At 47.6% G+C, this 71,764-nt stretch overlaps 1 pseudogene; it reads right to left on the reverse strand.

The window, feature by feature from the left end:
- Positions 1 to 38,094: 38,094 nt before the first annotated feature.
- Positions 38,095 to 38,355, reverse strand: LOC111548028 (annotated as a pseudogene).
- Positions 38,356 to 71,764: the final 33,409 nt, after the last annotated feature.

The raw sequence follows: 71,764 nt of genomic DNA on the forward strand, positions 1-71,764 counted from the left end.
CCCCTGCCTGCCACTGTCTCTGGAGGGAGGACCGTGGGCACTGACTGGGCCCTGAAGGATGAGACGGAGTGGCCCCCACACAGGTGATCTCACAACCTTCCCCAGGCTTAGGGCCGGTGATTCTCAAATGACATCAGCCACGGAACTTCACCAGCAGGTCAGATGGGCTTTTCCAATCAGCCCTCTCCTGTTAAATAGGCATTTTGATATTTTCACTGGACGTACATTAGTCACGGAGAATTCTGATTTGCAGAGCCTGTGTTTTAGAGTGTGACGTTCTAGGCTGTAAAGATAATCGGCTCTCATAAGAGATGGTTTCCTTGGTGCCAGGGGCGGGGGATTGGGGTGGTGACAACATGGCTGGAACTCTAAATGTCTAAAGTGACTGTCTCGAGTCCCCCGAGCCACAATTCAATCAGCTTCTCCAAACGAGAAATTCAACAGTGAGCGTTAAAAAAACGGTGGAGGATGAAAATCAAAAAAGAAAAACACTCAAGATGGAATGAAGTTTTTAGGGGCATTGGATGGAAGTTTTAAAAATGAACAGTCACAGCCCCCCAAAAGGTGCATCCCCTCCAGCTCGGCGGGAGCAGGGAAAGGTTTGCTTTCTGGGATTCCGGAAGAACTTTCGAAGTTTCTTCTTCCTTTTTTCCCCTCCCTTCCTTCCTCCCTCCTTTATTCTCTTCCTTCCACAGATGTTTCCTGAGCACCTACTGTGTGCCGGGCACCACGCTGGGCACTGCAGACCTAACAACGAACAAGGCAGATATTGTTCCTGCTCTTGCAGAGTTCATAATCCTCCCCTACTGTTAGGCCTGAGGGTCGTTTCCAGTTTTTCATGGTTACAGGTAATGGGGCAATGAACATTTTTGCATGCATACCAGGATGAGGCATGGAATGAAGTTTTCTGTTGCCCCAGAAATGGTGCCTGAGGCCAAGCTACAGACAAAAGCATCAAGTATGCCACATTATTTTTTAATTTTATTTTATTTTGAGACAGAGTCTTGCTCTGTCACTCAGGTTGCAGCGCAGTGGCTCCATCTCAGCTCACTGCAACCTCCGCCTCCCAGATTCAAGTGATTCTCCTGCCTCAGCCTCCCGAGTAGCTGGGATTACAGGTGTGTGCCACCATGCCTGGCTAATTTTTTTTTTTTTTAAGTAGCCATGGGGTTTCACCATGTTGGCCAGGTTGGTCTCGAACTCCTGACCTCAGGTGATCTACCTGCCTCCCAAAGTGCTGGGATTACAGGAGTGAGCCACCGCACTTGGCCAAGTCCCCTGCATTCTAAAGAGCATAGTTAAAACTGAGACCAGACACACCCTTCAGGGCTTATACAGTGCAGCCAGTTCGGTTATCCCCAGCGTCTCCTGGCTCCCCTGGCTCGTCACCTCGCTCTGCTCCATAAGCAGTAAACTGACAAGAGATGGAGAGAGGGGAATTATTGGATCCTAAGTTGTCACCCCTGGGAGGGGGTCAGTTATTGTCCCCTCCCTGTGGGAGAGGAGAGGGGATCTCTAAAGGGACCTCTTGCAGAGAGATGGGGGGTATCCACTAGATGGGCAGACAGTCATCTCGGGCCATGTTAGAAGGTGTGTGTCTGCTTAGACAGTGGCCCAGCCTCTGCCCTGGGACCTCTGTGGGATTGGACTAGGTATGGGTGGGCAGGGAGGGGATGCATGGAGGAGACTGTGGCCAAGTCGACCCCAGAGAACAAGGCTGGCTGGGACTGTTTACCAGGGCAAGGACTCAAGGGGCAGCAAAAGGCTGGGTGTGGTGCCTCACGCCTGTAATTCCAGCACTTTGGGAGGCTGAGGCGGAACAATGGGTCAGGCGTTCGAGGCCAGAATGGCCAACATGGTGAAACCCCGTCTCTACCAAAAATACAAAAACTAGCTTGGCATGGTGGCATGCACCTATAATCGCAGCTACTTGGGAGGCTGAGGCAGCAGAATCGCTTGAACCCAGGAGGTGGAGGTTGCAGTGAGCCGAGATGGCACCACTACACTCCAGCCTAGATGACAAAGCGAGACTCTGTCTCAAAAAAAAAAAAAAAAGAGGAGGGCAGCAGGAGGTCTGGGTGGCTGTGTGGGGTGCGAGTTAGGGGGTAGGAGAGGCAGGGCCATGGTGGTGGTTCCATGTCAGGGCCCCTGCAGACACAGAGGCCTCAGAGCACAGCTGGGGGGCATCCTGCATACCCTCTTCCTTCACTTGGCCCTGGCTCCTGGATGCTTTCTGTCTACCCTCTCTTACCCTCTACACCTGCCAGGCCAGGCCAGGGGCTGCCTCTGGGTTCTTGAGGCCCCAGGGTTCCTGCTGCCTCAGCATAGCCCTGGCCTGTCACTGCCAGGTCCACGTCCATCTCTGGCTGATAGCAGGGCCTTTGTCTCATTGGCTGCTGTATCCCCCGTGCCTGGCACAGGGCTGGTAAGCAGCAGGCGCTTGCTATGTGTTTGTGACAGGACCTTTGTTGGAGGAGCACTGAGCTGAGGGGAAGGTTGGCTCAGGGTCCCCCGGCTGCAATACACTGTCCTCTGCAGAGGGGAGGGCCGGCTCAGGGTCCCAGGCTGCAGGGCGCTGTCCTCTGCAGAGGAGAGGGCAGGCTCAGCATCCTGGGGCTGCAGGGTCCTCTGTGGAGGGGAGGGCTCAGGGTCCCTGGGCTGCAGGGTGCCGTCCTCTGCCAGCTCTCTATTATCCGTCCTCTTTATGCCCTGCCTTGGTCTGGCTTTCACTTTACAACCAAATAAATACATCTTCATCCTCATAGAGAGTTTTCCTCTGGGCAGTGCTCCGAAGAATTGGAAATGCTCCCAGCCTAGGTTTATGGCAAAGGAGCCACCAGCAGGAGATTTCTTGAGGCTGGTTAGGTGACCCCAGGCCTTTACCAATGCTGTGCTCTCTGCCAGCCGTGTGGGCTGAATACATCCTCCTCTGATGAGGCCTGACCGAAACCCCACCTCCTCTAGGAAGCTTTTTTTTTCTTTAATTTAATTTTTATTTTTATTTATTTATTTTTTTGAGACAGAGTCTCGCTCTGTCGCCCAGGCTGGAGTGCAGTAACGCGATCTCAGCTCACTGCAAGCTCCGCCTCCCAGGTTCATGCTATTCTCCTGCCTCAGCCTCCCAAGTCGTTGGGACTACAGGCGCCTGCCACCACACCTGGCTAATTTTTTGTACTTTTTTAGTAGAGACGGGGTTTCACCGTGTTAGCCAGGATGGTCTCGATCTCCTGACCTCATGATCCAACCGCCTCGGCCTCCCAAAGTGCTGGGATTACAGGTGTGAGCCACCGCGCCCGGCCAGGAAGCTGTTCTTCATCTCCCAGCTGTGTCAGGGAGTTCTATCCAGTCCTGTAAGAACCCTTCATCCCACATCATCAAAACAGGATTTTAGTTGTCTGTGTCTTTTTCATTAGACCGGGCATTCCCTGAGGGCAGGACTCGGCGCTGTGTCCCCAGCACACATAAGGTGCTCATCACGTGTTTTCGAAGGCAGTTGATTGCTTGAACCAGGCTAGAAGGTGATGTACAGAGTGTCTAGAAATGAGTTAGGTGTGAGGTTGAGATGAGGTAGGGCACACGAGCTGGAGAAATAAACAGAGGGAAGGGCAGGCCAGGGAGAGGGCGTGGTGTGAGCAGAGGCACCGCGGCAGGACACAGCTTGGCGTGCGGGGCTCTCAAACAGTGAGACTGCTGGCTGAGCCCGAGCTCCAGGCATGGGGCAGGAAGCCAAGAGATGGTAACTAGGGTTGGCGCGGCAGATCTGGAGAGTAGGTGACAGACTCAACTGAGGTCCTAGAGGTGGAATCCATGGGGACAGTTATTGGAGTAGGAGGGTGGCCGGGATGGAGCCCAGTACCCTGGCTCACAACTGGGCAGCTGGTGGAGACAGAGGAGGAGTTGGGGGTGGGGTTGGGGGTGGGGAGCAGCTGTGCTCAATGTTGGACCCTCCGAGTGGGACATGGGGCATCGGGGGAGATACCCAGGAGGCCCTGTGATCTGGAGAAAGGTCCAGGCTGGAGAAGGAGCAAGGACACGGCTGGCAAGGGGGCGCCCGAGGCCGTGGAGTGGACAGGAGCCAAGGAGGAGGGGGACTTCACCCCGAGCTTACAGCTCCTTGCATAACTTAATTGCCAATATGATTAAACATGTAAATGTTTATTTAAAAATAAATGTATTTAAAAACTTAAAGTTTGGATTCAGGGACATTTTAAAGAAAAAGCACAGACGCCAGGCGTGGTGGCTCACGCCTGTAATCCCAGCACTTTGGGAGGCCGAGGCAGGTGGATCACGAAGTCAGGAGATCGAGACTCTCGGCTAACACGGTAAAACCCCGTCTCTGCTAAAAATACAAAAAATTAGCTGGGTGTGGTGGCAGGCGCCTGTAGTCCCAGCTAACGGGAGGTTGAGGCAGGAGAATGGCATGAACCTGGGAGGCGGAGCTTGCAGTGAGCCAAGATCGGGTCACTGCACTCCAGCCTGGGCAACACAGCAAGACTCTGTCTCAAAAAAAAAAAAAAGCAAGTAAAAGTAAAAGCACAGACGTAACAGTGAATTGCACATTGCCTTTCCCAAATATGCTCACATTATGTTCTGAAAAGTTCCCTCTGCTCCCTGCCCACTCCATCCCACTCCCCAGGGAGTAACTGATTTCTCTTTCCAGCGTGGTCCAAAGGGCCTGTCAGGGGTTTGCTGGCAAGTGAGTGATGTAAACCCTCCCCTCCACTAGCCCCAGGAGGCATCTGTGGTGTTCACTGCTCACTGGCATGTTTCAGGATAAACTCTTTTGTGGAAACAAGAAAAGGAGAAAAGGAGCTTGGGCCTGTGTCACTGGGAGTTCACTTGGGGGCCCCTGGAGCTAGACAAGGTGGGACAAACTGATGTCTACATCACACAGCCCTCCTCAGAGGGGTGTCCTATTGTCCCCCTTTTACAGAGTTGGCGACTGAGGCTCAGAGAGGTGACTCTCCTAAGGTCATGAAACTGATGAGTGGTTGAGCATGGATTTAAACCCAGGTCTGCCCAGCTTCGCCCAGGCTCTTGCTCATATTTTTAGAAGACACAGACAAAGTTTGTTTTACATCAAGATTCAGACATTCAGGATCCGGAGCTCTAGAGACCATTTGACAGATGGAGAGACTGAGGCAGAATTAGGACTAGAACCCAGTTCTACTGCCCGTGAGCCTGAGGTTTTCACCATCAGCAATCATTCAGGGTGAAGGGATCTTGCAGGAAAGATGACAACTGGATGGGGCCAGGGTTCAGAAGTGTGTGCAACTGGGGGGTTCAGAAGCTTCCCTGGAGGCTGCAGCCAATTCCCCCCACCTCTCCCTTCCATCCTCCACATAACCTACTTGGCCCCTGTGAACCCATGGTTCCTGCTCAGAGCAGGCGGCCAAAGCAGTGTCTTTGCTGCAAGCGAGGGGCTGAGCTGTTCAATGAAGAATCATGTCCTTCATCTTGTCCCCTGCATTTTACACCACCATGTAAAATTTTCCATTAATTCCTCGGAATAAAATGTAGTGGCTGTTAATTTTTGACGCCTGGGAAGTAGCCAGTGAATGCCTTTTTATGCCTGAAACTATTTTCTACCATTAGGAGAGTGTAATAAAAAGTTTTCTTTCTTTGATTTTATTTTTTAATTAGATGAGAGGGTTTAGGCCACTCTGCTGTCGGAGCTGTGGCCGGCAGCTGGGAGCCCAGGACGCGGCAGAGGAAGGACACGAACACCTTCACTCTCAAATATCTTCCCCACAGTCAGGCCTCACCTCTGAGCTAAACAGGAGGGCCAAGGTCTGGCCCAAATCATAAAAACCCCCCAATCTTCTTTGCTTTTCCAGAAAGGCTGTTTGCGAGAAGTAGCATGCTTCTGCAAGAAGTTTCTGTCCTGGGCTTTGGCTTCACACAGACGTGAGAAATTCCTCTTCTGGATCTCTGGGTCTAAGTCTTGGATCCTCAACTTAGTAGCTCAGGGACTTTGAGCAAGTCCCTTCCCCTCTCTGGGTTTCTCCTCTGTAAAAGCCCTCAGGGTTGTTGACTAAGGTGATATTGATTAAAGGAGAAATGGGCATCAACCATCTAGGCCATAGTAGATACCCTGGAAATAATGATGATGGGGGAATGCGTTTAAGAGGCGGGAGGCCAGGCATGGTGGCTCAAACCTGTAATCCCAGCACTTTGGGAGGCCGAGACGGGTGGATCACGAGGTCAGGAGATCCAGACCATCCTGGCTAACCCGGTGAAACCCCGTCTCTACTAAAAAAATACAAAAAACTAGCCGGGCGAGGTGGCGGGCACCTGTAGTCCCAGTTACTCAGGAGGCTGAGGCAGGAGAATGGCGTGAACCCGGGAGGCGGAGCTTGCAGTGAGCCGAGATCCGGCCACTGCACTCCAGCCTGGGTGACAGAACGAGACTCCGTCTCAAAAAAAAAAAAAAAAAAAGAGGCAGGAAAGGGCCAGCATGGTGACTTTTGCCTATAATTCTAGTGCTCTGGGAGGCTGAGGCAGGAGGATCACTTGAGGCCAGGAGTTCATAGAGCAGCCTGGGCAACACAGTGAGGTCCTACTCTAATTTTTTTTTTTTTTTTTTTGAGGACAGGGCCTCACTCTGTCATCCAGGCTGGAGTGCAATGATGTGATCTCAGCTCACTGCAATCTCCACCTCCCGTGCTCAAGCGATTCTCCCACCTCAGCCTCTCAAGTAGCAGGGACCACACGTATGCACCACATCTGGCTAATTTTTTCTATTTTTTTGTAGAGATGGGATTTTGTCATGTTGCCCAGGCTGGTCTTGAACTCTTGAGTTCAAGTTGATCCATTCACCTAGCCCTCCCAAACTGCTGGGATTACAGGTGTAAGCCACTGTGCCTGGCCTACAAAAAAAAAAAAAAAAAATTACCTGGGCATGGTAGTGCACCCCTGTAGTCCTAACAACTTGGGAGGCTGAGGTGGGAGGATTGCTTGAGCCCAGGAGTCAAGGCTGCAGTGATTATAATTGTGCCAGTGCACTACAGCCTGGGTGACAGAGACCCTGTCTATGAAAAAAAAAAAAAAAAAGGAAGTGAGAAGGCTTCAGGCTTCTTCATGTTCCTTGATGGGGTTGTGGTGGGGCCGGGAGGAGCTGGGTCTAGGCTGGCAGGTGCAGGCAGAGAGTTAGGGGAAGGCTAGGCGCAGCCTCACCTGCCTGCAGGAGGAGACCTGTGGGGGCAGGTCCTGCTTCGCTACTGGCATTTCCTCCTCTCAGGAGTGTGTGTTACTCCTCTCTTCCGGGGTACTGTCCCTGGTCACCCCCCACTACCCCCTCACCCACTTTAGGATCCAGACAATGCCATCATCTTGTTTCATACCCAGACTCCTGGGTCCATCCTTGCTGGGGATTTTTAAACTGGAGACGGAGAAGAGGAACCCCTTCCTCTCTGGTCATGTAGTCGGAAAGACAGGAGCCCAGAGGTACTGGTCGCCATGCCCCCCACGCTCACCCGCTGGAGAAGCCTTTCTGTGCAAAGAGAGGAGGGCTAGGGACATGAAGAGAAGCAGACTGTGAGGCTCATATCCCATCAGCCTGGCAAGGCTATAACTCAATCAAACGCAAATCTCAGTGTTGCTGTGCAGGTGTTTTGTAGCCGTGCTCGACATCTGCAATCAATTGACTTAAAGTAAAGGAGATCATCCCCGGTAATGTAGGTGGGCCTCATCCAATCACTTGAAGGCCTCAAGAGCAATTCAGCTTCCCCAGAGAAGAAATTTCGCCTCAAGATTGCAGCATAAAATCCTGCCTGAGTTTCCAGCCCGGGGCCTGCCCTTCCGATTTCAGACTTGCAAACCCCCACAACTGTGTGAGCCAATTCCTTAAAAGAAATCTAGCTGTCTCCTCTTTGTGTTTTCTATTGATTCTGTTTCTCTGGAGAACCCTCACTAATACACAGAGGAAAGAAAGAAGAGGGAGAAGAGGGGATCCTGACAGTGGGACGCCCTGTTTCCTCTTGTCCTGGAGGTCACCACCTCATCTGTCTATCACTGGGTGGACACTGCCAGGGCCCTGCCCACTTGCCCTTGGGCCATGCCTTTGAGGTGGGGACTTTCTTCTTTCTTTTTCTTTTCTTTTTTTTTTTTTTTGAGATGGAGTCTCACTCTGTGCCCAGGCTGGAGTGCAGTGGCCTGATCTTGGTTCACTGCAAGCTCCACCTCCTGGGTTCAGGCCATTCTCCTGCCTCAGCCTCCCGAGTAGCTGGGACTACAGGCGCCCACCACCACACCCGGCTAATTTTTTGTATTTTTTAAATTAGAGACGGGGTTTCACCTTTTTAGCCAGGATGGTCTTGATCTCCTGACCTCGTGATCAGCCCGCCTCGGCCTCCCAAAGGTGCTGGGATTACAGGCGTGAGCCACCGTGCCCGGCCGAGGTGGGGACTTTAAATGCCTGCAGGCTTTCTCCGGCATTCTCCCAGGGAGGAGCCTGTCTACTTCTCCTGCACTCTCACCGAGGGACCAGCTGGACTTGCCTCCCAGAAGATGTCTGTCTGAGCGCAGGAGAGGCAGTTGTGGGGGCGCTGGAAGGACCAAACACCCTGTGCTCTGGCTTACAAATGGCGACGAGTCCATCAACCTCCTCTGGGTTAGACTCCTAATTCGCAGCCCCCACCCACTGCTGAGCTCAGGGCTCTGGACACTGCCTGCCTGATTCAGCCAACAGGATACGTGGTGCTGGAGCCTGTGCAGATGAGCCCATTAGCGGAAATGGAGGCTCCCAGGCACGATGAGCTATCCCAGGCCATCTCACCAAGACTGGGCCCGAATGCTCCCGTGAAGCCCAGTGAGGAAGGCAGCGAGACGCTGCACTGACTTCTTCCCTTGCAAAGGTGCAGGGTGAATCTGCTTGGAGCAAGGAGGGCAGAAGACGTCTTCCTAGGATGTCTTCCGTGGGGAGCGGTGGGCCTCTGGGATGCCCAAGGTCTCTGCCATCACCGTCTGGTCTCTACACTTTCAGAGGTATTGTAGAGCACTGAGTTGGATGGGATCTTAATATTTCATCAGCTCTGGGAGTTTTCAAAACTTTTTTTTTTTTTTTTTTTTTGAGATAGGGTCTCACTTGTTGACCAGGCTGGAGCACTGTGGTTTGATCATAGCTCACTGCAGCCTGGAAGTCCTGGTCTCAAATAATCCTCTTGTCTCAGCCTCCCAAGTAGCTGGGACTACAGGTGTGAGCCTTTGATCAAATTCAACCTGAAGATACTCCTGGACTTTTCGGCTTCACATGCCCACAAAGTCCCACTTCAGTGAGGGAGGCGGAATGAGTTTTGGAGCCACCACACCCGGCTTCCAACTTACGTTTAAACTGTTACAGACCAGGCACCATGACTTACGCCTGTAATCCCAGAGCTTTGGGAGGCCAAGGTGGGTAGATTGTTTAAGCCCTGGAATTTGAGACCAGCCTGGGCAACATGGCAAAACGCTGTCTCTTCAAAAAAAAAAAAATAATAATAATAATAACTAACATTAGCTGGGTATGGTGGTGGAAGCCTGTAGTCCCAGCTACTCGGGAGGCTGAGGCGGCATGATCACTTGCGCCTGGGAGGTTGAGGCTGCAGTGAGCCGTGATTGCACCACTGTACTCCAGCCTGGGTGACAGAGTGAGACCGTGTCTCAGAAAAACAAAAACAAAACCAAACTTGTTACAGAGCCCTTCTCCAAGGAAAATCTTACATCAAAGCCAGGTATATAAGAGAAATCATGAGGGGCCTACTCTATTAGAGGCGGGGAACTGGGAGATCCAGCTGTTTGATGGCTTCTTTCTCTGTGGCCGTAAGACCCTTATAGAGATCAAGTTCAGCCACCTCATTTTCCCAGCTGGGTTCCACCTGCCTAAGATCACCCCCAAATCTGACACTAAATGGCACATATCAGTGGGATGCTCGAGGAATAAAAGCCATGTGGGTGATCTGCTGCTGCTCACCAACCACACTGCAGTGCTGGGAGCCGTGTCCTGGCAAGTGTTTAAGGTGGTGGTAGGGAACAGAGAAGGGGTTGTGAGGGTGTTGTGGGCACAAGCAGGGAGAGTGAGCTTAATAAGAGGAGCGCGTGCATGCGTGCGTGCTTGCGTGTGGGGGTAGTGGTGTGGGGATTACAAACAGGAAGGTAATCTCATTAGATGGGCTGGGTCTTGGCCCAAAGACCAGATAAACTAGGATGCCACAAGTGGGGACAGATTCCAAGAGTCAATGTCTTCAGAACTCTCCTGGTCAATAGTTATGAGATTCCATGATTCACAAAGACAGGGACCATGTTTCATTTATTTAACACATATTTATTTACCTCTGCTAAACAACAAGCTGGGGGAACCAATCTTACTGGTTTAGTTAGCATCCACGGGAAAGCTGTGGTGTCAATGAGGGCTCTTTTGGTTGAAAGTGAGAGAACACTCTTAACTCCTTCACCCTCCCTCAACGAAGTGGAACTTTGTGGGCACCTGAAACTGAAAAGTCCAGGAGGAGTATCTTCAGGCTGAACTTGATCAAAGGCTCAAATAACATGACCAAGATGGGATTCACTTCTCCATCTCTTTAATCATTTTCCTTCTTATTGAAGTGCATCCTTTAATCTTTCAGTGAGGGCCTATGGGTAGTAAACTCTAAATCATGTATGTCTGGAAATATTTTGAGACAGAGTCTTGTCCTATTGTCCAGGCTGGAGTGCAGTGGTGCGATCTCAGCTCACTGCAACCTCTACCTCCTGGGTTCAAGCTATTCTCGTGCCTCAGCCTCCTGAGTAGCTGGGACTATAGGTGTGCGCCACCAGACTCAGTTAATTTTTGTATTTTTAGTGTAGATGGGGGCTCAACATATTGGCCAGGCTGGTCTTGAACTCCTGGCCTCAAGTAATCCACCCACCTCAGCCTCCCAAAGTGCTGAGATTATAGGCATGAGCCACCACACCCGGCCTGGAAATATGTTTTGATCTCACTCTTCAATGACAGTTTAGCCAGGTGTAGAATTCTAGGCTGACAAGTATTTTTTCACTGTGTTTGGAGATATTATTCTACTCTTTTCTGGCTCCTATTGTTGCTAATTAGAAGTCTTTTTTTAGTCTAATTGTTTCTTTGAAGGGAATCCATCTTTCCCACCAATCTGGCAGCTTCAAAAGTTTTCTCTTTACCCTTAAAATTGTCCAACTGCAATTAAACATGCCTAAGCGTAGATTTTATTTGTTTATTTTTGAGACAGGATCTGGCTCTGTTACCTAGACTGGATTGCAGTGGCATGATCATAGTTCACTGCAGCCTCAACCTCCTGAACTCGGGTAATCCTCCTGCCTCAGCCTCCAAAGTAGCTGGGACCACAGGCACACGCCACCACACCCGGCTAATTTTAAAATTATTTGTAGAGACAGGGTCTCCCTATATTGTCGGGCTGGTCTTGAGCTCCTGGATTCAAGTGATCCTCCTGCCTTGGCCTCCCAAGGCATTGAGATTACATGTTTGAGCCACTGCACTGCACCCAGCCTAGATTTATTTTTATCCCACTCTGAACTATGGCTTTTCTCTGTGAAGACAGAGCTTTCTTCAATTCTGAAAAATTCTTTTTTTTATTTTGAGACAGAGTCTCGCTCTGTTGCCCAGGCTGGAGTGCAGTGGCACGATCTCGGCTCACTGCAAGCTTCGCCTCCCAGGTTCATGCCATTCTCCTGCTTCAGCCTCCCGACTAGCTGGGACTGCAGGCGCCTACCACACCTGGCTGATTTTTTCTATTTTTTAGTAGAGACGGGGTTTCACCGTGTTAGCCAGGATGGTCTCGATCTCCTGACCTCGTGATCCAACCGCCTTGGCCTCCCAAAGTGCTGGAATTACAGGCATGAGCCACCGTGCCCGGCCTGAAAAATTTTTATATATCATATTAAACTATATTATATTATATTATATTATATTTATTTATTTTTGAGACAGAGTCTCACTCTGTCACCCAGGCTGGAGTGCAGTGGTGCAATCTTAGCTCACTGCAGCCTCCGCCTCCTGTCTCAGCCTCCCAAGTAGCTGGGATTACGGGTGCCTGCCACCATGCCCGGCTAATTTTTGTATTTTTTAGTACAGACTGGGTTTCACCATGTTGACCAGGCTGGTCTCAAACTCCTGACCTCAAGTAATCTGCCTGCCTCAGCCTCCCAAAGTTCTGGGCCGTGCCTGGCCCCTATTATAGTTTCATATATTACTTTTTCCATATCCTCTTTACTGTCTCTTATTGGAATTCCTATTCCTGTTGTATGTCCTATTAGATATATAATGGATTGTTTCATTTCATCCTCCGTCTTAATTTCCCCTTTATGTTTCACCTTTCTTTATCTCTCTGTGTGATGTATTCTGGGTGAACACCCCTGATAGGTGTTCTATAGCCCCCAATACTTCTGAGTGTGATTATGTTGGAGATAGGGCTTTTGAAGAGGTGATTAAGTTAAAATGAGGCTGTCAGGGTGGCCCCTAATGCAATCTGACCCATGTCCCTATAGGAGGAAATGTGGATGCACCAAGGGGCAGGAAGGATGAGCATGTGCAGGGGAGACCATGTGAGGACACAGTGAGGAGGTGGCCATCTGAAAGCCAAAGAGCGAGATCTCCAAAAAAAACAAACACCAGCATCTTGATCTGAGACTTCCAGCCTCCAGAACTGTGAGTTAATAGATTGCTATTACTTAAGCCACTCTACTGTGTTTTATTATGACAGGACCAGTAAATGAATATGACAGACTACTGTCAAACCCACCTATTGAGTTTCTGTCTTTCTTTTTGGTTTGTTTTGTTTTTTCAGTTTATCTTTAGTGACTTTTTTCTTTCTATGGCTCAGGGCAAGACACCCACTTCTAAGCTGCAGCCCAAGGTTATTGGGCAGTTTTTCCAGTCCCAAGAAGAAACAGCTGATTTCCAGCTTTTTCCTGATGCAGGGAGCCTAGTTTCAGCTGGAGGGCTCTCACAGGGCTGGGAGCCTTGTCTTTCATCCTCACAGAGGCATTCAAACCCCAGCGCTATTCAGAAGTCTGGATATGGCAGCCCCAGGTGACTTAGTGGCTCCATGAAGCTGCCAGGGACTTGGGCATCTTTGATTTTCACATTTCAGCACCCTTGGGGTGTGGCTTTGACCCTCTTGTTGCACTTCCAGGCATCTCATCTCCAAATGTCCCATGTCTTCTGTCTTTCGTTTGCTTCTTTGTTTTGAGACGGGGTCTCACTCCATTACCCAGGCTGGAGTGCAGTGGTGTGATTACAGCTCACTGCTGCTTCAACCTCCCAGGCTCAAGTGATCCTCCTACCTTGGCCTCCTGAGTAGCTGGGACTACAGGTGTGCACCACCACACCTGGCTAACTTAACTTTTTTTTTTTTTGAGACAGAGTTTCGCTCTTATTGTCCAGGCTGGAGTACAATGGTGAAATCTCAGCTCGCTGCAACCTCTGCCTCTTGGGTTCAAGCAATTCTTCTGCCTCAGCCTCCCAAGTAGCTGGGATTACAGGCATGCACCAGCACGCCCAGCTGATTTTGTATTTTTAGTAAAGACAGGGTTTCACCATGTTGGTCAGACTGGCCTTGAACTCCTGACCTCAGGTGATCTGCCGACCTCGGCCTCCCAAAGTGCTGGGATTACAGGCGTGAGCCACTGCTCCCGGAGATTTCTTTTTCTTCTTCTTTTGTAGAGACAGGTCACACTATGTTGCCCAGGCTGGTCTCAAACTCCTGGGCTCAAGCGATTCTTCTGCCTCAGCCTACCAAAGTGTTGAAATTACAGACATGAGCCACTGCGCCCAGCCTTATGTCTTATCTCTTGTCACATAGTGGCCCCTGCTCCACGGGAAGCGGGAGGAGAGAGTTTTTTCGGTGGTACCTTTCCTCCCCATCCTGAAAACAAATGTGATTTTCCTCGTAAAGAAGTAGAGCAAGTGTGTGTGGAGTTGTTAACATGCAATGTCTGCCACATAAAACACGATCCCCATTTTGGTGAGGAAATCACAGCCTGGAGAGGTGTGGTGATTTACACAGCCTGGATTCGACTGCACTGAGCCTGCCCCACCCTCACCCTGCTCTGATTCAGGGACCCTGGCCTGGCTGTCATCTTTGGCAGTTGCTGTCGTCACAGTGCACTGGCCTTGCATGATGGATGAGCAGGCAACCTCATTAAACACAAGCCCCTGTTGGTTTCCCAAAGCCCACAGGAGCCGCGAGGCCCGGGATCTGGGAGCAGGGAAGCTGAACAGGGCCCCATCTGTCCTGTTCCCTCCGGCTTTTGCTCAGACAGGCATTTGTCTGCCATGGCAAGAGGGCAGACCCAGACACTTCATCTCTGGGCAATTAGGGGGCTGCAAGCAGAAAGAGTAATGGCTGGCCAGCGGGGATTTATCAGGGGCCAGCGTGGCTGGGCGAGGCTTGAGGTTTGACATCCACCTCTCTTCCAAAGGGAAGGAGCCAGTTGGCATCCCCGCCTGGCAGTGGAGCCTCGTTAGCTCTGCTTTCTACTGTCCCTTTTCCCTCCAACGCTCTGCTCCCTGCCCTACCTCCTTGTCTCTGCCCTGGATCAGAGGCCAGGCACTAGCTGGATGGTCACACCTGCCTCCTCCACGCTGCCCCCTTGAACCACTCTCCACACTGTCTGCTCACAAGTCTGATCACATCACACACATCCTCCCCACCTTTAAATCCTTCCATGGCTCCCTACTGCCCTAATCATAAGCAGCTGTTGTGTTTTGGTGGTCCTAGGTGACCAGCTTCCCCAGGGGCAATTTCTCCCCTTTGGTTTGATTCATGTCAAAGATGAGTTTTAGACACTGCCTGATGCTTAAGTGGTTTATCCATTTTTTTTTTTTTTTAAAGAGATGGGATCATGCTATGTTGCCCAGGCTGATCTTGAACTCCTGGCCTCAACCCATCTTCCTCCCTTGGCCTCCCAAAGTTCTGAGTTACAGGCATGAACCACTGTGCCTGGCCTCAAGTGATTTATTTTGGTTGTGCTATTACGAGACAGACATCAATGACATGGGCCAGATACACTTAAGAGGTCAGAGGACCAGCTGACCAGGAGGGTCTCTGTGTGGAGACCATCCTCAGAGTTTGGGGGATCCTTCTCCCTTTCCTAGACCTAAGTTCAGTCTAGGTTCGTTGCCAGGTGTTTCTTTCAAAAAAGAAGTTCAAGCTATTCTTGTAAGGGGAAGCTTTGTTTCAAGGTTTATGAAAGTTGCATCTGTGCTGAGGTGGTCTTGTTTCCTGGAAATCCCCTGGCCAGGGTTGGAAATCCTGGGGCCAGGCTGCATCAACTGTTAAGTGACACCTGGTGTCTGGCCTGTGAGATGCTTAAGTGGGTCCTATGACTCTTGTTAATCTCATAGTTGCAGTATGTCTCTTTTTATACTGTGACAGCAACCTCAGCCCTGGTGACCTCAGCTCCCATGCCACATCCTCTGTACTCTTGCTCTTCAATTTTTAAGAATGAGTTTCATGATTATGGGTTTCAAAAATTACATTAAGGACTGCATGTGGTGGCTCATGCCTGTAATCCCAGCACTTTGGGAGGCCGAGGTGGGTGGGTCACTTGAGGTCAGGAGTTCGAGACCAGTCTGGCCCACATGGTGAAACCCCATCTCTACTAAAAATACAAAACTTAGCAGGGCGTGGTGGTGCACACCTGTAATCCTAGCTACTCAGGAGGCTGAGGCAGGAGAATCACTTGAACTTGGGAGGCGGAGGTTGCAGTGAGCCAAGATCATGCCACTGCACTCCAGCATGGATGACAGAGTGAGACTCTGTCTCAAAAAACAAAAACAAAAACAAAAGAACATTCAAAAGGCACACAGTGAAACAAGTCTAACTCCTGCATCTTCCTCACCTGCCTAGTCCCCGTGACCCGCCACGTGCCTTAGTTCCTTGTGTATCCTTCCAGTTTCTTTATGCAAATATAAGTAAGACAAAAACATAGTCTTATTACCATCCCCACACATGCTTTTTATACAAAGGGTAGCTTATCAGGAACGTGGTTCTGTATTTTGATTTTTGCACTTAATACATCTTGGAGATCTTTTCAAATTTGCAGAGAGAAGGCTGCTTCATTCTATGATACAGCTTGAGCGTCATTTCCTTAGCCAGCTCCCAGGTGGTGGATGTTTGTGTGGCAGGTGCTGCCGATGCCCTGTCCCATATCCCCCACCTACCCGAGCTCACCAGCAGCCCTTTCATTTCTCCAGGCTTTAGCCTATACAGGTCTCTCTGCCTGGGATATGCTTCTGCTTCTTCGTCTCAAATCAAGAGTCCAGCAGCGCGGCCAGAGACACTGCCCTAACTAGTTCAGGCAGGGCTAGCGCTTTGGGCCCCAGGGTCTCCCATACCTCCTCTGCATCAGGAATGATCACAGTGGATTAAATCCTCTCCTTACCTGCCTGCCTGACTGGGAGCGGCTGGGCAGGGGTCAGAGCTGTTGGGGGGGCAATGGGGAAGAGGTATCAGATTCATCACTATGTCCCAGCACCTCTTGTCACATCCCATGGCCTCTAGTGAAGCAGGAGAAGGATTGTATAAAATCCAAGCTCCTTCCTGTGGCCTACAAAGCCCTGCTGACCCTGTCCCTGCTATCGTCCCCAACCTCCGGTCCAGCCAGTGTGGCCTTCTTGTTCCTCAAATACCTCAAACCCGATCCCGCCTCGGGGCTTTTGTTCTTACACTTTCCTCTGCTTGAACTCTCTTTCCCCCAGATCTCCTGAATAGACCTCAGCTCAAATTACACCTCCTCCAAGAGGCCTTCCCTGACCACCTTGACTAAAATATCCTACTCACTCCTGCCAACTTTGGGAAGCCAAGACAGGAAGATCAGTTGAGGCCAGGAGTTCAAGACCAGCCTGGGCAACATAGTGAGATCCCATCTCTTAAAAAAACCGCTCCCCCCCCAACTTTCCTGGCAGTTATGGGCTGAATTGTGTCTTTCCCAAAGTTTATAGGTTGAAGCCCTAACCCCCAGTACCTCAGAATGTCACTGTATTTGGAGATAAGGTCTTTAAAGAGGTGAATAAGTTAAAATGAGGCCAGTAGGGCTGGGTCCTAATCCAATCTGAGTGGTGTCCTTTTATTTGTTTTGTTTTGTTTTGTTTTGTTTTTGAGACAGAGTCTTGCTCTGTCTTCCAGGCTGGAGTGCAGTGATGCGATCTTGGTTTACTGCAACTTCTGCTTCTGGGGTTCAAGCAATTCTCCTGTCTCAGTCTCCCGAATAGCTGGGACTACAGGCACATGCCACCATGCCCATCTAATTATTTTTTTTGTATTTTTAGTAGAGATGGGGTTTCACCATGTTGGCCAGGCTGGTTTTGAACTTCTGACCTCATGATCCACCTATCTCAACCTCCCAAAGTGCTGGGATAACAAGTGTGAGCCACTGTGCCCGGCCTGGTATCCTTTTTGAAAGGGGGAAGCAACACCAGGGATGAGGGTGCACAGAGGGAAGAGCGTGTGAGGACACGGGGAGAAAAGCCGAGGAGGGAGGCCTTCAAGGAAACTCTGCTGGTGCCTTGATCTTGGACTTGCAGCCTCTGGAACTCTGGGAAAATAAATTTCTGTTATTTGAGCCAGGGGTCCTCAATCCCCTGGCCATGGACCAGTACCAGTCCGTGATCTATTAGGAACCTGGCACACAGCAGGAGGTGAGTGGCTGGTGAGTGAGAGAAGCTTCGTCTGTATATACAGCTGTTCCTCATCGCTCGAATGGCAGCCTGAGCTCTGCCTCCTGTCAGATCAGCGGCAGCATTAGATGCTCATAGGAGTGTGAACCCTATTGTGAACTGTGCATGTGGGGGATCTCGGCTGTGCGATCCTTATGAGAATCTAATGCCTGATGATCTGTCACTGTCTCCCATGACTCCCAGATGGGACCATCTAGTTGCAGGAAAACAAGCTCAGGCTGGATGTGGTGGCTCACACCTGTAATCCCAACACTTTGGGAGGTTGAGGCAGGCGGATCATGAGGTGAGGAGTTTGAGGCCAGCCTGACCAACATGGTGAAACCCTGTCTCTACTAAAAATACAAAAATTAGCCGGACATGGTGGTGTGTGCCTGGACTCCCAGCTACTCAGGAGGCTGAGGCAGGAGAATTGCTTGAACCCAGGAGGCGGAGGTTGCAGTGAGCTGAGATGACACCATTGCACTCCAGCCTGGGCGACAGAGAGAGACTCTATCTCAAAAAAAAAAAAAAAAAAAAAAAGGAAAACAAGCTCAGGGCTCCCACTGATTCTACATTATGGTGAGTCATATAATTATTTCATTGTATATTACCGTGTAATAATAATAGAAATAAAGTGTACAATAAATATAATGTGAATCATCCTGAAACCATCCCCTCACTATCCATGGAAAAACTGTCTTCCACAAAACCCGTCCCTGGTGCCAAAAGGTTGGGGACCACTGATTTAAGCCACCCAGTCTGTGGCACTTTGTTATGCAGCCTGAGCTGGCTCTACACCAACTTCATTTCTTCCAAGGCACTGTCTGACATGACCTTGTTTACTGCTGCCTCCCCCTACAAAGGCAAGTCATTCAATTGCCTTGCTCACTGGTATAGCCCCAGCTCCTACAACAGAGCTTGGTACATAGTAGGCACTCAATAAATATTCACAGGATGAATGAGCAAATGCTAATTCCATGAAGCAGAGAGTGTCATATGAAGATCCCTCCAACGCTCACAAGCACATGTGTGAACGCACCCACATGTATGCTCAGACGTGTATGTGAAGAGCTGGGCACTTACACACCTGCATCCCGCCCTGTATCTCTGCCTCTGACCATGTCCACTTCATGGCGAGGGCCATGTACACAGCCTGCAGGCTCAGCGGATGGCATGACTGTGCCTGTTCCAAGCTGGCTGTGCCTCTGAGCTGCCCTCAGAAACCCACACCTGGCACCCCTGTCAGGGATGTGCTTGGATGCTGGGCCTCCCAGAGGGGTCAGAAGATGGGGAAGAAGAATCTCTTTGCAAATGGAAATCAGAATAAACTGCCAGGCACAGAGAACAGGGAAAGCAGTGGGCAGAATATGAGTTTTCCCAGCCCCCCAACGGGGGTCAGAACAATCAGTGAGTTCCTTCTGTGCCAGCCACATGACAAGCGTATTATGCCCTGTGAAGTGGTGAGTTATTCACTCCCATTTTACAGATGAGAACACAGGCTGGTATATCCCAGCATTTTGGGAGGCCAAGGTGAGATGATTACTTGAGCCCAGGAGGTCTGGTTTGCAGTGATCTGTGATCGTACCACAGCACTCCAGCTTGGGAGACAGAGTAATAAGACTCTCTCTCTCTACACACACACACACACACACACACACACACACACACACACGGGATTGGAGAGACCAATTCAACACATAATAGTGAAACTATCATTTATATATGTGTGTGTGTGTGTGTATTATTTTATAGAGTATAAAATACTCCCTCAGTATTTTATTTTTTTGAGATGGAGTCTCACTCTGTTGCCCAGGCTGGAGTGAAGTGGCTCGATCTTGGCTCACTACGACCTCTGCCTCCTAGGCTCAAGCGATTCTCCTGCCTCAGCCTCCTGAGCAGCTGGAATTACAGGCCCCCACCACCACACCTGGCTAATTTTTGCATTTTCAGTAGAGACAGAGTTTCACCATGTTGGTAAAGCTGGTCTCAAACTCCTGACCTTAAGTGATCTGCGTGCCTTAGCCTCCCAAAGTATCCCCCAGTATTTTATAGAGGCCCTAGGTATATCACTGATTACTCACTTATTTTGTTGAAGCAGATGATATGGTGATTAAGAGCCTCAGCTTGGGAGCCAGACAGCCTGGGTTCAAATTCTCGCCTGATAATTACTAGCTGTGTGACTTTGGGCAAATCGCATCACCTGTCTGGGCCTTCCTTTATCTATAAAATAGAGTTATAATGGTACCTACTCGCTTGGGTAAAACACGTACAGGGCTTCGAATGGGGCCTGGCATATAATAGGCACATTTCTTGAGCAATAAATGTTAGTCCTTATTCCTTATTTCTAATTGTATCATGATGTTGACACCGAATCCTGCTCCTCCTCCCGGGCTGTGCCAGCTGCCTCTCTTTCAGGCAGACCTTGAACCATCTTTGCTGTAACAAGGTATCACAAACTGGAAGGCTTACAGCTATAGGAGTGTGTTCAAGAGTGTCAGTGCTGGAGGCCAAAAGTCTGAAATCAAGGTGTGCTCCGGGCCTGCTCCCTCTGAAATCTTCCTTGCCTCTTCCTAGGGGAATCCTTCCTTGCCTCTTCCTGGCTCCTGGTGGTTTCCCGGCAATCCTCAGCGTTCCTCGGTGTGCGGGTGTGTAACTCCAGTCTCTGCCTTCTTCATCACAGGGCGTTCTCCCTGACTTCATATAGCTGTCTTCTTAGAATAAAAGAGTTCTATCAGATTAGGGGCCCATTCTACTCAAGGATAGCCTCATCTTAACTAATTACACCTGCAAGGACACCATTCTCAAATCAGATCACATTCTGAGGTCCATATCTTTTTTTTTTGGAGGGGTTTGGAGAGAACAATTCAACTCATAATAGCAAATCTCTCTTGTCCCTGGGGAAGCCATACCTTTAAAAAGAGCCAGATGGGGGGAATAAAGAGATTTCAAAGCCAACAAGAAAAGTGGTTTTGCAAGTGGATGCTCTGGTTCTCCATGTCTCTGGTTTATTGGCTGGACTGAGCTCCCTGTGTAGTTTTATTCTCCGATCGCTGCCGTCACCCGTGTTCTGTCTTTCCTGTCCCTTCTTGGGTTGCATGGACTGCCAATCACACTGGAGCATCAGGGAGTCCAGGCCAGTGTGGCCCAGTGGAAAGCCCCACCTCGCCTCTGGGTCAACGTGAAGGAGGGAGGGCACAGGGAAAAGGTCTCTCTCCTAATAGCTTCCTGTTGGGGTCCCCTCGCCTCTTGTGGCCTATGCCATCTCTCAGGCCATCCCCAACTGGCCACCAGGGATTTCTGTGTCATTAGGGCCATATGGTGACTCTGGCATGGGGTGCAGGTCCTTTGGGGGATCCTTGGAGGCCTCTTTACCCTGCATTCTCACAGCTGACTCTGTGCCCTCTTTTTCTCCCATAGCTCCCCTTCCTGCCTGTTTTCCTCTGGGCCTCCTTCCCTGGTCAGCAGCCCTCTTTGCTGGCTGAGCAGCAAGATGTCTCCCCTCCATGATGCCCCCTTGGCTCCTAGAAACCTCCTACTCCCTTGCTAACCCAGTTGCTGGGGTGTGGGCTCTTCCACGTGTCCTCTCTGCCTGCCCATATTTTTTCATACTTCATTCACAGTTCGTCTTCCCAAAAAGAGAGGCACGAGAGCAGGGCAGCCCAGGCAGAGCCCCCACTGGAGAACACGGTGCTGGACTCTCCTAAATGCAGCCCTGCTTTCTGAGATTTCGCTTGGAACCCCCTGCATTTGGCTTGAATTGGGGAAGTGAAAGTCCTTCTCCCTTCCCAGGGGAGGGAAAAGTCTTAGTACCGCCTGCCTTCTCCTCAGGCTGGGACACTTAGCTCCAAAGACCTCCCCCAACTCCCCACCTGCTTATTTAAAGGGGGCCCAGGGGAGGTAGAAGAGCTGGTCTGGCTGCCCCTTAATAAGTCCTGAGGTGCCCCCCACCACCATCTTGGTGGTTATCTTGAGAAAGGAGTTCAATGCCCTTTTGTCCTCTGCCCTGGGTCCCATTGCACTTAACAACCCTTGGCATCTGCACTTCAGTGCATCCTCTATAACCTGAAGACTCCAGAAAGGAGGAAGGGCTAAGAGTATGGGATAAGCTACCCCCAAATTATTGGTGCCTCCTCTGTACCAACTTTGTAACAGGTGTTTGTCTCCATGGACCCACTGGATGCTCTTTGAGCTCCATGAAGGTCCCATTTTCCAGGACCAGGCCTGGATCCTGGTACATTATATATACTCAAGAAACATCTGTTGAGAGAGTGACTGTGGTGGCTTTTGTGGTTGTCCTAGGGTTTACAATATACATATTTAATTTGTCAGAGTCTACCTTCAAATAATATCATACTACTTTACATGTAGTATAAGAACCTTACAACAATATACTCTCCATTCCTTTCTCTCATCCACCATGCTACTCTTATCATGCATTTTATTTTTACATTTGCTACAAACACACAGTACTTTGCTACTGTTTTGCTTTAGATGGTCAAATATATTTTAGAATAACTAAAAATATGAAAAAACAAAATTTATATTTATCTTCTTTAGTGCCATTTCTAGCATATCTTATTTCTTTGCATAGATACAAGTTTCTTTCTGGCATCATACTCCTTCTGCCTGGAGAACATCCTTTAAGACATCTTGTAGTGCAGGTCTACTGGTAATTAATGCCCTGATTTTGTTTGACTGAAGAAATCTCACACTTCTTCCTCACTTTTGAGAGATATTTCCACTGGATATAGAATTTCAGGTTGACAGTTGTTTGCTTTCAGCACTGTTAAGTGGTCACTCCACTCTCTTTTGCTCTGCATAGTTTCTGATGAGAAGTCAGCTGTAATTCTTATCTTTTCACCTCTGAATGTAATATGCCTTTTTTCTTTGGCTGCCTTCAAGATTTTCTCTTTATCTTTGGTTTTCAGTAGTTTGAATATGATTGTGTCTAGGGTTGTAGGGTTTTTGTTTGTTTTCTTTTTCTTTTTTGGTCTTGCTTAGTGTTTTCTGAACTTTCTGGATCTGTGGTTTGGTGTCCATCATTAATTTTGAAAAAATTCCCAGCCGTTATCTCTTCAAATATTTCTTCTGCCCTATTCTCTTTCTATTTTACTTATCGGATTCTAATTATGTTATGTATGTTAGCTCGTTTGATATTTGACATTCTTTCATAGCTCTTAGATGCTCTGATCTGTTTCTTGGTTCCCCCTGCTCAGCACCTACCACTGTTTGGATAGTTTTTAACTGACCCATGTTCAAGTCCACTGATTCTGATTCTTTCCTTGGCTGTGTTAAGTCTACTGATGTGCCCATTTAAGATTTTTTTTTTTTTTTTTTTTTTTTTGAGACGGAGTCTCGCTCTGTCGCCCAGGCTGGAGTGCAGTGGCTGGATCTCAGCTCACTGCAAGCTCCGCCTCTCGGGTTTACGCCATTCTCCTGCCTCAGCCTCCCGAGTAGCTGGGACTACAGGCGCCCGCCACCTCGCCTGGCTAGTTTTTTGTATTTTTAGTAGAGACGGGGTTTCACTGTGTTAGCCAGGATGGTCTCAATCTCCTGACCTCGCGATCCGCCCGTCTCGGCCTCCCCAAGTGCTGGGATTACAGGCTTGAGCCACTGCGCCCAGCAAGATTTTTTTTTTTAAGGGAAAAGGTCTTGCTCTGTCACCTAAGGCTGGAGTGCAGTGGTGCGATCATAGCTTACTGAAGCTTCAAACTCCTGGGCTCAAGTGATCCTCCCGCCTCAGTCTCCAGACTGAGATGAGTACCACCATGTCTAGTGAAGTTTTTATTTTTCATTTTTACAGAGACAGGGTCTTTTTGTGTTGCCTATGCTGGCCTTGAACTCTTGGGCTCAACTGATTCTCCTGCCTCAGCCTCCCAAGTAGCTAGGATTACAGGTGTCTCCCAAAGTGCTGGGATTACAGCTGCCAAGCCCAGCCCATCTAAGACACTCTTTATTGCTGATACTGTGCTTTATATTTTTGGCATTTACATTTGATATTTTCTTCTAGTTTCCACCTCTTTGCTGAAATGTCCCATTTGTTCATGCATGTTGTCTATTTTTTCCATTAGAGCCTTTAACATAGTAATCATAGTTATTTAAAAGTCCACGTATGATAGTCCCAACATCTGGGCCTTATCTGAGTCCGGTTGTTGATTTCTTTTTTCTTTTTCTTTTTCCTTCCTCCTTTCTTTCTTTCTTTCTTTCTTTCTTTCTTTCTTTCTTTCTTTCTTTCTTTCTTTCCTTCCTTCCTTCCTTCCTTCCTTCCTTCCTTCCTTCCTTCCTTCTTTCCTTCCTTTCTTTTTTTTGACACAGTTTCACTCTTGTTGCCCAGGCTGGAGTGCAATGGTGTGGTCTTGGCTCACTGCAACCTCTGCGTCCCAAGTTCAAGCAATTCTCCTGGGGCGGAGATGAGGTGCCATACAACTGGTAAAAATTCAGCTAAAGTTTTAATAAGTTGCTAAGGCTGAGTATGGCTGGGATAGAAATATGGATCCACTGGGAGCAGCAGACACATGGGGAATTTGCACCTGCTCACAGGCTCATCTTCATGGACAGCATTGGGTGCTATGAGAAAGACTGGTGGTAGAATGAGAGACGAGAGAAAGCTTGCATTGTGGTGCAGGCCTAGGGGAGGGGAGTAACAGCCACTGCTGGAGAAAAACCGTAAGACACTGAGAAAGGTTGGCAAATCCTGTCACCCTCAGTGCTCATTGCAGCTGGGAGAAGGGAAAAGAAAATTCCTGTCCCAGTGGGGAAGGAGCAAGGGTGAGAAGGCCCCACCCACAAGACCCAGAGACACAGTGCCTGCCTAAAACTGAAGCAGTACCAAGACAGCAGAGAACAATCTCCACACAGTATACATGCACACCTTCCAGCCCCAGGCTAGCAAGTATCAAGTAACAAGTAGTAGCCTGCTGCTGGAGAAGGATCAAGAGCACATAGAGAAGCCAGGCATGGCGGCACGTGCCTGCAGTCCCAGCTACTTGGAAGGTTGAGGCATGAAGATCACTTGAGCCCAGGAGTTCAAGCCCAGCCTGGGAGACATAGAGATGCGGGATCTCTGAGGTACAGGATCATAGACAAAGTCTGGAGCTGAGGGTGGAATAAGATAATTGAGGAAAAAACCCCACCTGGTTCTACCTTAAACACAAAAAAATGCTAGAAGAATTTGAAGCCCACGGTGCACTGATGGTGAGCCAGTAACAACAAAGGCCAAACCTAGCTCCATTCTTGTCCCCTACACTTAAGGCCTAGCAAAAGAAAAGGCATGCCCATTTCCAGTCGTAAATACCATTTACCTCATCTCCACCATCCTATGCAAGATGTCTGTAAACAAAAAATTAGAAGACATACAAAGAAGCAAGGTAAAATAACATACTGTCAAGAGACAAAGAAATCAACAAACAAGGCTGGGTGCGGTGGCTCATGCCTGTAATCCTAGCAATTTGGGAGGCAGAGGAGGGTGGTTTGCCTTAGCCCAGGAGTTCAAGACGAGGCTGGGAAACACGGCAAAGCCCCTCTCTACAAAAAAATACAAAAATTAGCCAGCCATGGTAGTGTGCACCTGTGGTCCTAGCTACTTGGGAGGCTGAGGTGGGAGAATCACCTGAACCCAGGGAGGTCGAAGCTGTAGTGAGCTGTGATTGTGCCACTGTACTCCAGCCTGGGCAACAGAGCAAGACCCTGTCCCAAAAAATAAAAAAAAAATAAATAAATAAATAAATAAAAAAGAAAAGGTACAAAATTGTAGATTATCTGGCCTTTTCTCGTTGTGAGGGTGGATGTGATACTCTTTTCAGCTTTCTCCATCCTAAGAGGAGGCTGGAGAGGAAACTGGGACAGTGTGCAACATGCACACACATTCTTTGAATGCAGTGGAAGTGACTCTGCATAGCTGCTGAGATTGTGTCATAGAGGGCGAGGCAGCTTCCACTTTGCTCACTGGAGTTCTGAACTACTATGTCAAAGGTTCAATCACTCTGAGATAGCCATGCTGTGAGGAAGCTGATTCTTAGCTGGTGTATTGACACACTTTATCTTGGAGTTCAAATCAGCTCCTCATCAAATTGGATTTTGTATTTCTGGCCATTAAGAAATCCAGGGAGATCAATAATAATAACAGAGACATTCAGAGAAGCACAGTGCCTCTCTGGAAAAATGAAGGGAGTTTCATCCTACTCAGTCACGGCCCAGACAAAGACAGTTGTGAGCAAATGGAGGTGATGACAGTTTTGTTGAACTGTTCTGGCACATCAAATAGTCATTCCAATTCCCCCACACAACAGGGGAATGCAGAATATCCTAAGATTGCTCAGTGGGGCCCAACTCTCATCACTAGGGCCGCAGCCATCTAGTGCATGATGTGATCATTAACTAGCCTGTGACAGAGAACAGCTGATGGGTACAAGCTTTGTTTGAGAGCTGGGAGGAAAACCTCAAGGACTTGAGGAAATCCTGGAATCCTTGTCACAAATCACTTGGTCATCTATCTACGAGGTCCTTTGTAAAGTTTCTGTTCTTTTGGTGGATTCAAAGGAGATTGGAGTCAGCTAGAAGATCCCTTCCTCTGATACTGCTTCTGGGTCCAAGGTGTAGCTGGGTGGTTTCATCTCCTGTGATGAATGGCAGTCTGGAGTATTGTGTTGAGAAGGATTCTGAGGTTCTGTCCAGGTTCAGCAGGAAAGAACTCTGTGATCAATTCGTGATGTATCCCATGGAGGCAGGGAGTGGAAGAGGCATATTTGCTCCATATTTGTAAGCTGTCTTAGGTCGGTTCCAGGGAAGCAGACTCTGAGGTGGGAATTTGCATGCAGGAAGTTTATTGGGGAGTGCATTCAGGAGCATTTGTGAGAGTGAGAAAGCCAGGTTGGGCAACAGAGGCCTCCTCAGTCAATCCTACGGGCTTCTCTGGAGTTGTCTTCCATTGAGGCCAGGCATGAACCAGCCATTGATGCAGCCAACACTCCCGAAAGTTGGGGAAATTAGGTCCTTTTTTGTCCAAGCAATCATGTGCCCAGCTGCAAGGGATGAATGATGGGTGATCCAAATTATTATGACTATTCCATTCCTCCTTGCTAGTGACCAGTCTAGAGGTGGGCGTGTGACCTCATCCCGTCAATGACATTTAAGGGCAAGTATGCTAGGGGCTCCAATAAAGATTCTCCTTCTTGATAAGGGAGACATTAGAAGGAATGCTTTCTCCTCTCCTTTCTTTGTTGGGATGTGAAGCTTGGAGTTTCAGCAGCTATTTTGAGAGAAGGAAGGAGACATTTCCCACACACCATGGAAGTCAGAGTGAAGGGCCTGAGTCTGGGTGACCTCACTGAACCGTCGCACCAATCCTGATACCTCTCACCAGCAGCTTCCTTGGCATGTGAAATTAACAAAGCCTCATAATGTAAGCACTTTAGTCAGGCATTCTGCTATTGCAGTGGAACCCTTCCTAACTGAAGCAGTTCCTTTCATAGGAACATAGTTGAAAGAGTACATGGCTGCCTGCATACAAACTGAGTTCTGTGAGCCATGAAATATGGGAATGGCTTGAGGATAGGACATCAGGTCTCCTGGAAACATTTCTTATTTTTGTTTTCCTAGCATAGTTTGCATCAGAGAAATGTACCTTCCATACTCCACATAATCCTGGAGGGCTGTCAATCACAGACCCACAGCCCCAGGCCAACAGGGCAGGCACTGTTACCCAAGATAAATCAATCAGATGTCATCTCCTGGAATTCAAACCTTAAATGAAGACACAGGGTGGGGACTTCCATGCTGTCTCTCCCAAGAGCCTCTTGTTGGGTCCTTTTGTACCTTCTTTTTCTTTTCTTTTTTTTTTTTTTAGATGGAATCTCACTCTGTTACTAGGCTGGAGTGCAGTGGAGGTGCAATCTCAGCTCACTGCAACCTCCGCCTCCCAGGTTCACGCCGTTCTCCTGCCTCAGCCTCCTGAGTAGCTGGGACTACAGGTGCCCGCCACCACGCCTGGCTATATTTTTGTATTTTTAGTAGAGACGGGGTTTCACCATGTTGGCCAGTATGGTCTCGATCTCCTGACCTTGCGATCTGCCCGCCTTGGCCTCCCAAAGTGCCGGTTGCACCCTCTTTTCTCTCTACAAGTCTAACTCCACACGGCAGGCAGAGTGATTATTTAAATGCAAATCTGATCTTGTCACTCTCTTAAAACTCCTCAGTGGCTCCCCAGCGCTTTTGGGATCAAGGCCATCATTCTTCTGGTGGGCTGTGGACAAGTTGATGGACATTCTGTGGGATACGTCACAGACAGCTGGAGGCATGGTTTTATAGGGGAGGGATGGCAAGGATGTGGGGCTGTTCAAAGGAGGAGAAGGGACCATGGAAGAAATTGTGATGTCATTCAGGACTACAGGGTAGGCATGAATGGAAGGGATATGTGTTGGGTAATTACTTTGTGCCAGGCACCTGTCAAGTACAAGCACACCTGAGTAGCATGACTCTCCTCATTGTGCAGCGGGAGAACTAACACTCAGATGGGTTAGATAACTTGCCCAAGGTCATACAGCTAGTCAGAGGTAGAACCCAAAATTGAACCCAGATTATTGTCCTCAATTTCAAAGTCTGTTCCTTTATCTACAAGTCCATCCACTGCTTTTGTGACAGACATTGTAATGTGCTCCCCAGGACCCCTTTAGGAATCGCTATGGTTTGAATGTTCACATCCCCTCCAAAATTTATGTTGAAACTTAATCCCCAATGCAACAGTATTAAGAAGTGAGGCCTTTAAGAGGTGGTTAGGCCATGAGGGCTCTGCCTGCATGGATGGGATTAGTGCTTTATAAAAAGGCTTGAGGGTGTGTGTTCACCCCATTCGTTCCTTCTGCCATGTGAGGACAAGGTGTTTGTCCCCTCTGGAGGATGCAACATTCAAGGCGCCATCTCGGAAGTAGAGAGCAGCCCTTACCAGACACTGCATCTGCTGGCACCTTGATCTTGGACTTCTCAGCCTCCAGAACATGAGAAGTATATTTTTGTCTTTTATAAATTACTTAGTCTCAGGTTTTTTGTTCCAGCAGCATAAACGGACTGAGACAGAAATGAAGGATTTATTCCCATGGCTTCTGGGAATGCTGCCAGAAGACAGCCCTCAGCTATTAGCCTTCTTTGGAGATTGTCTCAACAGAAGAAAACGGTCTCATCCCAAGGTCAGGCCTCCTTTCAGAGGCAGCCTTCATCCAGCAACTGACCAAAGCTGGGGTACAGAGACCTGGTCCAGTTGCCCTAGTTCAGGTCAACTCCAAAGGACCATCCCAACTGGAAAGCCCCTCCCAGAGTCAGCTGAACCTGCAATGAGACACTGCAGCCCCACCGCTCCCTCTGCCCAATCCTGCCTCCGTCCCCTCCCATCCACAGGTGTGAGCCCAACAGCATGCCCCGTAAACATCCTGCATACTCATCTCCAAGGCTGCTTCCTGGGGAACCCAGCTTGTGACAGCCCCCAGATTTCTTACCAAGAATTTGTTTCTGCTGTTTCCTCTAACTGAAATGTGGTTCCCCCAGCCTCTCTCATTTTTTTTTTTTTTTTTTTTTGAGATGGAGTCTCACTCTGTCACCAGGCTGGAGTGCAGTGGCATGATCTTGGCTCACTGTAACCTCTGCCTCCCGGGTTCAAGCGATTCTTCTGTTTCAGCCTCCTGAGTAGCTGGGAATACAGTATATTTTTGTCTTTTATAAATTACTTAGTCTCAGGTTTTTTGTTCCAGCAGCATAAATGGACTGAGACAGAAATGAAGGCCACCACACCCAGCTAATTTTTTGTATTTTTAGTAGAGATGGGGTTTCACTGTATTAGCCAGGATGGTCTCGATCTCCTGACCTCGTGATCTGCCCGCCTTGGCCTCCCGAAGTGTTGGGATTACAGGCGTGAGTGACTGCACCCAGCGCAGTCTCTCTTTATCAAGATGTTCCTGCTCATTCTCTGAGAGTGGTGTGAACACAGCTCTGCCACAGTCAGGCTGGTTTCTAGCTACATAACCCATGACTGTTCCTACTGTAGTGCCTTAGCTTGTGGTATATCCCCAGTCCTCCTGGAATGTTCCTCACCATCCTAACTCTACCACCTTTGCTGGACTCAGAGGAACAAATATATAGGACCGACAATTACAGTTGCTCAGGATGGTCACTGCACAACTCCCAGGGGGCACCATTCCCAGTTCAGCAATCAACCTGTCCAGCATCACTTTGCAAATTATGCTACAGGAAGTTGAGAGCCAGGCTTTGGGTCAAAAGGACCCAGATATGAATCCTGGTTCTGCTGCTTATTAGCTATGTAGCTTTAGAGAAAACATTAATTCTTGTTTCCTTGGTGTTTTCATCTGCAAAATGAGGGTACACCATATCGTATTGATTCGTTTTGTTTTGTTTTGTTTTTTTGAGACAGTCTCGCTCTGTCACCCAGGCTGGAGTGCAGTGGCTCGATCTCGGCTCACTGCAGCCTCTATCTCCCAGCCTCCAGCCATCCTCCCACCTCAGTCTCCTGAGTAGCTGGGACTACAGGCACATGCCACCATGCCTGGTTAATTTTTTTTTTGTAAAGACAGGATTTTGCAATGAACTCCTGAGGTCAAGCAATTACCCACCTCAGCCTCCCAAAGTGTTGGGATTACATGTGTGAGCCACTGAACCCATCCTCCACTTACCTCTTTTTTTTTTTTTTTTTTTTTGAGACGGAGTCTCACTCTGTCACCCAGGCCGGAGTGCAATGGTGTGATCTCGGCTCACTGCAAGCTCCGCCTCCCAGGTTCAAGTGATTCTTCTGCCTCAGCCTCCTGAGTAGCTGGGATTACAGGCAAGTGCCACTACGCCTGGCTAATTTTTGTATTTTTAGTAGAGATGGGGTTTCACCATGTTGGCCAGGCTGGTCTCGAACTCCTGACCTTGTGATCTGCCCACCTCGGCCTCCCAAAGTGCTGGGATTAGAGGTGTGAGCCACCAGGCCTGGCCCACTTATCTCTTATAGACCCCAATCCTCCAACCAAGTTTCATCTCTGACCAAAAATTTCTCCTCTACCACCTTGCTGTATGGACCAAGATACCACCATTGTCACTCACGCTTTCCTGGCATCTCAGGCTGGCACATTCCTCATCTATTCTAATCTTCCTTCAGATACCGTTTCTCTCCTATGATACCATTAACTAGGAGTTGTCCACTCTACTTGAATGCTCCTAGCCGTGAGGATCTCCCTCCCTCCAGAGACAGCCTCCTTCAGCAGAGTCCAGCTGTCTCCTGTGCAGTTCTTCCTTATATTCAGCTCCTGCCTGCCTCTCCCAGGCCCCCATGCTCAGTCCTAGGTCTGTCCCTGGGGCCACCCAGAAGTGGTCTGCTCCGCCTACATCCCCATCCCCACAAGGATGAAATATTCCGTATAGGACAAGGTTTATCCATCATTTCTTTTTTTTTTTTTTCTGAGACAGAGTCTCACTTTATCGCCCAGGCTGGAGTGCAGTGGTGCAGTCTCCGTTAACTGCAAGCTTCACCTCCTGGGTTCAAGCGATTCTCCTGCCTCAGCCTCTGGAGTAGCTGGGGCTACAGGCACGTGCCACCACACCTGTCTTATTTTTGTATTTTTAGTAGAGACAGGATTTCACCTTGTTGGCCAGGCTGGTCTCAAACTCCTGACCTCAGGTGATCTGCCCGCCTTGGTCTCCCAAATGACTGGGATTGCAGGTATAAGCCACCATGGCTGTGCCATCATTTCTTCAAGAAAATAAAACACCTCTCTCTTTAAATATATGCCTTTCTTTTTTTAAGTGGAAAAGTAATCCATGTGCATTGTGGAAAATATGGGAAATTTATGTCAAAGTAGAAAGATTAAAATTACCCATAATTCCAACTCCCAGAAACAACCACTATTAACTTTTACTTCTGTCTTCCTATTTGTTTTTCCCATAATTGAGTACATAGTACATAGACAATTTGGTGCTCTGCTTTTTTCCACATGACATTATTACAGGAATATTTCGCTGTACCATTAAAATTTCTTTGCAAACATGATTTTTATTTTTAATGATTATGTAGTACACCATTGTCTAGACAATTTACTGATCGCTCCCAATTGTTAGACATTTAGGTTATATTTAATTTTTAACTATTACGTCACAATGCTGTGGTTAAAAAAAAAGTTGTATATAAAGTATTTTACCACTTTCAAATTATTGCCTTAGACTTATATCTTAGAAGTGTTACCACTAGGCCCAAGGGTTGTAGGTATTTTAAAGATGACATTCTCCCAACTTTTTTGTCTTTAACAGCTTTAATGGGATGATAAATACAGCTTGGGAAACATATTGTGTGACAAGATGTCACACCAATAGCCAGACTGTAAAAATGTGCACAATGTCCTTTTATAAAGTTTTATCGTTTGTTTTCAATTGTATAAAGATGTCTTACTGTACTGGTCATTTACAAATCTTATCATTCACACACCAGCAGTGCAGATCCCAGGGATAGCACCTAGGACCGAGGTGTTCCAAGGAGGACAGAGGCAAAGGCATGGCATTCTGCTGAGAAAAAAAATTGTAAGAGCAATTTATTATTTTATTTTATTATTTAAAAATTTTTAAATTATTATTAAAAAAAATTTTTTTTTTTTTCATGACAGAGTCTCACTCTGTGGCCCAGGCTAGAGTGCAGTGGCTCCATCACAGCTTACTATGGCCTCCACTTTGAGGGCTCAAGCGATTCTCCTACTTCAGCCTCCTGAACAGCTAGGACTACAGGCATGTGCCCCTACGCCTGGCTAATTTGTTTTAGTTTTTGTAGAGATAGGGTCTCACTATGTCGACCAGGCTGCTCTTAAACTCCTGGCCTCCCAAAGTGCTGGGGTTACAGATGTGAGCTACGATGCCCAGCCCAATTCATTACTTTAAAACCAATTTTTACTCATGCTAAAATCATATGAGTGTCCATTATATGTACTTTTTCCAACATTGAATACTGTTTTTCAATATTTGCTAATTTGATAGGTAAAAATGAATACATATTTCATTTTCTTCAAATGTTTTAAATTTTGGTAATATGGAATACTTTAATATTTATTGGTCATTTGTATTTCTTCTTGTGCAAACTGCCAAGGTCACTTGTCTCTTTATCTGCTAAGAGTCTTACTAGGTGTTATACTTGTTGATTTGTAAGAACTCTCTATATATTAAGGATGTTTTGGAAACCAACTATTATCTCAACTTGTTTGCCTATATGTTTCATTTGTGAGTTGTTTCTGTAGAGATCATTTAAATTTTGTCTATCAGTCTTTTATTTTGTGATTCTTGTGATTCCTTTTTTTTTTTTTTAAGACAGGCTCTCACTCCCATTGCCGAGGCTGGAGTGCAGTGGTGCATTCACGGCTCACTGCGGCCTCAACTTCCTGGGTTCGGGTGATTCTCTCACCTCAGCCTCCTGAGTAGCTAGGACTACAGGTACATAGCACCACCCCTGGCTGATTTTTTGTATTTTTGGTAGAGACAGAGTTTTGCCATGTTGCCCAGGCTGGTCTTGAACTCCTGGACTCAAGTGATTTGCCTGCCTTGGCCTCCCAAAGTGCTGGGATTACAGGTGTGAGCCACTGCACCCTGCCTTCTCCATTGCTTTGGAATTTAGGAAGTCTTCCCCAACTTGATGAATATCTGTTTCTATTTTCTTCTAGGTTTTAAATGTTTGCTTACATTTAACTGGATTCCATCTGGAGTTTATTTTTGTATACATTTTGAGGGGAGGATCTATGTGGATCTTCTTTTTTCTTTCCCCAAATAGTAAATCAATTATGCATGAAATAGTTTTGGGTGCTCCCACCAGCGTCATCACCCATGGAAAAAGCTCTCATTCTTTCGCGTCCTTCCTAAAGTGTGGGGAACAGAACAGGAATAAATAATTCTTTTTTTTTTTTTTTTTTTTTTTGAGACAGAGTCTCGCTCTGTCGCCCCGGGCTGGAGTGCAGTGGCCGGATCTCAGCTCACTGCAAGCTCTGCCTCCCGGGTTTATGCCATTCTCCTGTCTCAGCCTCCCCAGTAGCTGGGACTACAGGCACCGCCACCTCGCCCGGCTAGTTTTTTGTGTTTTTTAATAGAGACGGGGTTTCACCGTGTTAGCCAGGATGGTCTCAATCTCCTGACCTCGTGATCCGCCCGTCTCGGCCTCCCAAAGTGCTGGGATTACAGGCTTGAGCCATCGCGCCCGGCCCAGGAGTAAATAATTCTTAAAAAATTAAATGAAAGCCTAAGCTAGATTCGTTTCAGCCTTCTTATAACAACCCTGAGAAGGAGATTGATTGTCAGTCCCATTTATGGATGAGAAAGCTGAGGCTCAGAGATGTAAAGTAACTTTCCCGAGGTAACACAGCTAGTCTGATCTGGAATTAGAACCTACATTGTTTGACTACTATATCCCAGGGCCTCAGCATTTAGAATTGGTTTCAAGTTGATTTAGCTCTGGGTTCTCTTTACAGAGGAACGACCTGACTTCTGTACTGGGAGAGGAGCATCTAGAGCCCAGCCACTCAGAGAATGGCTTGGGAACCTGAGCCCAGAGGAAACACCTGTCAAACCAGTTGGTGAATTTGTTTTTATTTATTTATTTTTTTGAGACAGAGTCTGGCTCTGTTGCTTAGGCTGGAGTGCAGTGGTGTGATCTCGGCTTGTTGCAACTTCACCTCCTGGGTTCAAGCAATTCTCCTGCCTCAGCCTCCCAAGTAGCTGGGATGACAGGTGCCCACCACCACACCTGGCTAATTTTTGTATTTTTAGTAGTGATGGGGTTTCACCATGTTGACCAGGCTGGTCTTGAACTCCCGACCTCAGGTGTTCTGCCCGTCTTGGCCTCCCGAAGTGCTGGGATTACAGGTGTGAGCCACCGCACCCAGCCAAATTTGTTTTTCTTAAGTTAGCAAAATCCTACATTTTCACTGAAAATATTTTGGGTGTTGCAACAATCTTCACATCTCCAGTTTCCTTTAGGATGAATTTGGTTAGACTGGTTTGTTTTGTTTTCTTGTTGCAAGGTACACGTTCCCACTCAGTGGTTAAAATGAAGGGGCTTACTAAGGTCACAGGGTCTTGCTCTGTTGCCCAGGCTGGAGCGCAATGGCGTGATCACAGTTCACTGCAGCCTTAAGCAATCCTCCCACCTTAGCCTCCTGAGTAGCTAGGACTACCGATGCACACCACCATGGCTGACTAATTTATTTTTTTGTAGTGAGGCAGTCTCATTATTTTGCCCAGGCTGGTCTCAAACTCCTGGGCTCTAGAGATCCTCCCGATCCTCCCACCTCAGCCTCCCAAAATGTTGGGATTACAGGCATGAGCCTCCTCGTGCAGCTGAGAGTCACTCTTTTTGGTGTGTAGTTCTATGAGTTTTGAAAAATGCGTAGAATCAGAAACCACAACCACAGTCAAGATACAGAGCCAGTTCTGTCATGTGGCCAGGGCCCTCTGAAGCCAAACCTTCCCTTCACCCTGATCCCCTGGCAACCACTGATCTGTTCTTCATCACCGTAGTTTTGCCTTTTCCAGAGTGCCATATAAATGAAATCACACAGTATCTTTGGCTTCTTTTAGATAACACAATATCTTTGAGAGTCAGCCACATTTTTGCATGTATCCAATGCTTGTCCCTGTGGACATCTTCAGTAATCAAAATGGAGTCACTTATGTTAACCCCTAACAAAATGGAGCCCATGGGCCATGAAGGAAAGGCTCTCGTGCACATATGCCTATGATTGGAATGATTGTAAGGACTCTCTGAAAACCACAAAAATTTCAAAAATTTCAGATAAGGCTCTTGCACAAGAACATTTGACTGACGATGGCTGCCTTCGCCAATGAGTGGATGCCAACTATCGCAGCAGGCCCCTATAACCAATGGTCCTTGTTTCAAAGCAGCTTTTGTGAACTTTTCCTTTTGTCTTTAAAACGAAACCCCTCAGTTGCACCTCATATGCCTGTGGTTCACTATAGCATGCATATCCCTCCTCTTATTCCCAAATAAACTGTTTTAGGTAACACAATATATTTGAAGTTTATCCAAGTTTTTGCATGTATCAGTTGCTTGTCCTGGAGAACAATTGTTCTGGAGAGCAGGTCTCCTGTTTACTTTAGGTAGACATCGTTTTTTTTATTGCTGAGTAGGGTTCCATTGAATAGCTCAACTACAGTTTATCCTTCCTCAATGTGGAAATATTTGGGGTTTCCAGTTTTTCATGATTATAATTAAAGCTGATATGAACATTTTAATATGTTTTTTTCGTTCAACATAGGGTTTTGTTTCACTTGAGTAAATGCCAAAGAGGTTTCTGGGTAGTTTGTTAAGTGGATGTTTATCATTGTAAGGAACTGCCAAAGTGTTTTCCAGAGAAGTTGAACCATTTGGCCTTCCCACAGCAACGTGTGAGAGTTCCTATTGCTTAACATCCTCACCAGTGCTGTACAGTCAGGGTTTGTTTGCTTGTTTGTTTGGGTCTTTTTTTGGAGGGACTCGTTCTTTATTTCTTTCTTTTTCTTTCTTTCTTTCTTTTTTTGTTTTTGGTTTGAGACAGGGTCTTGCTCTGTCACCCAGGCTGGAGGGCAGTGGTGCAATCTCGGCTCACTGTAACCTCTGCCTCCTGGGTTTAAGCAATTCTCCTGCCTCAGCCTCCTGAGTAGCTGGGATTACAGGTATGTGCCACCATGCCTGGCCAATTTCTTTGTATTTTGGTTAGTAGAGATGGGGTTTCACCATGTTGGCCAGGCTGGTCTCAAACTCCTGGCCTCAAGTGATCCACCTGCCTTGACCTCCCAAAGTGCAGAGATTACAGGCATGAGCGACCATGCGTGGCCTGGTTCTTTATTTCAAAAAGACACTCATCAGTCTTTAGTATCAAAGCAGTTGCAGTATTGATTTCTCTTTATCCCAATTGTCGTCAAAGAGGCATCAAAGGAGAGTACATTGTAAGCCAATAAGCTGCAGTGTGTACGCCTAACAGACCTCCTAGAAAGTTTACTAAAAAGTGGGGATTAGGTAGGGAAAGAAACTTTAAAAGATCAGCAATCTGCCATCCCACAGACTGTAGAGAGCTCTCATAGCCAGAGCGGGTAGCCAGGGTGCCAGAAACCCAAAGAAGCAGAGTTTCAAAATAATACGACATTTAAAAAGTTTTGTACACAAGCTATTCAAGATTTCTCACTGACTGATACAAAGCACAACGAGATGGCACTTTCAGAGACAGCAGCTTCAAACCCAGAAAAGGGTAATGAGATGAGTTTCATGTGGCTAAATCAGTGGCAAAAACATAATCTTTCTTTCTTTCAAGGAGACAGGAGAGCAATCAAGTGGTCACCTCAATGTAAAGGGCACATTAGCCACTCTGTAAGCGACTGGGAATGGGGTGGAGATGGGACAAAAATTTGGTCTCAGAGGTCTCACCATCTTAATTTGGTCGCTTCTTTTTTTTTTTTTTTTTCCCCCAGATGGAGTCTCGCTCTGTTGCCCAGCCTGGAGTGCAGTGGCGCGATCTTGGCTCACTGCAACCTCCGCCTCCCAGGTTCAAGCGATTCCCCTGCCTCAGCCTCCCGAATAGCTGGGACTACAGACGCACACCACCAGGTCTGGCTAATTTTTGTATTTTTAGTAGAGACAGAGTTTCACCATGTTGGCCAGGCTGGTCTTGCACTCCTGACCTCAAGTGATCTGCTTCCCTTGGCCTCCCAAAGTGCTGGGATTGCAGGTGTGAGCCACCGTGCCTGGCTTAATGTGGTCACTTCTAGTGGGAAAAAAAAAAAAAAAGTAAAAATAACTTTGTCCGAAGATATCTTAAAGCTGAAAACCCGAACAGCACATTTTTTGTTGCTGTTGTTTTTGGGCTAACTCCTGGAATCACCTTTCCGGATTGGCTGGTACTTTGGGTAAAGCTATGATTTCTCAGAGTGGAGTCCTTCCCTGGGCTCTGTTTGGTTTTCAGTAAGGCAGGCTAACACCTTTTCCCCTCTTCTCTAGAGGAAGTAATGTGCAGTAAGCTAAACAGTCACCTTCCTAAAGGGAGAAAGGGATTAGATTTCTGCTTCAGAGCTGTGGAGCTATTTGGACTGTGTTATCAATGGTTGCTACAAAACAACAAAAAAGGTAATTACAAAATGTGTACAACACAACATGCTTTTAGAAACATTATGTGTTGCACTCACATTTGCTTCAATGTTGTTCCCGAAGGTGCTCAGCCTCTAGCCCAGCTGGAATCTCTGGGAAGAGGCAGAGACAGTTTGGCACAAAAGACACATGGGGGAGGTGGGGGCGGTGAAAGGAGAAAGCAGCCTTCCAGTTAAAGATCAGCTCTCATTTAAGAGCGGCTTCGGGCAGGCTGGCCTGGGTGGAGTTGGGGTCAGAGGCAGGAGCAGTGGCAAGGTGGGACTGGGGTGCTCTGCATCTCATTCAGTCAACAGGTCTGGTCCGGCCTCCTTTGTGTGCAGAGGTGCTCCTCTTTGGTGCATTTCAGTTTATCTTCCAAGTCATCAATCATCTCTTCCAGCTTGATTACTGATGTCTTGGCAAACTCAGCCCAGGTCTCTGCCTCCTTGCACTTATCAGTAGGAATCTCGGTTGCTTCCTCATTTCTGTCATCTTTGTGAGTGTCCTTTTCTTCGGCAGCACTCAGCCACTTCAGGTTCTGGTCCATCGATCTGATCTGCTCATCCATCTCTCGGCCACAGAACTCTGCCAGCTCAGCTCGTTCCTCTCTGTGTCCCAGGTTTCCTTCAACAACCACCAACTTATGAGCTGAGCCCCATCTTCACGCTTCCTGCCTGTCTTCTACAATGTGCTTAGCTTCTTTGAGTTGGATTTCCTGGAGTTTCATCTTTCCTTCATCTTTTTTTTTTTTTTTTTTTTGAGACAGTCTCCCTCTGTCACCCAGGCTAGAGTTCAGTGGCATGATCTCAGCTCACTGCAACCTCCGCCTCCTGGGTTCAAGTGATTCTCCTGCCTCAGCCTCCCGGGTAGCTGGGATTACAGGTGTGTACCACCGCACTCAGCTAATTTTTGTATTTTTAGTAGAGTTTTACCATGTTGGCCAGGCTGGTCTTGAACTCCTGACCTCAGGTGATCCACCCACTTCAGCCTCCCAAAGTGCTAGGATTGCAGGCGTGAGCCACTGTGTCCAGCCTTTTCTTCATCTTTTAAGACTCGATTTTCAATAACCTTCCTACCTCTCCCACTCTCATCAGCAGCTTTTACCACTTCTTCCAGCTTTTGCCGGGCAGTGGCCAGGCGCACCTGAGCACGATCCAGCCCCTTTTCAACCAGCTGGATCCTACGGTTCAAGGAGGCCACCTTGGCCTCAGCCTGTTCCGGGCCCGCCTTGCTCCCTCTACTCCCTCCTGGAGGTGCTCAGCTCTCTCCTCTGCATCATCTGCCTGCTGCTGCTGAACCTGGCTCTTACGCTTCACCGCCTCAATGGTGGCAATCCCAGTCACGGTGCCCACCCAGCCCCTGCTTGTGCTCCAGGTCCTGCCTCTCCACTCAGCACTGCAGCCATTTCTCCTACTGTCAATTTCCCCCCCGTATTCTAATAGGTGTCCTCCATTTAAAAAAATCAGGTCAGTTGGGTCATGCCACTTCTTTGCTTCCACTTTCCAATGACTCATATCACGCTTAGAATAAAACCCGAATCCTTATATGGCCCGTAGGGTTGCCTAGCTCCTGACAGCCCCACTGGCCTCTTCTACTCTCCCAGTCCAGCCATCCTGGTCTCCATACTGTTGTTCAGACATGCCCAGATGCCCCACCTTGCAGCCAGCGGCCTTGCAGCTTCCTTATATGGAATGCTCATTCCTCAGGTTTTCCCATGGGCCACCTCCGGAAAAGGTGGCATCTCAAAGCTATCTCTGCAGAAGGGTCTTTGCTGGCTTCTCCATCTAATACCGCCTGCTCCCCCACCCCCACCTGCAAGGAACTCCCCATCCTGTGGCATGGTTTTATTTTCTTCATGTCTTTCATCACCATGTGAAATTATCTTAGCTATTTATTATTTTGAAAATTTTTCTTATCTCATTAAAACGTTTGCTTTAATTGAAGTATAATATTAAGTATATAGCTCAATGACTTTTTTTTTTTTTGAGAGAGAGAGAAAGTTTCGCTCTTGTTGCCCAGGCTGGGCTGCAATGGTGCAATCTCGGCTCACTGCAACCTCTGCCTCCCAGGTTCAAGTGATCATCCTGCCTCAGCCTCCCAAGTAGCTGGAATTGCAGGCATATGCCACCATACCAGGCTAATTTTTTGTATTTAGTAGAGATGGGGTTTCACCATGTTGGTCAGGCTGGTTTCAAACTCCTGACCTCAGGTGATCCACCTGCCTTGGCCTCCCAAAGTGCTGAGATTATAGGCGTGAGCCACCGCACCTGGCCTTGATGACTTTTTACATATATGTGCTTGTAACCATTTCCCATATCTGGACATAGAAGGTTCCCAGACACCCCAGAAAGCTTACTCGTGCCTCTTCTTCCCAAAGGTAGCCACTATTCTAATTTCTATTTGGTTTCTATCATAGATGAGTTTTGCCTGCCTTTGAGCTTCATGTAAGCGGAATCATATAATCTGGACACTTTTTGCCCAAATTCTTTCTTTAATCATTGTCTGTGAGATACAGCCACATTTTTGCATGTGGATAAATGCAACAGCAGTTTGTTCTTTTTGTATTGCTGTTCCATGGAGTACTGCATAGCAATACTCCATTGCATAGCAGTGTTCCATTGTGTCAGTATAACACAATTCGTTTATTCATTCTTCTGCTGGCAGACCGTGGGTTGCTCCTGACTGGTTGCTGTTGAATAATGCTGCTGTGAATATTTTTACAGGTCTTTCCATGGAGAGATGCACTCATTTATTTTGGATATATGCCTGAGAGTAGAATTGCTAGATCATTGAGTAGGCATATGTTTATCGGCTATTTTTTCTTTTACTTGTTTATATTGTTTTTCTCCTCCTGGACTGTAAGTTCCATGAAGGTAGGAAACAAGCTTGTCTTGTTCACTATTGTATTCCCAGTGCATAGCACAGTGTCCAGCACATAGTAGCTGCTTAATAAATATTTAAGTAAACGAACAAACTTAAGCTACTATCAGCTCCAAGTAAGTTGTGACAAAGAACCCAGGACTAGCTACAAATCCTCCTGACATTCGCCCTTCACAAGCTGATATTTGAGAGCCCAGCTGACTCAGAAGGAGGAAGAGCTGCAGGTGCTGGGTTATTCAGCATCCTGTTATTCTTTGAAGTGGCTCCCCCTCCCTCTCTTGGCCTGCATTGTCACAGCTTGAAATATTCTTTTGATTATGAGAACATTTCCCATTAAGTGTGCATCTCCAGCTTTCCCCCAACCCCCCAGTATTTATGAGCTCATAACTCCAGGATCTGTCACAATCAGTGTTGCAAAAGTGTATCTGAATGTAATGAAATAATTCGATGAGAAACGTGGCGGGGAGACAGTTGGAATGTTCTCCTGCCTTACAAACCATCCCCAGGGGACGGGTGTACATAAATCAACACCTCCCTTAATTAAGTAAAACATTTTAGGGAAAAAACAAATTAATTACCACTTCATGGCACCACCCTAGCCGATTACCCAAATGGTTCACATTCCATAAACCTCGCTTGAATTCAGAACTAATTATCACTCTTTTGGTTTGTTTATGCTTCCTAATCTACAAAGATCTGTATTAAAAGTGGGTAGTGTGGTGTGGCTTTTTCACTTTACTTTCAGGATGATGTAAGCTGTCAAAATAATCAAGAATTAAGTCTTAAAAAAAAAGCTGAAAATGAAGGGAATATAGAATGTGCAACATTTAGGGTAGGAAATAAACATCACCTTGGGGTGTTTCTGGGGTGGTGGGGAGAAGCCTATAGAGTGCAGGATGTGTGGGGTCTTGGCCTGGCTGAGTCCCTGACTGCCCTGCGTAATGTTGGGCAAGAACTGGACGTCTCTGGTCTCTTATCTGGGGACCATTGTCCGTTACCTGCTTGGCCCCCAGGGGGCGCACTTGCCTCCTGGCATGTGATCCCAGCAGGGAGTGAGAATCCTGACATCTCTGAGGCTTCATTGTCCAGCCTGGCCTGATGTCTTTCCCAATTATCCTTCCTGCTGGCTCTGGCCTCCCCCTTGCCCTGTGGGACCGATCAGTTCTTATCTTTGATCCTGCAGAGCGCCGTGGCCAGGATAGCTGCTGACTAATAGCTTATCCTATTCCCAGTCCGTCCAGCTGCCTTCTGATTGGTCCACTCCCCCAGTGGAGCGCAGGCCTGCCCTTGGCTCTTCTGGGCTATGTGTGGGAATGGGGGTCTCAATGGCATCAAGCACAGTTGGCCTTGGTAGCCCCCTCCAGCTGTAAGCCTTGTAAGTCCAGAGTCCAGTGCCAGGCTAAGCCAAGGCCTCACCTTCCCTTGTTTCTGCCACTTGCCCCTCTTGAGTGGGTGGGTACATTGTAAGCGCTCAGTCAGTTCTGAGTCACTATCCGAATCTTAATGAAGGACATGGATAACTAGAAAGAAGCAATCCAACTCTTTAAAAACATTTTTAAGGCATGAATTGCACATAGTAAAGTGCGTAAGTTATACATGTACAACTCAGTGAATCTTTACTTTGTGTACACCCATGTAATTCCAACCCATGGCAAGACACAGGTCATTCCACCTCCCTAAAAGGTTCCCTTCCAGTCAGCACTCCTCAAAAATAACCATTATCCTGACTTCTGTCACCATAGATTGGTTTTGTCTGTTCTTGCATTCCATATAAATGGAATAATCTGGTATCTAGCTTTCTGTGTCTGGCTTGTTTTGCTCATTCACTGGGTCTATGAGATTCATTCTTGTTGCAGATAGCAGTAATTCTTGAACTCCTTTTTAGACTGAAGTTTTAAAAAGCGATTACTTGAGCGATTACTGGTTGTTGGTATCTAGCTTGACAGTATGTTGTCCTTTTAAAAAATAACCACATGCCAAGATATTTGTGGGTCTAATACTGTCATTACCATATGTACAAAAAGAGTAATTTAGCTCCTGCGAGCACACGAGTGCCAAGTTCCAAATGGAGCAGAGATGAATTTGATTAGGAAGGTGTCTGACTACAGCCCTCCCGTCTTGAGAACCTTCCAGGGCATTTTCTTATTGCTTTACCTCCCATTTGCTGAGTGCTGTGGTTTGAATATTTGTCCCCTGCAAAACTCATGTTGAAATTTAATTTCCAGTGTGGCAATATTGAGAGGTAGGGCCTTCAAGAGGTGATTGGGTCATGAGGGCTCTGCCCTTATGAATGGATTAATCTGGAATAATTCATGGACTCATGGGTTAGTGGATCACTGGGTTATCATGGGAGTAAGACTGGTGGCTTTATAAGAAGAGGGAGAGACGGGTGAGTGTGGTGGCTTGCATCTGTAATTCCAGCACTTCCAGAGGCCGAGGATAGAGGATTGCTTGAGCCCAGGAGTTTGAGACCAGCCTGGGCAACATAGTGAGACTTCAGCTCGAATTTTTTTTGAAAAGAAGAAGAAGAAGAGGAGGAGAGACTTAAGCTAGCACGCTCAGCCCCCTCGCCATGTGTGATGCCCTGCACTGTCTTGGGACCCTCCACCAGCAAGAAGGTTCTCAGTAGATGCAGACCCTTAACTTTGGGCTACTCAACTTCCATAACTGTAAGAAGTCAATCCCTTTTCTTTGCAAATTACTCCTTTTCAGGTACTCTGTGATAAGCAAGAGAAAACGAACTGACATTGGGTTACTAGAGAGGTTTAGTATCTTTTCTTAGGGTAGTTTGTTACCTGTGTAACACGTAGGTCCTGCTGGGACCCTTTCTGAGGACTCCAGGGAGGGCTTGAGGAAGTTGGAGGCTGCTCCTTCCAGGCCATGAGGAAGTTGGAGGCTGCTCCTTCCAGGCCATGTGTGAGAGGGTGGGAATAATCTGGGTACACCCTGCAGGGTGTCTCCAAAAGGGTCAGTCACCCCCAAACCCAGGGAACATCACCACCCTCCTCACCACCCCTTGGAGGGTTTTTTTAAACCACCCCCATGGGCCGGGCACGGTGGCTCACGCCTGTAATCCCAGCACTTTTGGAGGCCAAGGTGGGCGGATCATGAGGTCAGGAGATCGAGACATCCTGGCTAACACGGTGAAACCCTGTCTCTACTAAAAAATACAACAACAACAACAACAACAACAACAACAAATTAGCCGGGCGAGGTGACGGGCGCCTGTAGTCCCAGCTACTTGGGATGCTGAGGCAGGAGAATGGCGTGAACCCGGGAGGCAGAGCTTGCAGTAAGCCAAGGTCGTGCCACTGCACTCCAGCCTAGGTGACAGAGTAGGACTCCGTCTCAGAAGAAAAAAATCCTCATGTATGAGTGGATAAAAATGTGATATCTAAGTAAAATGGAACATTATTCAGCCTTTTTTATTTTATTTTATTTTAGTTTAGTTTGAGACAGGGGCTTCCTCTGACACCCAGGCTGGAGTGCAGTGGCATGATCCCAGCTCATTATAGCCTCGACCTCCTGGGCTGAGGTGATCCTCCCACTTCAGCCTCCCGAGTAGTAGGGACTACAGGCATGCACCACCAAACCCAGCTAATTTTTTGTTTTTGTATTTTTTTTTTTTTTTTTTGTAGAGACAGGTTTTTACCATATGGCTCAGGCTGGTCTTGAACTCCTGGGCTCAAGTGGTCCTCCTGCCTTGACTTCCCAATGTGCTGGGATTATAGGCATCAGCCCCCACACGTGGCCTACTTTTTTTCTTTTTCTTTGAGGCAGGGTCTCACTCTGGCACCCAGGCTGGTGTGTAGTGGTGCAATCATAGCTCACTGCAGCCTCAACCTCCTGGGTTTAAATAATCCCCCCACCTCAGCCTCCCAAGTGACTGGCACCACAGATGCACACCACCACTCCCAGCTAATTTTTTACTTTTTTGTAGAGATAGGGGTCTCACTATGTTGCCCAGGCTTGTCTCAAGCTCCTGGCCTCAAATGATCCTCCTGCCTCAGCTTCCCAAAGTGCTAGGATTATAGGTGTGAGCCACCATGCCTGACTGTTCAGCCTTTAAAAAGAAAGAAATCCTGTCTTATACCACAAGGTGGATGAACCTTGAAGACATCATGCTAAATGAATAAGCCAGCCACCTACATGAGGGACCTAAAGTAGTCAAACTCCTAGAAACAGAAAACAGAGTGGTGGTTGCCCAGGACGGGGGAAATGGGAAGTTGTTCAAGGGGGAGAGAGTTTCAGTTTTGCAAGATGAAAAAGTTGTAAAGATCTGTTGTGCAAAAAAGGTGAATACACTTAATGTTACTGAACCGTACACTAAAAGATGGTTAAGATGGTAAATTTTATGTTATACGTTCGTTTCTTTTTCTTTCTTTCTTTCTTTCTTCCTTCCTTCCTTCCTTCCTTCCTTCCTTCCTTCCTTCCTTCCTTTCTTCCTTCCTTCCGTATTTTTAGCAGAGATGAGGTTTCACCATGTTGGTCAGCCTGGTCTTGAACTCCTGACCTCAGGTGATCCACCTGCCTTGGCCTCCCAAAGTGTGGGATTACAGATGTAAGCCACCATGCCCAGCCTGTTTGTTTGTTTGTTTGTTTGTTTGTTTTTTGAGACAGAGTCTGGCTCTGTCACCCAGGCTGGAGTGCAGTCACAGGATCTTGGCTCACTGCAACCTCCGCCTCCCAGGTTCAAGTGATTCTCATGCCTCAGCCTCCCTAGTAGCTGGTATTACAGGCATGTGCCACCACGCCTGGCTAATTTTTTATGTTTTTGGTAGAGATGGGGCTTCGCCATGTTGGCCAGACTGGTCTCAAACTCCTGACCTCAGGTGATCCACCTGCCTCAGCCTCCCAAAGTGCTGGGATTACAGGCATGAACCACTGTGTCCAGCCTGTTATATGTTTTTTACCACAATTAAAAAAAAACAAAAAACAAAAAACCTTCAAAGTCTCTCCATCGCCTTTAGGGCGAACCCAGATCCCTTGCCTGGCCTTGGAGACCCTCTGCACAGTTGCCACCCTCCCACCAGGCCCCTCAAGCTGCCATGTCCTCAGCCCACGGAGCTCTTCAACTTTTCCCCGACACGACTCACATTTGCTCACCAGTGAATTTCTCCGTGGCAGCTTTCCATCTGGAATGTTCTTCCCTCAACTTGTCAACCTTTTGAAATTCTCATCATCCTTCAAGAACCGGTTCAAATATATTCTCCTCTGTGACACCTTATCTTAACCCTCTCCTTCAGGAAGAATTAATGCCCAGAGTATGTGCCCCTTGCTTTTTTTTTTCTTTTTGAGACAGGGTCTCACTCTGTTGCCCAGGCTGGAATGCAGTGGTGTGATCATGGTTCACTGCAGCCTCAACCTCCAGGTTCACTGCAGCCTCAACCTCCAGGGCTCAAGTGATTCTCCCACCTCAGCCTCCCCAGTAGCTGGGACTACAGGCACACACCATAAGGCCGGGCACATTTTTGTAAATTTTTAAGTATAGATGGAGTTTTGTCATGGTGTCCAGGCTGGTGTCGAACTCCTGGGCTGAAGAGATCTGTCCACTTTGGGCTCCCAAAGTGTTAGTTATAGATATGAGCCACCATGCCCGGCCCCTGATAACTTTTTTTTTTTTTTTTGGAGACAGAGTCTTGCTGTGTCGCCAGGCTGGAGTGCAGTGGTGCGATCTCAGCTCACTGCAACCTCTGACTCATGAGTTCAAGTGATTCTCCTGCCTCAGCCCCCCGAGTAGCTGGGACTACAGGTGTGCACCACCACACCCAACTAATTTTTGTATTTTTAGTAGAGACAGGGTTTCCCATGTTGGCCAGGATGGTCTTGATCTCTTGACCTCATGATCCACCCACTTTGGCCTCCCAAAGTACTGGGATTACAGGCATGAGCCACCGCGCCCGGCCCCTATAACTTTTCACATCACCACCACCACCACCACTGCTGTTGAATAGGGGCTTTCTACATGCTGAGTCCCATGCCAAACAAGCTGTATGCATCAGTGGCTCAGTTAATCTTCATGAAAACCCACACCATCCCCATCTTACAGATGAGAAAACAGAGGTCCAGATAGGGAATGTGTCATGCCCGAGATCACACAGCTAGTAAATTGTGGCACTGAGACTTAAATCTTCCTAATTCCAGAGAAAAGCTTCTGACTACTCATTTCTGCTCCCCGACACACCTGAATAATTGCCTTGTCTGTATAATTATTTGTTTTTCTGCCTGCCCAATTAGGGGAGGGCTGTGCGTGAGCCCTCCTGGCTCTGATGCCCCATGCCTGGCCCCGGGACTGGCACAAAGCAGGTGCTCGTTTTGTGGGAGTTGTTTTGTACACCTTGGAGTAAATCAGTGTCAGTGCTAACTCCTCTAATTTCACCATTTCTATTTCCCCTCCAGGAATTGGCAGGTCGGGGATTGCAAAAGAAACATCCCCCAGCCGATCAATAAATAATAATGTTGGAGAATTTAAAATAAGAATCTGGATTATTAAAGTTACAAATCTTTGGTCTTTATACCTTTAATAAAACATGCGTCTATTAATAATGAATACTGGTTCTGGCCTGCTTAGGCTGAAAGGGAGAAAAAAATGACCAGTCTAAAGATGCTCATATTTTTTCTCCTTACCCAGTTTGGCTGCCAAGATGCTGCATCCTTGACAAATGGCTCATCATTTAAAAAGGTTTAAAAAGTTTAACTGCACGAAAGGGAAATTGAAGATGGCTTGTTCAGCCTGTGGGCCCTCAGTGAGGCAAGGTTGTTTCTTCTCGAGACATTCTCTCTCTTTGGTTTTGGTGGGCCCACCTTCTGCTGGTCCTTCTCTTTGACCTCTGGTTGTCTTTCTCAGGCTCCTCATGTTTTGGTCTAACTCTATCCTGGGTTCCCTCACCTCTCCTCCCCTTCTCTCCCTTCCCCTCCCCTTCCCTTTCCACTCAGCTCCCTTACGCTGAGTGACCTCGCTCACTCCTGTGACCACCAGTCATATATTTTGCATGAGGGAAGTCACTCAGTAGGAGAGATGGTCAGAGCGGTAAACAGGGGGTCAGACCATCTGGGGCCTTATAGGCCAGGATGAACTTTGGCTTTTACTCCAAGAATCCTGGTGCCACTGGAGGCACAGAGGATGGCATGAAACAAATCTCTTTGGAGGCTGTGATTAAAATAGACTAAAGGGTGACAAGGGCAGAATTAGGAAAACCAGTTAGGAGAATATTGCTATAATCTGGGCAAGAGATGATGGTAGTTTGGAATAGAGTGGAAGCAGTGAGGAGCTGAGGTTGGAGACAGGATATATTTTATTTTTTAAAATTTTAATACAGACAGACTCTCACTCTATCACTCAGGCTGGAGTGCAGTGGCACGATCATTGCTCTCTGCAGCCTCAAACTCCTGGGGTCAAGTGATCCTCCCACCTCAGCCTCCCCAGTAGTTGGGACTACAGGTATGTGCCACCGTCCCCAGCTCCAGGATATATTTTAAAGGTTGAGGTGATAGGATTTGCTGATGGATTGGAGTGGGGTGTGAAAATAAAAGGGAAAGGAGTTATGGATGTCTCCAGGGTTTTGGTCTGAGAAACTAAAGATGAGTGTTTTCATTTTCTGAGATGAGAAGCCTGTGGTAGAGAAGCTTTGATGATAAGGAGTTGAGTCTGGATGTGTGTTGTCTGAGATACCTGTTGGACATCTAAGAAGAGACATCAAATTAGCAGTTGGACATACAGGTCTAGAGCTCAGGAGAAAGGCCCAGGTTAGAGGTATAAATTTAGGTATCATCATCAAAGATATGGTATTTAAAGTCATGAAGCTAGATAAGATTGCCAGTGGAAGTGTATGGCAGAGAAGAGCATGAAAAAGGACTGGACTCATGACGTTCCTATGCTTAAAGTTCAGAGAGATGAGGAAGAATCAACGAAGAAGAATGTGAAGAGGCCAGTGAGCTAGGAGTAAAACCAAGAAAGTAAAGGATCCTAGCAGCCAAATGAAGAAAGAGTTTCAAGAGGGGGAATGTCATTATGTATGTCAAGTACGGAAAATGGGTTAAATAAGGTGAGGACTGAGGACCGACCATTGGTTCTAGCAACATGGAGGTCATTGGTGATCTTGACGAGGGCATTTAACCTCACTTTGGGCCACTTGATAGTGAAAGTAAAAGGGAAAAAGTCAGTGGATTCCATAACTCTCATTATTGTCCAGAAGGAAATCTACCAATTGTTCAAGACACCCCAACTCGTCCTGGGAGCTTGTCATGTGAGTTCTTCAAAGGAAGCATTGAATAATACAGCTGACCCTTGAACAACACAGGTTTGAACTGCATGGGGCCTCTCATTTGTGGATTTTTTTTCTACCAAATGCAGATTGAAAATACTGTATTCTCAGGATGCCAAATATGCATATATGCAGGGATGACTTTTCCTATGCAGGTTCCTCAGGGTTGACTTCAGGACATGAGATTGTGTGGATTTTGGTGTGCACAAGGGAGGGAAGGTATCCTGGAACCAATTTCCCGCGTATACTGAGGGACAACTGCATAATGAATATTGTCAGTAAGAGTTTTACAGCAGAGCCATAGGTCAACATTATACTCCCAGGATATAAGCGGTGCTGTGGGAAGCATGGAGTGGGGGAGATTGTCATGTTGATTATTTATCACTCCACTGATACATGGAGTGTGCCATCCAGTTTGAGACTGGGCTCTGCCTCCTGGAGAAGCGACAGCAGCCAGGTGCCACTCTCGTGGAGACCAAGAGTTAGTGGCGTATGTGGAGGGCCACAAGGCTGCCCTGTTACACAACTCCAGGCGACACATCTACATCATGGTCTATGTGAAATGAGTTTTCTGGTGTTGTGCAGTGCACAAACTGTGCGGCTGTACGAAACAGGCCGATGTGACAAGAGGCAGCTAAGGGTATCCCCAGAACTCCCAGAGGGATATTGGGACACTGTTGTCCGAAGAAGGGAAAGTAAGAGATGGAAGGCAAAACAAAAGATGCTCACATTCTAACACGAAGGACGAATTCCAGATGGAAATAAGCCACATGCTGTCTTTATTCTTTAATCTCCCAAACTTCAAAAGAATTTTATTGTTTTCTTCCTGCCATCAAATCTGTGACTTGTCTTAGGGGAAGGGCAAGGTACGTGTGTGTGTGTGTGTGTGTGTGTGTTGGGGCACGGGGTTATATAGCCTCTACCCTTCTCTCTTCTTTCTCTCCAAAATTCCTAACTGGGAGGAATTTTCTAGTCATTGGAGGAGAGGTGTTTGGGAATATATTAATTCGAGCAAGCCTAAGCTGCTGTAATAAAGAGGGCACAAAATATAGTGGCTTGAAGAAAATAGAAGTTTATCCACTCTCATGTAACAGCTTCAAGGTAAGTATTGCAGGGTGGGGAGATGGCTCTGTTCCATATGATCACTCAGGTATTAAAGATCCTTTCATCTTGTTTCTCTGTATCCTTCATGGTGTTATCTTCATCTCCATTGTCAGAACTTGGTCACAGCACATCTATGTTCAGGGAAGGAGGAAGAATGTTAGGAAAAAGGTGCCCCATCCCTTCTGTTCATATGCCCTTGATGACAACTTAGCCATGTGGTCACATGGCCACAAAGAAGCCTGGAATGTGTTGTCACTAGCTGGAGAATCAGCATTTGTTCAGTTTAAACTCTGTTACTATGGAGGAAATTCAGAATGGGTTAAAGTAAGTAACTGGCAAAAACTGGTTCTTTTTGCTCTCATCTCTTTTCTTTTACTTTTTTTTTGAGATGGAGTCTCACTCTGTTGCCCAGGCTGGAGTGCAGTGGCGGGATCTCGGCTCCTGGGTTCCTGCAAGCTCTGCCTCCTGGGTTCACGCCATTCTCATGCCTCAGCCTCCCGAGTAGCTGGGACTACAGGCGCCCGCCACCACGCCCGGCTAATATTTTTGTCTTTTTTAGTAGAGACGGGGTTTCAATGTGTTAGCCAGGATGGTCTCAATTTCCTGACCTTGTGATCCACCCGCCTCGGCCCCCCAAAGTGCTGGGATTACAGGCGTGAACCACTGTGCCTGGCCACTCTCATCTCTTTTCTAAGCATTTTTATCTCTCAAATTTAGAAATGGAAAATTTGGGCCGCGTGCAGTGATTCACGCCTGTAATCCCAGCACTTCAGAAGGCCGAGGCAGGAGGATTGCTTGAGGCCAGGAGTTTGAGACGAACCTGGGCAACAAAGTGAGACCCCATCTCTCCAAAATAACTTTAAAAAATCAGCCAGACTTGGTGGCACATACCTGTGGTCCCAGCTACTCAGAAGGCTGAGGCGAGAGAATCACTTGAGCACAGGAGTTTGAGGTTGTAGTGGGCTGTGACTGCACCACTGTACTCCAGCCTGGATGACAGAGTGAGAACCTGTCTCTAACAAGAAAAGAAAGGAAAGAAAGAGCGAGAAAGCAAGGAAAGGAAGGAAGGAAAGAACGAAGGAAAGAAAAGGAAAGGACAAAGGAAAGAAAGAGGTTGAAAATTTGAAGATTCTTTCCGTGAGTCCCTTTCTGACCATGTGACCTCGGTACACGTGTCAGCCCTATGTATCCATTCCAGTCATAATGTGGAGGGTCCTGGGGTTAAAGGGTACGTGGAAAAAAGTCTATCAGTCAAGCTCACATGTCAACCCACAATAATGACCATAACAATGAATAACAACAGTTGTAATTGTTAACATGTTTAGTTTACACATAGATGTATCACTTATAACGCTCTGTAGTTTATTTTTAGTAATATATACATGACTTCTGCCATAAGTCAAAAGTCGTGAAGGACTGACTTTCTAGGGAGAAGAAGTGACTCACTTTGCCTGGAGAGCTGGGAAAGAGCCACTGAGATGGGCTTTGAGAGGATGACTAGGAATCTCCAGAGAGAAAAAAGAGAGCAAATGGCATTTTTCGAATGAGAAATATTAATAGCATGTACAAACTCTAGCATGCGCTTTCAGTAAAACAAAATTTTTCTTTTTTTCTCTGTTTTCATGACTTTGTTTCTTTTCCTCTCTCTCTCTCTTACACCCATTAACGGACACACCATGTAACTGTTAGAACTCTTGTTTGCAAGTGACAGAAAACTCACCTCAAAAATATCTTAAATCAACAAAGGGAATTTATTGACTCATGCAATTGCAAAGTCCAAGGGTAAATTTAAGATGTGGCTAAACTCAGGGGCCCAAACAATAGTACCAAGACCTGATCTTTCTCCACCATCTGACTTGGCCTTGCTGTGTGCTGGATGAGCGTTCACACTCCACATGGTTCCAGGATGGCTGCCGGCTACGCCAGGTCTAAGTCGTCTTCATCTCAATGGAAATGAATGGAGAGACTCTCTCTCCATTGTGTCCCATTGGCTCTGACTAGGTCAGGTGATCATCCTTGCGATGCTCTCACGGGTTACAACTGAGACACGTGCCAACCACTACCAGCAGGGGTACAGTCAACTCTGTCTAAAGCTAGGGATTGAGAACTGGGAGAGAGTGATCTGCTGAAGGAAAAATTTGTTACTGAAGAAGGATGAGGCCAAGTGCATGGTTTATGCCTGTAATCTCGGCATTTTGGGAGGCTGAGCAGAAGGATCACTTGAGGCCAGGAGTTCAAGACCAGGCTGGGCAACAAAGGGAGACCTTGTCTCTATAAAAAAATTAAAAATTAGCCAGGCATAGTGGTGTGTGCCTGTAGTGCCAGCTACTAGGGAGGCTGAGGTGGGAGGATGGCTTGAGCCCAGGAGGTTGAGGCTGCGGCAAGCTGATTGTGCCACTACACTCCAGCCTGGCAACAGAGCAAGACCCTGTCTCAAAAAAAGGAAAAAAAAAGGTCAGGTGCGGTGGCTCACACCTGTAATCCCAGCACTTTGGGAGGCCGAGGTGGGTGGATCACCTGAGGTCAGGAGTTCAAGACCAGACTGACCAACATGGTGAAACCCCATCTCTACTAAAAATACAAAACATTAGCTGGGCATGGTGGCATGCGCCTGTAATCCCAGTTACCTGGGAGGCTGAGGCAGAAGAATCACTTGAACCTGGGAGGTGGAAGTTGCAGTAAGCTGAGATCATGCCACTGCACTGCAGCCTGGGCGACAGAGCGAGATTCCGTCTCAAAAAAAAAAATAAAAAAAATAAAAAGTGTGAATGGCCCTTTGGCCACAAAAGCTGCTTACATCCACTTTCATGGAGTGGGATGTTGAGGATCTCACTGAGACACTGGATTCCTACCTATTGTGGGGAAACGTCAGTCTTAATGATTGAATGGCCCACAAGCAGGGGAACCTGCAGGTGAATTGAGCTTTGAAGCACAAGAAAGTGGAAGGCTAGGAAATGTGGCTGGTCCAGGGCTCAGCAGTCATCCAGCCTTTCCACGGGACAGATGAGGAAACAGATCATAGAGGGTGAGGGACTTATCTGAGCAAGTCGAGGCAGAGCTGGGACCCAAACCCCAGTGATGTGAAAGCCAGAGCCAGGCTCTGTCTGTAAGTCTGGCAGCTGCCACATTCATTAGCTCCCTGATATCTCCTTGTTTCCTTGTATATTTTTACAAGGTTGTTAATTACCAGCCATAAAGCTCGGCAAACATTTTGATAGGCTTTAAAGGCTCATGAAAACAGCATTACATTTTAAGGCATGGCTTCCTTATTAATCTAATTAACTGTCAGCCTCACATCCTGCTGGTTTCCAAATGAAGCGAGCTGTGCCTTTCAGCTTCCGATTCAGCCCCAGTGGACAAGGCTTGGGGCTGTCATTGTCACAATCTCTGAGCCAGGAAAGCAGCTCACACAGGCCCAAGGTGTGGGTTGCTGAAGCGCTGTCTAGATGCTCAGTGTCATGCCGATTTATATCCCAGGATGATCTATCTCTAGAACAAAGACACGATGGCTTGGAAATAGCCCAGATTACAGCAAGCATATGGATGCCTCAGCTCAGGACCCTCCCAGGCCATGGTGCAGACACTTTTGGATGACCTTCCCCAGTGAGGCTCCCTTTCCAGAGCTCTGTCCTCATTTACGACCCTGGCCCTGGCACTCTGCTCTCCCACAGCAGCTGATGGGACTGAGATGGACACCTGACCCAAAGAAGACTCAGTCACCTCTGACCTGTAGCCTGGCTTGAGAGAGGGGCTGGGTCAACCAGAGGCAGGAGTGGAGATGGAGAACTAGAACTGGGAAAGAGTGTCTTCGTTTATGAGGGCTGCCATCACAACATACCACAGACTGGGTGGCTTAAACAATAGAAATGGATTTCTCGCAGTTCTGGACACTAGAAGTCTGAGATCACAGTGCCAGCAAGGTTGGCTTCTTTCTCCTTTTCTCTCTCTCTTTTTTTTTTAGGTAGGGTCTTGCTCTGTCACCCCTCAACCTTGTCGGGCTCAAGTGATCCTCCCACTTCAGCTTCCTAAGGAGCTGGGGCTGCAGGCATGTGCCACCATACCCAGTTTCCTTCCTTCTTTCCTTCCTTCCTTCCTTCCTTCCTTCCTTCCTTCCTTCCTTCCTTCCTTCCTTCCTTCCTTTCTTTCTTTCTTTCTTTCTTTCTTTCTTTCTTTCTTTCTTCCTTTCCTTTCCTTTCCTTTCCTTTCCTTTCCTTTCCTTTCCTTTCCTTTCCTTCTCTCTCTCTCTCTCTTTCTTTCTTTCGACTGAGTCTCGCTCTGTTGTCCAGGCTAGAGTGCAGTGGCATGATCTCGGCTCACTACAACCTCCACCTCCTGGGTTCAAGCGATTCTCCTGCCTCAGCCTCCTGAGTAGCTGGGATTACAGGTGCCTGCCACCAGGCCTGGCTAATGTTTTTTTGTATTTTTAGTAGAGACGGGAGTTTCACTGTATTGACCAGGCTGATCTTGAACTCCTGACCTCAAGTGATCCACCTGCCTCAGCTTCCCAAAGTGCTGGGATTACGGGTATGAGCCACTGCGCCCAGTCCCAGCTAATTTTTTTAGTTTTGTAGAGACGGAGGTCTCCCTGTGTTGCCTGGGCTTGTCTCAAACTCCTGGGCTCAAGCGATCCTCTCGCCTCGGCCTCCCAAAGTGGTGGGAAGACAGGCGTGAGCCACTGTGCCCAGGGATGGCCTCTCTTGAGGCATCCCTCCTTGGCTTGCAAATGGCCACCTTCTCACTGCGTCCTCATAGGGTCTTTCCTCTGGGTGCACATCACTGGTGTCTCTCGTGTGTCCAAATTTTCTCTTCTCACAAGGGGAGTAAGCTCTGATTATGGCTGACCCTAACGACCTCATTTTACTCAATCCCCCTGCCCCTTTTTTTTTTATTTTTATTTTTTTATTTGAGATGGAGTTTCACTCTTGTTGCCCAGGCTGGAGTGCAGTGGTGCGATCTCCGCTCACTGACTGCAACCTCCGCCTTCCAGGTTCAAGCGGTTCTCCTGCCTCAGCTTCCTGAGTGGCTGGGATTACAGGTGCGTGCCACCATGCCTGGCTAATACAATCCCCTCTTTAAAGGCTCTATCTCCAAATATTGTCTTTGGATACGGAGGTACTGGGGATTAAGGCTTCAATATATGAATTTTAGGGGACACAATTCAGCCCATAACAAAGTGTTTGAGATGAAAATTTACATGGCATCTTAGCTGGGGCAAGGGAGCCACCATGACTGCTGCCCTGCTTATGTCTGCAAGACCCTCAGCCCTACCCCCTGAAGGTATAATCGCAAACGCCTGCCACCTCCCACCTGCGGGCTTTTATCTGGCTGCTTTCTGCTGAGGGCATGTCCACCTGCGTGCAGGGAAAGCCAGTCTGCTAGGGGGTTAATGGCCAGGAGCCCTCCACCAATGACCGATGGGATACAGACCCAGCTCCCTTGCCTGGGGTGGGGCAACTCCGCCTCCATGATCTACACTGTCTCCAGCATCCCCTGGCAGGATTGGGCTCCCATTGCCCATGGGGTAACTGGCTTGATCATGTACCTTTCTTTTCTCTGTCTCACTTTGCCCCTCCCCTACTGGTACTTTCTGGGATCACCTCCCAAGTAAATGACTTGCCCTTGAACCTCTGTCTCAAGGTCGGCTTCTGGGGGAACCCAAACAGTTAGGTGGCATGTGGACATGATGTGGGGGCACGGGCAGAGGAAGCTGGCGGGGGAGGGGAGAGAGGGAAACGTGGACTCCAAGAGAGTGAAAGGGTTTCTGGGTTCCTGGTCCCTGTGAGCACTGCCCTGTGCCTCTCCCTCGTGGCTCTCCAAGTAGTTACATAAATGGGATGTTAGGTGTTCTGGAACCTAAGATAGTTTAACCTCTTCCCTATCTAGATGCAGCAAATTCTCTTGGACTCTTCCAGAGTCTTCCCTCAAATATGGAATTATCAGGCAAGTTGGTGCCTCTTGCTCTAGGGGAAAGGTACCCCCAAAGACATTCTGTGGCTATGTAAATACGCCCCCCAAAATAAATCCATGGTTTGTAGAGTGAAAATTGGCAAATTTGCATACAGGCCAGGAGCTACCTGGAAGGTTAGGAATCGAGGCCCCATGCCATTTTCTTTTGAGGTAAAACATGATCACAACTTTTCTGGTTAATTGTGATGAGCCCGACCGAGGCCCCTGGAGGGAAAAATGACGTAAAGACCCACAGGGAAAAGAACCATACCTGTGGGAGTCTGCACTAATGACCAGGGTTAAATACGAACCTCTTCCAGAGCTGCTTCTGGTTGTGACTTCAAGTATGTTTCTCATTCCCAGCATAACTGAAAGTCATCAAATGATTAACACCAGAGGTTAATATCTAGAACATTTTTGTGCAACCTGTGGGCTGTAAGCACCCCAGGACAGCTTTGAATGTGGTCCAACTTTCTTAAGATGTTATGAGACTTTTTTTGTGATGTATATAAAAATATAAATAAACATATACATATATATATTATATAAGCTCTTCAGCTACCATTAGTGTATTTTACGTGTGGCCCAAGACAATTCTTCTTCCAATGTGACCCAGGGAAGCCAAAAGATTGGACACCCCGATCTAGAAGTTAAGAGTCTTTCAGGAAGCTAAGAATAACATATAGACACCTGATTCTATAACTCTATGAAACTTCTTAGATTTTTTGGTCTTAAAATAGTATTGGCCCTGGCGCGGTGGCTCACGCCTGTAATTCCAGCATTTTGGGAGGGTGAGGTGGGTGGATCACCTGAGGTCAGGAGTTTGAGATCAGCCTGGTCAACATGGCGAAACCCCATCTCTAGTAAAAATACAAAAATTAGCCAGGTGTGGTGGCAGGTGCCTGTAATCCCAGTTACTCAGGAGGCTGAGGCACGAGAATCACTTGAACCCGGGAGGCAGAGGTTACAACGAGTCGAGATCATGCCACTGCACTCCAGCCTGGGTGACAGAACAAGACTCTGCCTCAAAAAAAAAAAAAAAAAAAAAAGTATTGTAGTATGATCATAATCCCTGTAGGCAAGAGAGAGAAAGCAATGGAGCCAGCAGGGTCTGGAGTCAGAGAGGAGTGGTTGGGTTGGCTGGCTTCAAGACTAGAGGGGTTCTTAATAATATAGGGTGCTCTAGTCACAAGTGGGGGTGCACCCCAGGTGTCAGCAGGGTCCAACCCTTGGGTCTAGGGGTAGCATGATATTTATGACAATAATGATGGTGAACATGACAGGCATGACCACTCCTGTTTACAGGTGAGAAAACTTTACTCCTCTCAGCAGGACTGTCAGGTCCAAGGAGTAAAATTGGACCCTAAAAAATAGCATTCAACAGTCCTATTAGGGTCAGGGTGAACTCTTTGGCAACAAGGCTGTGGACACTTTGAGGGTGAAGCCAGGTAGGGTGGGGCTGGCTCTGGGGAAGGGCTGGTTCTGGTGGCCTGAGGCGCAGCAGGACTAAACAGGACTGTCCTTCCAGTAACCTCCATCCTTTCTCATCGAGCATGTCCCAACTCCAAACCTGTTTGACACTTGCCTGATGGATTTAAATTGATGCCCTCAAAACTGCAAAAGTAGGGCCAGTTCTCCCCCCTTTCTGTCCATTCACCTTCAAGAATTTAATGAGCTTGTCTAGGTTAAAATGTTTTATTCAAGCCCAATGCTTGTGGTATCACTGAGGAAGTAAATCCCAAACTAATAGAAGTTGAGTGTAATGTAAAATAGCAATTAATCTCCATCATGAAGGGTAAGAAAAATTAACAAACCGCTGTTCAAATATTTATTAGCAGGAGAGACTGGACAGATATTCTTAGTCTATTACTGGGGGCAATTGAAATACAAGGAAACTGGGCTGGGCGCGGTGGCTCATGCCTGTAGTCCCAGCACTTTGGGAGACCGAGGCGGGTGGATTACCTGAGTTCCGGAGTTCAAGACCAGCCTGACCAACATAGAGAAACCCCATCTCTACTAAAAATACAAAATTAGCTGGGTGTGGTGGTGCATGCCTGTAATCCCAGCTACTTCAGGAGGCTGAGGCAGGAGAATCACTTGAACCCGGGAGGCAGAGGTTGTGGTGAGCCGAGATCCTGCCATTGCACTCCAGTCTGGGTAACAAGAGCGAAACTCTGTTTCAAAAAATAATAATAATAATAAAAGAAGAAATACAAGGAAACTGTCTAGTCCTTAATTGGTCGTGGAGATGGGGTGGGCTTAGGAATGATTCCAGTGGGTAAGGGGTTCAGTGCCAGCCCAGGTGGGTGGGGAGGGGTAAGTCCTGTGGTCTCTGACATTAGAGGGGTGGGCAACATCTAGATGATGCTTCTCCCCTCTTCTTGCTGAAATCAGATTATGGTTGTTCAGCCTGACATGATGGTCACTGACACAGGCAGGAGGATTCTGGCCCCTGCCCCAGCCAGAGGCTTAGCCCTGAACCCCAGCCTTGACCCCTCCTACCACTGTCCTGCCTCTATGTTCCCTTCATCTACCTCCTCTTTTTGATGGCCTTGGCAATTTTTTTTTTTTTTTTTTTGAGATTGGAGTCTTACTCTGTAGCCCAGGCTGGAGTGCAGTGGTGCAACCTGGGCTCACTGCAACCTCCACCTCCTGGGTTCAAGTGATTCTCCTGCATCAGCTAGAGAATCGAGTAGCTGGGATTACAGGCACCCACTACCATGCCCAGCTAATTTTTTTTTTTTTTTTTTTTTTTTGGTATTTTTAGTAGAGATGGGGTTTCACCATGTTGGCCAGGCTTGTCTCAAACTCCTGATCTGAAGTGATCCGCCCACCTGGGCCTCCCAAAGTGCTGAGATTACAGGTGTGAGCCACCGCAATTGGCTTAGGCAATTCTTAACCATTCTGGATTTTTCCCTACAAATGCTGGGCCACTCCCACAGGATTAACAACCACCTGTCCTCCTCCTACCAGTGCCCCACCTAAGACTTAGATAAAGGTGATGATAAAGGCTGGCACCTGGAAAACAAGTGTTCAGGCTTCCTTTCCCAGCTGAAGGAGATGCCTCCAAAGATGGCCACCAACAATGCCGGGTGTAGTGGTGCACGCCTGTAATCCCAGCTACTTTGGAGGCTGAGGCAGGAGAATTGCTTGAACCCGGGAGGCAGAGGTTTTCGTGAGCCAAGATCCTGCCACTGCACTCCAGCCTGGATAACAAGAGCGAAACTCCGTCTTGTTGAGCGAAATGCCTCCTGTCCCTGGACATGCAGGCTCCTGTCAAGAGGTGGCACTGTTTCTCCTCCCTAGAATCTGGGCTGGCCTTGTGACCTGCTTTCACTTGGGTTGGTTCTATGCCTGGCTTGTAAGAGGCCTAGCAGCTTCCGTTCTCTTGGAGCCCTGAGCCACTGAGAAGGAAATCCAACTAACCTTCTGGAGAGAGGCCCAGCCAGGGCCCAGCCGGTCCAACTACCCCTTGACAACCAAGGCCTCCACGAAGACAGGGTAGAGGAAGGAACACAGAGACAGGGCAATGGGAGGAGCCGTTTAAGGCTGAGGTTCAGGGATGAGCCCCTGGATACGGAAGTGGCCAGAACCTTTCTATGTGTCTTGAGTGTTCCAGCCCCAGCTGAATGTGGGAGTGATCCCCAAAAATATCTTGTGGAGCAGAACTTTCCATCTGTGTCTGGACATCCCTTAGAACCATAAGAAATAACTCTAATGGAGGCTGGGCACGGTGGCTCACGCCTGTAATCCCAGCACTTTGGGAGGCCAAGGCAGGTAGATCACCTGAGGTCGAGATGTTGAGACCAGCCTGACCAACACGGAGAAACCCAGTCTCTACTAAAAATACAAAATTAGCTGGATGTGGTGGCTCATGCCTCCCAGCTACTCAGGAGCCTGAGGCAGGAGAACCGCTTGAACCTGGGAGGCGGAGGTTGCCGTGAGCCGAGGTCGCGCCATTGCCCTATAGCCTGGGCAGAAAAAAAAAGAAAGGAAGGAAGGAAGGAAGGAACTGCAATGGTTAATAGTGAGTGTCAACTCGATTGGATTGAAGGATACAAAGTATTTATCCTGGGTGTGTCTTTGAGGGTGTGGCCAAAGGAGATTAGCATTTGAGTCAGTGGGTTGGGAAAGGCAGACCCACCCTCAATCTGGGTGGATAACATCTAATCAGCTGCCAGCTTGGCTAGAATATAAAGCAGGCAGAAAAATGCGAAAAAGTGAGATGGGCCTAGCCTCCCAGCCTACACCTTTCTCCTCTGCTGGATGCTTCCTGCCCTTGAGCATCCAAATTCTTCAGTTTTGGGACTCGGACTGGCTCTCCTTGCTCCCCAGCTTACAGACGGCCTATTGTGGGACCTTGTGATCATGTGAGTTAATACTTAATAAACTCTCCTTTATATATATATATATCCCATTTATTCTGACCCTCTAGAGAACCCTGACTAATACTATAACACATCATCATTTTAAGCCACTGAGGTCTGGAGTGGAGTAGCATATTAAATAGCAATAGGTAACTGAGACTCCGGCCCTGCTAGGACCAGTCTGGCTCCCCCCTGCCATTTTGCGTGCTGCAAACTATTCTTGGCCAACTTCAGGATCCCCAATTGACACTCATGTGGGGTCTCCTGCTGCTGACCACCTGTCAGGGCTGCTCTGCCCACCAAGCTTCAAGCGGAAGCTCATGCCATTGTTCAACAAACATGGAGTCGCACCTGCTAGTTAAGCCAAGCCCTGTATTGGCCGCGGAGGATTCAGAGACACACTCCTGGCCTCTGAGGAGGTCACAGGCCCGAGGGGAGTCAGGCAGGAAGATAACATGCTAAAAGTCAGCATGCAGAGCGTGAAATAGTAGCAGGACACAGTCCCAGGCGAGTTCAGGAGGTGGGAGTGGCAGCTATGCCCCAGTAGGCTTCATGGGGTGGGTTATTTGAGTGGTCAGCAGGGACTTCTCCAGGCAGGTTGATTTTGTGCTGTCCCCTGTGGCCCTTCTCAATGCCATTGCCTGCCCTCTGACCCCCTGCTCCCCAGCCCTGGGCCTCTGTGCTTCACCCAGGCAGGTTTTGCCCTCGCTGGAGCCAGGCTCTGCAGCCAATGGAGGATTTTAAGCAGAATGACATAGTGGTTGATGTTAGGTGAGGATTGGGAGGAACCAGAGACCTGGCCAGAGATGGGGAGCTCAGTGACAAGGCAGGTGCAGTGGCTAAGGTAAGAGAATCATGGTGGAAAAGGGGCAAAGATCTGTGCCGAGAATGGAGAGCCTAGGATTCAGAGGAGCCTGGCAACCAGGTCAAAGTGCGTGGACTCCCAATCCAGTGCTCATTCCACTGTCGAGCGAATAAAGAGTAATTTTAAAGGTTAAAAATACAGATGAGTATGTGGAGGTAAATACAAGGATGTCCTTGGGAGCTGTGATTGTGATGTTAAGAAGTTGGAAAGAATCTATCGAGAGGAAAATAATTACATCAATTATGGTAATTCTTACAATAGAACATTATCAAGGAGCTAAAAGGAATGAACTCAGGTGTATGTAACAACATGGGTAAGTCTTGCAAATACACTGTTGCATAAAGAAAAGCTGCATAATGATATATACGGTAAAAAAATCCACTTATTTACTAAAATATACAAAATAATATTATATTTTTTCTATGGGTTCCTATAAAATGCGTGAATATATTTTTGAAAGATCTGGAAGGCACTTGCCAAGTTCAATATCTGGAAAGGGGCCGTGGACCAGGATTGCAGGAGGTGGGCAAAGAAGACTTGTGCTCCATTTATAATGTTTTTTAAAGAATGGTTCCATTTTACTGACATAATTAAATATTAATTAAAAATAGAAAACAATGAATTAAGGTTTGACTCATAGGTACTGTTAATCCCCCAAAATAATCAGCTCAGACCTTCACCCTCTGATTCCTCGCGGAAGCTGAAGTCCTACTACCAGGCACTTATTCTGTGCCAGCGTCTGGGTGGCGGGAGTGTCACTGAGGAAAGGAGGGGACGAGAGTGTACCGAGCCCCTGTTGTTTGGCATGTTGTTTGTGGGCCCATGACAAATCTTGTGTCATTGAATTGTCACAGCTACCCTAAGGTGGGGGCGGGGGGGGTATGACGATTCTTATTGTACAGATGAGCTGCATACATTGCAGAAATTCAGTCAAATAAATAGTTCAAGATGACCCAGCATGCAAGTGAAAAGATTTGAACCCGGATCTGTACTGTCCCAAAAGCCATGCCCTTTCCCCGGTACCAAGGAGGAACAAGAGGACAGACAGGCATGAAATCACCTGGGAGCTTTCAAAGCACACAGATGCCAGATCCTGCCCTCAGAGATGCTGACATGATTGACCTGGGGTGGGGCCTGGGCTTTTTTTTTTTTTCTTTTTCTTTTTTTAAAGCGGTGACTATGCCCTGCCAGGCTTGAGGACAACTGCCTTAACTGGAATCCAGCTCATTCCTCTCAGATCAACCACCACGGGGTGACTCTTTCAACCATGCCTCCCATTACTGAAGAGCTGTCCTTTTGGACAATGACTTTGTGAGAAGTGTTTATTACACTTGGGTGCATTTTTAAAAGGTGGCTCACAAACCCTATCTCAGATTTGAGTTCCCATTTTCTCAGTGCTTTTTTATTAGAGAATGCAAGATGGGTTCTTCAAAAAAAAAATTACGCTAAGAAATAAATAACCACCTTACAGAAGGAGCAGGATCATGAATTTTAAAAAAAGAAATTAAAAAATAAATAACCAGTAATAATTTTATGTATTTAATTTAATTAATTAATTTATTTATTTGAGAGTTAGTCTTGCTCTGTTGCTCAAGATGGAGTGCAGTGGACTGCAACCCCCGCTGTAGATCTTGGCTCACTGCAACCTCCGCCTCCTGGGTTCAATCAATTCTCCTGCCTCAGCCTCCCAAGCAGCTGGGATGACAGATGCACACCACCATGCCTGGCTAATTTTCATATTTTAGTAGAGACGGGGTTTCACCATGTTGGTCAGGCTGGTCTCGAACTCCTGACCTCAAGTGATCTGCCTGCCTCAGCATCCCAAAGTTCTGGGATTACAGGTGTGAGCCCCCACACCCAGCCTAATTTTATTCATTTTAAAGTCAGTGTTTCCTAGACCTCAGGCATTTGGGAGACACCTTCACATTTGCCATGTTTGTATCACCACTGTTCATTTACTTAGTATTTCACTTTAAATCAACACATATTTCATAAACTTAAAAACCTTTATTTTAAAAGATAACTGTGTATCATTGCTAAAAGTGAAAGGCAAAAATACTTGTAATAAACACATAACCATAAAAATAAAACATGGTTACTTGGTGTCCTACCTAAAATGAGCTCATATACCACCACTGATGTGTGTCCTGTATTTTGGGAAATAGTTATAAATACTAAATTGAAAAGACTGAAACTTTTAGATAAAATCTTAATGACTCCTAGAGCATCTCTCACCTGGATTATTGCCAGATCCTCCTAACTGACCTTCCTGTTTCTAAGCTCACCACCCCGATTCCCCACCTATTTTCCTCCCAGCCAATGGTATCCCCCTTTTTTTCCCCTCTCTTTTTGAGATAGAGTTTTGCTCTTGTTGCCCAGGCTGGAGTGCAATGGCACAATCTTGTCTCATTGCAACCTCCCCACCTCCTGGGTTCAAGCAATTCTCCCGCCTCAGCCTCCCAAGTCACTGGGATTACAGGCATGTGCCACCACACCTAGCTAATTTTTTGTATTTAGTAGAGATGGGGTTTCACCATGTTAGTCAGGCTGGTCTTGAACTCCTGACCTCAGGTGATCCACCCACCTCAGCCTCCCAAAGTGTTGTGATTACAGACGTGTGCCACCACGTTGGGCCTGATGTCCTTTAAAAATGTACATCAGATCACATAATTTCTCCATCCAAACCCTCCGTTGGCTCTCATCTCATTCAGGGTAAAAGCCATAGAACCTACTATAGCTGATCCCTTTTCTACTCAAAGTGCGGTCCATTGGCCAGCAGTATCAATATCATCTGAGAACTGGTTAGGAATGCAGTATCTGGGCATGGTGGCATACGCCTGTAGTCCCAGCTACTTGGGAGGCTAAGGCAGGAGGATTGCCTGAGCCCAGGAGTTCAAGGCTGCAGTGAGCTATGATTGCACCACTGCACCCCAGCCCGGGTGACAGGGTGAGATCCATCTCTAAAAAAAAATGCAGAATCTCAGATCCCACCCCAGACCTGAATCACAGTCTGCATTTTAACAAGATCCTCAGGTGATTCATAATACACCTTGTATTCATAATACAAGTTTCAGAGGCACCTTAGTGGTCCCCTCACCTACCACAGTCCTTCTCTCTCTGCCTCAGCCACCTTGCTGTTCCTCTACCACACCGATCTTGCTCCTACCTCAGGGCTTTTGCACTTCCTGTTTCCCGCCTAGAACACTTGCCAGAGCCTGGGTTCCCCAGAAAGCAGAGCCAGAAGAAAGCTCATGGTTTGTTTCTTCTTTTTTCTTTTCTTCTGAGATGGCGCCTCACTGTGTTGCCCAGGCTGGAGTGCAGTGGTGTGATCTTGGCTCACTGAAACCTCTGCCTCCTGGGTTCAAGTGATTCTCCTGCCTCAGCCTCCTGAGTAGCTGGGATTATAGGCGCATGCCACCATGCCTGGGTACTTTCTGTATTTTTAATAGAGACAAGGTTTCTCCATGTTGGCCAGGCTGATCTTGAACTCCTGACATCAAGTAATCCACTTGCCTCAGCCTCCTGAAGTGCTGGGATTGCAGGCATGAATCACTGCGCTGGGCCAGCTTATGTTTATTATGTCTGTGTTTACTCGGAGTGCAATCCCAAGGAAGGAGGAAGAGCCAATACAAGGGTGCACCACCAACCAGGTCACCACTTGGTATTAAGCATGACTGATTGCTCGATCTTCTGGAAATGTCTTCTGTGAGACCACATGAATAAAGCCAGCTCAGAACAATCCACCCAAGGGAACAAAGGGAAAGGAATTCATCCACCTGCTTCTGTTCCCACTAGGTAAAGGTTCACTAGCATTGATAATGGCTTGGATTTGTGTCCCCACCCAAACCTCATGTTGAACTGGAGGAGGGACCTAGTGGGAGGTGATTGGATTGTGGGGGCAGATTTCTCCCTTGCTGTTCTCATCGTGGTTATGATGAGAGTGAGTTACTGTGAGATTTGATGGTTTAAGTGTGTGACGCTGTGAGATCTGATGGTTTAAAAGCATGTGACGCTTCCCCCTTCACTGTCTGTCTCCTGCCACCATGTGAGGAAGGTCCTTGTTTCTCCTTCGCCCTTCCGCCATGATTGTAAGTTTCCTGAGGCCTTCCAGTCATGCTTTCTGTTAAGCCTGTGGAATTGTGAGTCAATTAAACCTCTTTTCTAAGTGAATTACGAAGAAATTCTTAGGCAGTTCTTTATAGCAGTGTGAAAACAGACTAACACTGGCATCAACCCCCCCCACTTTCCCAGTAGCTCAGGCACGGGCTCCCAGCAGGTCCCATGTCATCTCCAACCTCAGCGTCAACAGGGAATCTCCAGAGCAGGAGGTGAGGGCAGGTGGCCCAGGCATGAGATCAGTGAGAGCTCACACAGAGCTGGCCACAGAGCAGCGGCAACTAAGCTGGAATCAGTGGCCAAATCTGTGGAGCCACGGGAGGCCGGGAGGATCTGGAGTGCCCATGAGCAGTACTTGCTACAAAGCTCCTCCCTGAGTTGGCTCTTGGCTCCATCCTCACTTTCCTTGTGAGCGCTCAAACGCCGCCCTCACAGAACCCTTCCCTGATCATTTTTTAATTTTCTTGTCTAATTAAATTTGTTTGTTTTGAGTTGGGGTCTTGCTCTAGCATCCAGGCTGGAGTGCAGTGGTATAATCACAGATCACTGCAGTCTCCATCTCAAACCATCCTCCCATCTCAAACCTCTCAGGTAGCTGGGATTACAGGCATGCAGCACCATGCCAAACTAAATTTTTGATTTTTTGTAGAAAGGAGGTCTTGCTATGTTTTCCAGGCTGGTCTCAAGCTCTTGAGCTCAAGTGATCCTCCCACGCTGGCCTCCCAAAATGCTGGGATTACAGGTGTGAGCCACCGTGCCTGGACCCCCGATCACCCTTTTAAACATTGCAGCTCCCCTGTCTATTTGAGTCTTCTCCAGACCACTCATCACCTTCTGATGAATGTGCAATTTACTTTAAAAGGAATGTGGTCTCATTGGGGGAAGAGATTTTTTTGGCCTGTTTGTTCACTGATGGGTCCTCAGTGCCTTGAACAGTACATGGCCCCTAGCAGGTGCTTGGTAAATATTTACTGAATAACTTGAACAAAGGGCGGAACTAGATGGAGCTCTTGGAAGTCATTGAGTTTGCCAGTCTTTAGGTTTATTTCCAATGAAATCTGACATGGAAGCCCCATGTTGAAACAGATAAAAGAGAGCAACAGCTGAGGCCTCTCTGCAGGTGTCCTAGATATACCCTCTCCTATGCTGGTGACAGAAAAACTGCCCAGAGAGGGGCTGTCCCGTTCCCACATAACTCTACCCTCAAAAATCACAGATATAAATAGGCAAGAGTTGCTTTTTCTGCTTGAAAGGCTTACTTGAAGGCCTAAAAAGAAAACAAGAATGAGCACAGACTAAATGAATGTTCCCTGGGCTGAGAATTCTCCCAGTATCTGCAAAACCCTTTCCTGAACAGGAAAACCCAAGTTCTCTACACTGAACTAGATTCATAGGAAACCAGAGGGATCAGTTTACTGATGCTAGGAGAAAACTTGTTATTTTATTTTAATTTTTAAATTGAATATTACTATTATTGTTATTTTTGAGAAAGAGTCTCGCTCTGTTGCCCAGGCTGAAGTGCAGTGGTGCAATATTGGCTCACTGTGATCTCTGCCTCCCCGATTCAAGCGATTCTCATGCCTCAACCTCCCTAGTAGCCCATGAGCAGTAGGACAACAAGTGTGTGCCACCGTACCTGGCTAATTTTTGTATTTTGTATTTTTATTTATTTATTTATTGAGATGGAGTTCTGCTCTGTTGCCCAGCCTGGAGTACAGTGGCACAATCTCGGCTCACTGCAGCCTCCACCTGCCGGGTTCAAGCTATTCTCATGCCTCAGCTCCTGAGTAACTGGGATTACAGAAGTGTGCCACCACGCCCAGCTAATTTTTGTATTTTTAGTAGAGAGGGAGTTTTACCATGTTGGCCAGGCTGGTCTCAAACTCCTGACCTCAAGTGATCCGCCCACCTCAGCCTCCCAAAGTGCTGGGATTACAGGTGTGAGCCACCGCACCTGGCCTATTAATTTTTTATTATTTATTTATTTATTTTTTGAGACAAGTTCTCTCACTGTTACCCAGGTTGGAGTGCAGTGGCACAATCACAGGTCGCAGCCCCGACTTCCTGTGCTCAAGCGATGCTCCCACTTCAGCCTCCCGAGTCACTGGAGCTGCAGGCTCGCCACCACACCGGGCAGTTTTGTATTTTTAGTAGAGATAGAGTTTCATTGTGTTGCCCAGGCTGTTCTCAAACTCCTGGGTTCAAGCGATCCTCTCACATCGGCCTCCCAAAGTGCTGGGTTTACAGGCGTGAGCCACTGCACCCGGCCAAAACATGTTTTTTTTTTTTTGAGACCGAGTCTCGCTCTGCCCTCCAGGCTGGAGTGCAGTGGCCGGATCTCGGCTCACTGCAAGCTCCGCCTCCCGGGTTCACGCCATTCTCCTGCCTCAGCCTCCGGAGTAGCTGGGACTACAGGCGCCCGCCACCTAGCCCGGCTAGTTTTTTGTATTTTTTAGTAGAGACGGGATTTCACCGTGTTAGCCAGGATGGTCTCCATCTCCTGACCTCGTGATCCGCCCGCCTCGGCCTCCCAAAGTGCTGGGATTACAGGCTTGAGCCACCACGCCCAGCCAAAACATAGTATTTTTATTATTATTATTTTTTGAGATGGAGTCTCGCTCTGTCGCCCAGGCTGGAGTGCAGTGGCCGGATCTCAGCTCACTGCAAGCTCCACCTCCTGGGTTTACGCCATTCTCCTGCCTCAGCCTCCTGAGCAGCTGGGACTACAGGCGCCCGCCACCTCGCCCGGCTAGTTTCTTGTATTATTTTTTTTTTTTTAGTAGAGACGGGGTTTCACCGTGTTAGCCAGGATGGTCTCGATCTCCTGACCTCTTGATCCGCTCGTCTCGGCCTCCCAAAGTGCTGGGATTACAGACTTGAGCCACCGCACCCGGCCCAAAACATGTTATTTTATATGCAGTGTGCACCTAATACTGTCTATAGGCAGATGTTAGAATTCTTCCTTGAGAAAGAACTCCTCTTGGGTTTGGGAAAATATTTCAAGAGACCTATTGATTATGCAAAGAAATGCCTAGGGAGCAGGTGAGACACCTGCTTGGGGGCCAGTGTTGCTGCGCTTGATTAAAGAACTGGGATTTTCAGCTCTCCCTAAGTACTTAAGTACTGTCTATGGCATTTGCCTCATGTATCTTTGCTCTTTTTTTTTATTGTTAACCTTTATTTAGCACTTTGTTTTAACTGATTTTTGTAAATGGCATAGAGAGGGGAGATTGGCAACAGGCCACGGTGAAAGGAGTGACATTCCCAGGTGGGGGACGTTGGCTACAGCAGTGTCTAACACTCAGTTCAAGAGATGATTTATTCTGTGATGACACCTCCTTGTGTTTGTTCTCGAATCTTCAGGCTCAGTTGTAACTCTAGGGGTGGGTTGAATTGTGGCTCCAAAAGGATATGTTCACATCCAAATCCACAGAAGCTGTGAATATGACTTTTTTTCTGGAAAAAAAAGACTTTCACAGGTATAATTAAGGATCTTGAGATGAAATCATTCTGGATTATCTGGGTGAGTCCTAAATCTAATGACAAGCGTCCTTATAAGCAACAGAAGCGGCTGGGTGCGGTAGCTCATGGCTGTAATCCCAGCACTTTGGGAAGCTGAGGCAGGCGGATAACTTGAGTCCAAGAGTTCTAGACCAGCCTGGGCAACATGGTGAGACCCTGTTTCTTTTCTTTTCTTTCTTTCTTTCTTTCTTTTTTTTTTTTGAGATGCAGTCTCACTCTGTTGCCCAGGCTGGAGTGCAGTGGCATGATATCAGCTCACTGCAACCTTTGCCTCCCAGGTTCAAGCGATTCTCCTGCCTCAGCCTCCTGAGTAGCTGGGAGCACAGGTGTGCGCCACCACACCCGGCTAATTTTTATATTTTTAGTAGAGACGGGTTTCACCGTGTTGGCCAGGCTGGTCTCGAACTCCCGACCTCAAGTCATCTGCCTGCCTCAGCTTCCCAAAGTGCTGGGATTATAGGCTTGAGCCACTGTGCTCAGCCTGGTGAGACCCTGTTTCTATATATATATATATATATGGATCAGAAACAGAAAAGGAGAAGGCCATGTGAAGGAGGAGGCAGAGACTGGAGTGACACAGCCACAAGCCCGGGAATGCCCTGAGTCACTGGAAGCAGGAAGAGGCAAGGAATGATCCTCCTATGGAGCCTTTGGAGGAAACATGGCTCTGCCGACACCTTGACTTGGGACTTCTGGCCTGGGATCTGTTAGAGAACACATTTTTGTTGTTTTAAGCCACCAACTATATGACAGCCCTAGGAAACTAATCCGCTCCCTGATGGCCTTGTGTGAGTGGAGCCTCGGGAACGCAGGAATAGGCTGGGTGAAGGCTGCCATGGACATTAGTGAGAAATACATTTTACTGAAGATTTCATGGGAGACAGAAGGTGGGTTGCCTGTTACACACAGCACATGCCAGGGACCTCCCACACTGCTCCCCTGTCTTTCTTTCTCTTCTCCCTTGGGAGTTCTTTAAAGTCTGCCTGTTTTCCAAGCTCTTCGGCCCTGCCCTCAGCTTGCTTACTCCTCTTGGCTGAATGAGAGTCCCATGGTCACCTGGCTGGTGATGATCTCTGACCCTCTCATGTGAACCCTCTTTTTTTTTTTCTGAGACAGAGTTTCCCTTTGTTCCCCAGGCTGGAGTGCAATGACGCGATCTCAGCTCACTACAACCTCTGCCTCCTGGGTTCAAGCGATTCTCCTGCTTCAGCCTCCCAAGTAGCTGAGATTACAGGCACCCGTCACTATGCCCAGCTCATTTTTGTATTTTTAGTAGAGATGGGGTTTCACTGTGTTGCCCAGGCTGGTCTCAAACTCCTGACCTCAGGTGATTCACCTGCCTCAGCTTCCCAAAATGCTGGTATTACAGGAGTTAGCCACCGTGCCTGGCCTACCCTCATTTTTGGAGTGTTTTTTTTTCCTTCTAACCAGCAGACTCTTTACTAAGGCATGAGAGGTGAAAGGAGTCCAAGTGGAAGGAGGATAGAACCAGAATTGTTTCCTTTTTCTTATTTAATTTTTTGAGACAAAGTCTGGCTCTATCACCCAGGCTAGAGTGTAGTGGCATGATCGTGGCTTGCTGCAACCTCACACTCCTAGGTTCAAGTGATCTTTCTGCCTCAGCCCCTCAAGTAGCTAGGACCACAGTTGTGCACCACCACAGCAGCTAATTTTTTATTTTTGTAGAGATGAGGGCTTGCTGTGTTGCCCAGGCTGGTCTCAAACTCCTGGGCCCAAGTGATCCTCATGCTTCAGCCTTGCAAAGTGCTGGGATTATAGGCAGGAAACACCATGCCTGACTGAGACTGACAACCCCAGCTCTGGGTTGGGCTCCTTAGGACGTAGCTCTTTGGGCTTCTCACTTTCTCCACACTCCCCAGCCTCCACCTACTAGCCCTGTCCAGAAACTGAGGTCTTAACAAATGCCTGCAATACATAGAATACACCTCGGTGTTTCTCGTTATTTAATATTTATTGGAATGGAATGAAATAGTGGATGCAGGGTTTGTAAACAGATTCCTGGATGTATGGATTTCATAAAATGGATTTCGAATCTGTTGGAGAGGACTGGAGGAGTGGAGTGATGATAGTATGTGACCAGCGGGTAACTGCCCTGGTCACACCTCAATATGCAATGTTCTGTGGCCTCACAGATTTCTCATTTGTCTCGACCCAGCACCTGGCATTCAGCAGGTGCTCAGTAAATGTGTCAAGCTGAACTGTGAATCTGGCATGCCACACACACTCAATACTGTCCTTAGACCCAGGCAAGTGGGGACCCCTGCCCCAGGCCTCAGGGGCCCCATGCTTTGGAGTGCCTTCCTCAAAGGAAGTCTTTTTCTGGTGTCTGGGATCGAGTGGAGTGGGCAATGCTATTCCAGCCTGGTACCCTGTGAGGTACTCAGTCAAGGTCGCCAGAAACACCTACCTCAAAAATTTCTAAAAACCCCTCTGGGGGCTGGGACTGGCAGTGCCATGTGGGCAGAGTCCCCTGAACCTGAACTAGGCTCCAGAGGGGCTCCTTTTCCTAATTCTCCTCTTTGAAATGGTCTCCAAGGCTGGGCATGGTGGCTTATACCCCTAATCTCAGCACTTTGGAGGCTGAGGTAGGAGATCGCTTGAGTCCAGGAGTTCGAGACCAGCCTGGGCAACATGACAAAACTCCGTCTCTATCAAAAATACAAGATTTAGCTGGGCATGGGGGTGCAAGTCTCTAATCCTAGCTACTCAGGAGACTGAGGTGGGAGAATCGCTTGAACCCAGGAGTTGGAGGTTGCAGTGAGCAGAGATCGCACCACTGCACTCCAGCCTGGGCAACAGAGTGAGACTCTGTCTCAAAAAAAAAAAAAAAAAAAAAAAGAAAATGAAAATGAAAAGAAACCTTGGCATGGCATGCAAATATTTTTCTATCCT

This window comes from Piliocolobus tephrosceles, chromosome 20 (genome assembly GCF_002776525.5).
Source record: "Piliocolobus tephrosceles isolate RC106 chromosome 20, ASM277652v3, whole genome shotgun sequence".
Taxonomy (NCBI): Eukaryota; Metazoa; Chordata; class Mammalia; order Primates; family Cercopithecidae; genus Piliocolobus; species Piliocolobus tephrosceles.